This window comes from Lissotriton vulgaris, chromosome 2_1, assembly GCF_964263255.1.
Source record: "Lissotriton vulgaris chromosome 2_1, aLisVul1.2, whole genome shotgun sequence".
In the NCBI taxonomy this organism is placed as follows: Eukaryota; Metazoa; Chordata; class Amphibia; order Caudata; family Salamandridae; genus Lissotriton; species Lissotriton vulgaris.
In genome coordinates, this window is record NC_141687.1 from 1864397544 (window position 1) to 1864469632 (window position 72089).

The 72089-nt window shown below is 43.9% G+C and overlaps 1 protein-coding gene across 1 annotated transcript; it reads left to right on the top strand.

Moving 5' to 3' along the window:
- The first annotated feature begins 12345 nt into the window (after positions 1-12345).
- CHSY1 (chondroitin sulfate synthase 1) lies at positions 12346-55574 on the top strand. Its single transcript, XM_086958056.1, has 3 exons — positions 12346-13052; positions 26374-26869; positions 53849-55574. The coding sequence occupies exons 1-3, from the start codon at positions 12769-12771 to the stop codon at positions 55439-55441; spliced, it is 2373 nt and encodes a 790-aa protein (XP_086814182.1). The 5' UTR covers positions 12346-12768; the 3' UTR covers positions 55442-55574.
- The last annotated feature ends 16515 nt before the right edge of the window (positions 55575-72089 follow it).

Genomic DNA, 72089 nt, shown 5'->3' on the forward strand with positions numbered 1-72089 from the left:
ATCATGATGCTGCTGTCACTGTGACAGCAACGTTGTGATTGGTCTGAGCGCTGTAGTTTGGCGCTCAGAAAGGGTTTATGAGCCTGTGCATGCTCTCCACCCAGGCTGTGCAATACATCTGGATGGAGAACATGCACAGCGCGCATGACTATTTTCCAGCCCAAGATGGCGGGCCAAACAGTGCCACTTAGAGAGTGCCCACTGTTGTAGCGTGAGCTATGGGGGCAGTGTAAGGCCAACGCCACTGATTAGGGCCTGACTCTTTTGGAATAACCCACACAGACACTATCTATCATTCTGGGCCAAAGACGCCCTGCGGTCTTGCACCCCTTTATTTATACCCTCGGGCGAGCCCGCCCTCGGGGTGTGTGTGCGTGCGTGCGTGCGTGCGTGGACGGGCCTGGTGGCTCCGTCATTACACCCACCACTCCTTCCCCTGCTCTGCACAGCCTCGCACCTAGAACTGAGCAAGTACGAACATTAAGATGATAATAACATTGCGTTATTCTCATTTTATTTTCTCTTTTTTAATCCTCAGAGAGCAGTGGGGCGACGCTCCTCCGCGTTCATTAAAATACATTGATTGATGTCACTGATTCCTGGATTTCTCCGATTAATATTGTCTTTTTCCATAAAATCTGTGCTATTATAACATTGCGCCACACGGGGGCACTTTTGTGCAACATTTAGGCAGGCTTCCTGGTAGGATGCCCAAGGCTCCACTAGCTAGATCCATAAACTCGTTATCTACAAGCACAGGAAGGGACATCGGTATTTTAGCTTTGCACGTCTGGGGACTTTTTAAAAAGAAAACAAAGCTTTGCAGGGGTCTTTTTTCAGGCGCCGGGTTGATATCACACAGTAATACTGGAAGGCTTCACACCAGGAAGTAGCAATTCGATCGATGATGGAACTTCCCTTAGCACGAGGAGGCTGTGCACTGTAACTGCGGCCTCTGTCCCTGATCGTGTGTCAAGACGTCTAAGCTGCAGGGGAAGGTTAATCGTGCAGCTTACATGTTCCTGTCTTGTCCTATTACTGAGATTCCTCGGGCAACTGCTATAGCATCGAGATGAACTTCACAGGCTGCTACTTTAGCCTACATTTCATATACGCTAAAGATTATCGCAATTTGTGGTATGGTCTAGTAAAGGAGTAAGAAAGAATAGGCCTAACAGATTACTTTGCACATGCAATATGCGCTTGTGGCAACTGCGCGTTTTCAATGGTAAAGAAAATGTGTGACGTCACTGCGTCCTTGTAAGCGCCCTGATGACGTCGAGATTAGGACGCTGCGCTATAAATGAGGGATTTATTACATTTTCATATATCGGAGTATTGACTCGCCTCCAAGTACCTGGTAAATTTTCGGCGAAGGGTGAAAGGTGCCCGGATGATATACATTCTCCACAGGAGCATAAACTGTTCACACGTCCCACTGGTGCTTGAGTCACAGACACTGTCAGCCCCTCACACTGATTCTGCTCCCTAAACTGCCCACGAGTGTCAGATGCTCTCACTGGCCAAAGTACCATCTTCACATACTCACCAACCGTGCAACTAAATCCTGCCACGGTCGCAGATAGCCTCGCAGATAGCCATATGGTGGTCACATTGGCCACCGGTAGTACCGACTCATGATGCTGCCTTCCCACGCTAGCATCACGTGCAGCTCACCAGCGAGAGCTTCTCAAGCTTCCTTCCAAACAGTGCCCGATTCTCACACTGCCCTCAGGTGCTAGCTCAGAGCACTAACCAGGAGTGTCTGTGTGCGTCAGACAGGTGAAGATGCTTTACAAGTGAACCAGGCTCTGTCACTTCAGTCACTGGCTAACCCAGGCTCACAAGACCCTCCACGACACTAGACCAGCATACCTGAACAGCCAACTCAAATTCCACGCACCCCAAAGGACCCTACGATCAGCCCAGCTCTCCTGCGCCGTGATCTCCAGCACCAGAAAGACCAGATCATGAGGCCGCTCTTTCTCCTTTCGCGCGGCCAGAGCCTGGACAACCTTCTGCTCCACCTCAGACAGACAACATCGCTCCCCATCTTTTCAAGAAACCTCAAAACCTGGCTCTTCAACAGACCCCCTTCTTAATGGACTGGAACCTGCGACCCCCCACCCTCCAGCACCTTGAGACCCTTACGTGTGAGTAGTTGCGCTTAACAAACACCTGATTGATTGATTGATTGATCTGCAGAGAATGTCACAGAAATGTCAATTTATTGTGAGTGGTGGCTAGCTGGGGAACAGATACTGCGGAGGGGTTACATGTCTGTCAAAACATGAACAGTGCAAGACAGAACTGAGTAATTTATGGCGTCAGGGAGTAAGATCCCAAATCCTTAATAAGGCCCCATATGAAAGCTCTGTTAGTCAGTCGGAGTAGCGAGGTCAGTGTAACTGCAGTTCAAGGTGTTTTGGAAAGAAGTCCCGAAGTTCTAATAAGAGAAGGTGGAACAAAAAAGTTTAAAAGTCTGCTTGTGTGAGCCACCCTGTGGAATTAGTTTGTGATTTCAAAGGGGGAGCAGCCACTATGTCAGTGAACCTGTAAATGCTGCATAAACATTGCTAGTTATGCGGTAGAATCCCCATCTGCCACCGTGGTGAGCCGGGATGGTTCATCATCCAATGGACCTCATTCCCAAGTTGGTCAGATAGCACTGGCGTAACGCAGGCCCCCGCAACCCCCGCAGTGCGGGGGGGCCCCCTACTCCTGGGGGCCCCCGGCCGGGCCCCCCTCCTCACTCACGTCGTGTGCTGTGGTGGCTTTAAAATGTTGCGCAGGCCCAGGGCCGGCAGACACAGAAGTGAAGTGCGACTTTTGAAATGGGGGGGGGCGGCCGGGGCCCCCCCGGCGGGCCCCTGCTGCGAGCGAGTTTGAAAATGGTGCACTGCGGGACTGCGGGCCGGGGCCCCGGCCCGGCCGGGGACAGTGGGAGTGAAGAAGTCTTCAAAATGGCGGGGCCCGGGCCGTCCCGTCCCGAGTCTTAGACTCTCTGAATCATCTGATATGCTGCTGTGTGTGTGTGCATGCACCGTGTGCGGGCCGGCCCGGGGCCGAGCACTGCAACACAAGTGAACGAAGTCGGGGTGGAGTGGAGGAGTGAGAGTGAGTGTGGCTGCCTGGTAATGCACCAAACAATGCATGCATTAAATATTTACTTGTGCACAGTCAGACTGTCAGACTTGGCCGTTGACCCGCGCCGGCCGCCCGCCACTGGTGGTGGTGAGAATATGAATCTATGAAATGGCGGCAGGCGGACAGGGAGGGACTCGACTTTCCTTTCATTTCCATTCCTCCTGGTTCTGCCGCCGCGTATGCGCGTGCCGTGTGGGGGGGCGGGCTGCTGGTGTGTGATGACCAATACCAGGCATCCGGCGCCAGGCCCAGGGGTAAAACACTGTCGGGCGGCCCAATAAGCAGTGGCTCAGGTGTGAGGTGTGGCCAGGGCCCAGGGGCAGGGCGGGGCGCGCACGCACGTCGCATAGCCAGCGGCAGCCATTATCTAGTGTGATTAATTGGTGAAGAAGAGAAGAAAGACAGAGAAGAACAACCGATTCGAAGTCCCTCCAATTAGTCGAAGAAGAAGACAAAAAGCGAAAAGCTAGGCCCGCCCACGCTCAGGACTCACTCAAGTGTGTGACTACTCAGGGCAGGCGCAGGCCAGGCTGCAGGCAGCGCTGCTGGCAGGCAGTCTCCGAACCGAACCGGCGAACTCGAAGTAAGTCCGTCACCGGGGCTCGGGCTCGGGCGGGGCGGCTGCTGCTGCTTCCAGGCTCCAGGGGGGGGGTCCTCTTGCCATGCCCATCTGTCACCTCCGAATTGCATGCATTTGCACACAAAAAATGTACAAGTGTCAAGTTATTTATTTTACAAAGGGGAAATGGCGGCCGTGGACTTGGAGGCATAGAGGGCCGGCCTGGTCATGGCCGAATGCGTAAATGGGAGTCATTGTCGTATTCAGAATAAATAAATACGCTATACGTCGCAGCGTCGCTGTTATGTAACGGCGGCCGCGATTAGGCCCAGAAAGGCAGGCCCTGACAGAAGACGCAGGTAAATTAATAAAGGAAAAAAATGACCACAGAAGCTTGCCTGTTAATGTTTGTGTGCAGAACGGCTTTGGAAGGGTTGCTTCAGTTCTTCGCATACAACTGCATTACCCTGCAGCAGTCCCTGCCCAGACCATCCACCTGTGGGGAGGAGGCTGAAGCCCTTTCAGCCCAAATGGCCCAAAGCCCGTAGCCGTTGGAATGTTTCACTTTTTTTGGTAGCGTTACCGCTTTTCAACTGACTCAGATCACGTGGGATGTTAATTTAATAGTACTTCCCTGAGAATCTGCAAGACTGTTGGAAAATATGTCCATACTACGCACCGTCGGTCGCACGCATAAATACGGCCTCTCGCCTCTGCCGCCTCTATGGCTGATGATCATCATCTTGCACAGAGGAAATATAAAATTTCACTGGGCAATTTTAGTTGTAAATTTACTGTGGGTAAACACTACACTACACAGCTGAGCTCAGGCGGCAACTGAAGAGCGCTTCAGCTAAGCTGACATGTTCACAGTGAAGGGGGGAAAACAGGGGATCGGGACTGAGGGTGAAAGGGATGAAATACCCGCGCATCTCAGACAGCCTGCCTGGGTCCTATTTTTATATGGCGTGCCGTTAATAGTAAGCATTTGCCATTTGCTTGAAAAGTAGGAAACCTGGCTATGAATCCATTCCATTCCTTGATTCCTCTCAGGTGTGGCCAGGGGCCAGGCAGGCACAGGGCGAGGCGCGCCGCGCGCACGCACAGAAAGCCAGGCCTGCCCGGCGCCCGGCCCACGCTCAGGACTCAGTGCTCACTCAAGTGTGGCTTTTGATCATATGATGAGGCTGAGGGGACAAAATGTTCTACCGCGTCCGAAGCCCCCCGGTCCGCGGGAGAAGTTAAGTACTACACAAGAATAAACCAACCTACCATGTACGAAAATAATACCGATATTTATTTTACTTAAAGGGGAAATGGCATAGAGAGGGCCGGGCGCCATCCTGTGGTGAGGTGATCTGCGGGCGCCCCGCTGACTGACTTGCTGAAACGCATTTGATGTGTCGGTGTTGGGGGTAACACCCTCATTCTGGTGCTAATCTGTCCACCTGTTCGCCAATACATTCAATGTCTTTTCAGTCATTCCGACATCTAAATAGGTTTGATTTATGTATGCTGCTTTGCTATCTGCTGTACTTGTTACTGTTTTGCTAGTCACTTTGACATATTTGAGCCTTCAAAAAGGGAATAGATAGTTTAAACTGGTTTGATTATTGAATGTGCTGTAGTTGTTGTTTATCAGTTGGTTTGAAAATATATGTGCCTTTATGCACACACCAAGGACCAAGCGGGGAATTGTTTGACTAACCTGGCTTCATTTTTGCATACTGCTGGACTTTGTTTTACCATGCACTTTGAAAGTATTTTCACCTTGATGCAAGAAGAAAGTTGGATTGTTTTGCAAAACATGCTTGATTTATGTATATTGCTGGCCTGGTGATTGCTTAATTTTGCCCTTTGAAAGTATTTGCACTTCTTCTTTTCCTTTACCAAGTACAGTTTGTATAGATTGTCGTTAGGTACTTGCTGATATGGCTTCTTTTTATTCTACATACAGTGTTATTTATGGTGTTGCTTGCACTTGTCTGTAATATGTGTACTTTAAATCTTGTATTTAGTCATTGTTTACACTACAGAAATGATAAATTAAAATAAACATCTGCATCAGTGTTCTGAAGCATCCAAACCGTTTTCTTCCTCAGCCTGGCTTGTTTGCTTGCCTGTTTTGCAGTGCTTACTAATAAAGACATTTTGATTGAAATTCCTTCCTCAGTTTACGTTATTATCATACACAACCCTTGACAGTTGCTACTGTGTATCATGCATATAATTGAACATGTCGATTTCTCTTGACTTTCGCAGGATACTGAGTTATAGCTTGTGTACTTCTCATGTATATTGTCAGACAAGTTTTTATGGGATTGCAGGTTTGGGTTTCTCTTTCAAAGTTTCAAGGTATTGTCAATTCTATATCAGACCCTTCATAGTTGTTCTTTGTTCTTCAGCCCTAGGCAGTTCATGAGACAATAGAATCACTCCTTGGCATTGTTCTGATTGCTGCCTCAGTTACATAATCTGCTTTTGACAGGATTGTTGCAAATGCCATAGCGTATATGTTGAGAGTGTTTCCTACTTTCTCACTAGAACTTACAGAAAGACAATATAGAGGCATTTCATTTAAATGTTGGAGGTTTCAAAGCAAAATATGCTAGATTTCTGGGTGGTAGGGCAAAGTGGAAAATGGTGGGCCGCGCCGCCGGGGAGGCATGGTGGGCCGCGCCGCGGGGGGGGGGCCCCTCCATGTGCTTTGCAGGGGGGCCCCCTCAAGTTTCGTTACGCCACTGTCAGATAGCTAGATAGTAAATGCACCAGTCTCAGGAATCTATGTGCGAGTCTACAAGTAATCCTATCACTCTCCTCCTATCATCGACTGGTGAGAACATATGAGCTATGAACTGTTTGCAGTGCTACAAAACTCAATCTATTACTCGAATATAAGGCTTGCGGTAGCTGAGCTCCTAGTCCGATTTACTACATCATGTGCGCAGCTATTTTTATTTTCCATCCACGATAGACGCGACGTGACCACTACATGAAATAGACACGTGCAATTTTACATGCTTCAGAGAGCCAGACACCACTCCCTGCATCTGGCCCTTGAAGTCGTCCTGCTACTGCAATTACAGCAGCACTCCTGCTTTTAGTGCAGAAAGAATATGCTGTTATGATTTTTTAATAACAGCCTAAAGGTCTCTTTGATCTGCCGCTTTGCTACCGAAATGACGACCCGCTACAAACACAAATCACCCGTAAATGTATAATAATGATATAGAGCCTTAAATATCATACTTGAGCATGGCCTGGGCTTCTTTCAGTACCCACTAGCCCATTATTTTGTCTCGGTTTTCCTGATGGTTTTTGGCTGTTTAGCTTTCTCTTCGAGGGGATCACTGTCATTGTTTCCATTGCCAGGAGGGCACATTTGATGCCAGCTGTCTCTGAGACCATTGCTCGGTAGTGTTTTATTCAACCACAGAAACCCCAGGAATTGTTGCAGGCTGTCCAGCTAGTTTTTATAGGGCCCTCTTCTGGCCGACGACTCATTTCGAGAACTGAATATCTACCCCGTCTTAAAACTGTGTAAGGATTAATTTATATTGTTCTGATTTATTTCCACACGCAGTTGACATACCCTTTGTAGATTTGTCTCCTCAAAAAATAATGACCCTGTGAAAAGGCTGTGTCTGTCTTTTTTTTAATGTCTGGGGTTAGGTAAGTAAGACTCACATTCATATGAAGAGCCAAGCCAGACCTAACACCGGGTGTGGCTCGGAAAAAAGAGCCAATTTATGAGCCAAGCCATTGAAAAATCCAGCATGAGGTTCAAAGTATAGATGAAATGTAAGAATATGACAAGTCTATTTAAAAATGAAAAACCTAGATTTGTAGGTAATGAAAATATTCGATTGTTGTATTGGGCGTCACTTATTACAATTCATGATTTCAAAAAAACCATTAGAATGATTTAAGGAGCAACACCCTGGTGACATTGCCGGCCTTGGGTTACAGGACAAATATATTTTTGGTGTGCGTTGTATACTTTTTCAGTATTATTACACGGAGAAAGATGACTATTTAAATGAGTCTGCTTTTGTACAGCACACACTGATTTAAATCAACTGAAGATTCTTATACATTTTGCAGTTAAGGAAGATCAAGCACATTGAGGTAATGATTTCTCCACGCTCAAGAGTCAGAAAATATGGAGAAAGCAGCCTTTGTGCTCAGGTGTGCTGGTCACACAAGCTGCAATTTGTCTTTAATGTTATAGAAAAGGCCCCTGATCTATAAATAGTCCTATTTCAATGTCTAAATGAATGCACTATCTATATATATAAAAACGAATGTATGTCTGTCTGTTTGTCCTTTATGCATTACTACACCATTCATCCGATCGGCATGAAACTTTGGGAAGTTGTTGAGTACACTCCCGCAAAGGTTTCTGGCAAAAACAAAAAAAATGAAAGAAATTGTAAAAGTTGTTGAGTACACTCCCGCAAAGGTTTCTGGCAAAAAACAAAACAAAAAAAATGTGTTAAATATCGGCCCCCCGGCCCCGCAGGGCCCTCATAACCTTTCCAATATGAAAGTTTACAGTGTCCGGTGCGACTCGCTTTTGCAATGACCATAAACAAAGCACAAGGACAATTGCTGCAAGTGTGTGGACTAGATTTGGAGAATCCGCGCTTCTCACATGGACAACTGTATGTGGCCAGCTCACGCGTCAGGAAACCTTCTGATTTATTCGTGTACGCACCAGACGGAAAAACAAAAAATACAGTGTATCCACAAGCACTCTAAATAAATAAACAGAATTAAAACAACATTTTAAAACGTTTTCCATAATAAAATGAATAAGTTTCAATAAAAATGACACAATGTAAATTGAATGTTATCATAACAAGTTTCCTTACATTTCCTTTCTTCTGAGATCGCAGCAACGCGCGACGGGTAAGCTAGTGCTCAATAAAGATGACGTCCCAAATGCACAAATCAAGGTAAGTTACCATGAGACAATTTTGGGTAATACAATTACAGAAAAACTAGCACTCTGTGCAATTATTATTTATTTAGGAGTTATATATATCACTCACTATGTGTTGCCTCATTGTTACTTAAGAGTTCGGTAAAGGCCAACATAAAGGTTGATGCCTATGGGTAGTTTGCATGCAACTAATTGGGGGGCATGGCCACTATTCGATATCCCTTGCTCACTATCATGATTACTCAAAGACAAAGTTGAATGGTTCCATTTTAAGAGTTTCCTAACTTACACGTGTTTAGGCTTTGGCATGCTAAAAGGGGTTCACAGCATTCCAGAGCTCGTTGAACTACACCAGAACTGCCTCAATGTGCAAATCTCTCTAATATTGTTCATGCCCGGCCCGTGCAGGGCGTTATACCGGGGCGGGGAAATCAGGCGGGGGAGGGTCAGGGTAGGGGGTTTGAAAATGGGGGATATGGACCATTACAGGTAAGTAACGAAAAAAATGAATAAAACGAATTTTGTTGCCCGCGCTGCATCGCCAAATGTGATGCAGCATAGGCAACAAAATTCATTTTTTTTTTCGTTACTTACCTGTAATGGTCCATATCCAATCCATAAAAAAACCCACCCTGCCCCTCCCCCGCCTGATGTCACCGCCCCGGTATAACGACCTGCACGGGCCGGGCCTGATATTGTTGGGTATTGCAGTTTGATGTAACCAATGAAATGTGGGGTCATTTCTTCCATGTAACTTGGCTTCTTCGAGTATGACTTATGCACTGTACAGATAATTTCTAATGTAATGCTCTGTTAATCTGGTATTTATATTTCTGTTATGTTAACAATTTCTAGATCTGGTATTTATCTTTGTGTGTCCTCCCTTGGTTTAATAAACATAAATCTATCTGAAAAAGCTGTAACCCTCGGTAGAAGTAGTAAATAATAAGTCAATAAAAAATGAGCAACCCAAAGAAGTATCAGAAATTGGTAAGGAGCTTGTTTTCAGATTACAGGCTGCCAATAGCACCAGATATGAGAAGTCTAGCTTCCTGTAGTCACTACATGTTTTTATATTATTGTCCTGCCTTTATTTTAAATTACATTTCCATGGATGGAGAAAATGTTTTTGGATTTGTGTAATGTTCATATTGATCTGCTCCAGGCAGCAAGTAACTACGTGTTTCTTTCTTTACAAAATTGGGACGAGTGACCAGTGTCCATGCTCACCTGTATCCTGCATCAACAACAAGTTAGAACCAGACCTTTGACCCAAGCAAAGCTTGTGCATGCATGATCTCAGCGACCTCTCGTTTTGTGTGATAGCAGACGCATTCACAATCAGGCATGATTTGCATCAGATGGCAGAATGGTCTACAGTGGAAGCATAGATTCTCAGAAGTCAAATACCAAGCCACGCAGTTTGGGCATTGAAATTCTAGGGAGTTCTACAGCACTGCAGAAGTCAAAAATGGCAAGTCACTAGTGAGGAATTTGTGATTTCTGTTGTGGATTAATAACTGTGATAAAAACATGGAGGAGCAAGAAGAATGCTATGGCACATTAGAAGAAGCATATGTAGGTAAATAATTGTGTGACCAACGTACACATCAATGTCTCATCTTGAGTATTCGGTGCTGGTCTGGATGCCAAACCATAACTTTCACTTTCTAAGGCAGTATCAGTAGTAACGTGCCCAGTAGTTATGTTATGTTATGTTATTATGTCTCTTCTATAGCGCACGGCTACCCCAAGAGGTGTCCCGGCACTTTGGCAAAGAGAACTGGAGAAGACAACACAGCACAGCTGCTCGCAGAGGCCGAAAGAAATCATACGGAGAAAAGCCAGGTCTTCAACTTAGTCTTTCTAAAGGGAGATTGTTGGCTTTCCTTAAGGACACCGGAAGCTCATTCCAGCAACGTGAAGCCAAGTATCGGAAGTAGCGACCTCCGATCCGGGCGAGTCCGATAGGAGGAACAACGCTTTGGCCAACAAGGCCGACCGTAAAGTCCTCCTTGGCGCATAAAAGGCCATGCGCTTCCCCATGTATTTAGGGCCAATCGAATGAAGGGCCTTAAAAGCAAGGGTCAAAACCTTGAAAGTAATTATTTTAGAAATAGGCAACCAATGCAGTCTCTTAAGCAGTTCGGAGGCTTTTGCCCTGCGCGGAAGACCAAAGATGGCTCTTGCCGCCGAGTTCTGCACAATTTGCAGACGGGCCAGGAGATATTTAGGCAGCCCTAGAAATAGGGCATTCGCATAATCCAGTCGCGATCCTATTAGAGACTGAACAATGATTTTTTTGTGCGGCAGAGACAACGGTAGTAAAGTAGTAGTAAAGGCCAAATCTAGAAAGATTAGGAACAGAGATGATATAACGTAATGCCAAAGATCTTATCAGCAGTGGCAAAAATGGAAACATTCGAGAAAAGGATTGAAAGTGGAATATGATGGAGCTAGATAGACTCTTAAATGGAGTAAACTCCGGTCAAGGTATGAGACTTAGTGGTGATACATTAGAGGCTCACAGGTAATATTAAAAAATGCTTTGGCTTTTGCTTTGATGCAGCAATAGTTTGCTAGTAAAAGTGCCAGAGACAATTCAATAAGGCATGAGATGGAAACTTGGGAACATACTAACCACTATAATAACAAAAATACAAACAAATCACTGACTCTATTGATACACAACTGATTTTTCAACTCTACCAGAAATCATGCTCAAGTCTGTGACTGAATTCCCAACGCGATGGGGTAAAGGTACCAGGAATCTGAGAACACTGCCAGGCTGTTCTAATGACGGAACATGAGCTATACAAAGTTTCCATGAAGTAACACTAGTTCAGGCATAAAAAGGGTAAAGTTGAAGACTGCACCTCTAAATTTTAACAAAACGCAGCTAAAAAGCCAAGTGTGGCTTACCTTACCAGGGTGTTTGTGCACATGAGGGCACAAACACCCTGGAGGCCTGGCTGAAAGCAAGAACCCCAGCAATGGCAAGAAGATACGTAAATAATATATGTAATATATGAATGTCCAACCCTAATCGCTTCAACTTTCCTTAAACTGTAACCTTAAATGAATTTACAACTTGTATATGTGTAACTCTAACCACTAGTATCTGTAAGTTGACTTGTGTACGTACTACCACCATTCCTAGGTGAATTTAGAGTTTATCTGTTTCGTATCTTTTATGTAATTAGTGTACTCTGAAGTCCTAATGTAATGTAGCTGGTTCTATTGTAAAGCGCTCTGACACCCTCGGGTAAAGTTTGCGCCATATAAAAAACGCATAAATAAATACATATTTTCTGCCTAATTACTTTCTACAATAGTATCCTCGCACCTCTTTCTCAAGTTAGTCAGTGAAGTGAGGTAAGTGTAGCAAGGGGGGCACACTTGAATAGATGTCTGATAGATGTCAAGGCGGAAGCGTAGAGGATTTTGACAGATAAGAGTAGGCAAACGGAATGACGTTCAGGAGGCGTGTATGTGAAATATTGGAATCCGCATAAATGAGGAACGAGACAGATTTGGGGGTTTACTAAACGTTTTCTTTCACATTGCCCCCTCCCCTTCCCCCAACTCCTCCTACAGCCACGTGAAAGCAGTAAGTATTGACTTGCGTCCAATCAGGGGGCGTGGACGGCGGCCCAACAGGGACAAGATCCTTAGATGCGCCGTTCTTTAGCTTGACTGAGGGAAGGAGGAGGGGCTAGGGGTGGCGCACGGGCTGCTGGCTTGACTCGCCGGATAAGAGCAGCTCGCGGCTCCTCCAGGCATAATTAGACTCGGAGCGACGGCTTCTTACAGGACGCTGAGAGTGGCGCGCGGCGGCAGCTGCTGAGCAGGGCGCGAGACCTCAGCGCCGCCTAGAGGGCACCGACAGCGGCGCGCGGGGGCCTTTACCAGAGCACAGGGCTGCAGGACTGAAGACATAACCTCGCAGCCGCTGGCGGCGGCGCCGGCCTCCTGTGCCCCCATCAGAGCATCTCCCCATCTCCGGGATTCCCATCAGTCGGGGCCCCGCTCCTAGATGACGCGGTGAGGACATCGAGGCCTTGGAGGCAGCCCCCGCCGGCTGCGGAGCGCCGTCTCCCCTCCTTCACTGCCCTCCATGGCGGGTCGCGGCCCCCGTCGCTCGTGGCTCTCCGTGTTGCTTGGACTGGTGCTCGGTTTCCTGCTCGCCTCTCGCATGCTGCTCCCGCGGGGTTCGGGGCACCGGCGAAGACCACGATCGGAGGCCGGGCGCTGCGGGCGACCCGTGGCTTGGGAGCACGAGAGGACTGAGGGGCCGGAGCCCGGGGGACCCGAGCGCGGCCTGCGGGACAGCAGCTTCCTCTTTGTTGGAGTCATGACCGCCCAGAAGTACCTGAGGAACAGAGCGCTGGCGGCGCACAGGTAAGCGACCCCCATGTTGTCTGCAGTGAGTGGCAGCTCGTCCACGGGTCGGTATAGTCAGGGGCTGCTTATGGGGTCGGTGTGCCTAACAACAGTAGTCCGTGGTTTCTGTGCAAGGCCGTTGCCCAGTTTTTAATGTCAGCCCTGGTTAGCTCCCTCTTTCAGAGAGTAAAGGCTCCTGGCCCCCTTTGTTCGCTCTTCCGCGCTGCCCTTGTGGTCGATTGTAAAAGCAGCGATACCGGAATGGGCACCAAGTTGCATACAGTGTTGGAGGTATAGGTCGGAGCATGACATCTTACAGTTTAGAGTCTATCGCATGATTGGCTAAACCAGATTATTGGCTGACACATACAGTGTTGGTAGTGCGGAGAGTAGGGGAGGTTGCTGGTCCAAACGTGTGTAGTGCAGCAGGTCTGTGCAGCGGCGGAAGTAGGAGGTGTAGGCGGGATGTGTAGAGATGTACATTGGAGTGGACCAACAAGGTAGTGTTAGAGGCAACTGTGCTAGTTGTGGAGGTCTTTGATCGGTAAATGCAGTCCCTGAAGCGGGGGGTTACGAGTATAGTGCGTATCCAGAATTAACATCGTGTGTTTGACTCGCCTTGGGTTACTTGCAGGCACGACTACTCGTGTTTGATTTTTGCGCTTGCATTAAGGAGGTGGTTATGCTTATGCATAGGGTACATGCCGGTGTGGTAATGGCAGCCTAGGGTTTAGAGATGTTGACTGCTGTATTATTAGGGGGTGTTTGTGTGTATGGAGTATTTTGATACGTCCCTTCTCTGGCATGCGATTTGGGTTTTGTGAGTGAACTGGTCCAATTTGAAAGCCTGAGTGACTCTGCAACACCCTTGCCGACCACTTCCACAACATCTAAAAAAACTTCGATCTTCAGCAACCAGCCAATCACCTGCTTTGGAGACACCGAACACAACCACCCTGATGAACTCCTCCCCTAGGGAGCTCCCACCGACCCATGCCCACATTGACTCTTTAACCTTGGAAGAGACTGGGTCGGCCACTAGCTCACCACCATTCTCAACGCCTCCATAATACAGCTACATTTCCCGGTGCTTAGAAACACAGGTTGAGGTTAGACCCTCCTCAAGACACCTTCAGCAGACCCCAGCGAGCTCCAGAGGTACATCCCTTCTCCTGTTTCCCGCCAAAGTCCTTGATATGGCTATTAACCTTCAACTTTCCGGTCATCTAGAGAGAGACAAACTACTGGACCCATCCCAGACGGGGTTCAGAGGCAACCACAGCACCAAGACAGCTCTGATCGACGCAACAGATGGCATTGGACCCCTACTTGACAGAGTATCAGCCAACCATATCCTCCTTGACCTTTCTGCAGTTTTCGACACAATCTACCACCATACACTCATCGATCGACTACGCCAGATTGGGATCTCATACGATGCACTCCAATGTATTGCACCCTTCCTCAAGGGACACACGCTCAGTCTGCCTCCTTCTCTTCACATTGCAACCCAAGTGCAGAATCAGCAGCCTATCCCATGGCTCACCCCAAATCCAATCCTCTTCAACATCTACATGGCACCTCTGGCAGACATCTTCAGATCGCTCGGTAACAACATCATGTTCTACGATGACGATATACAGCTCGTCCTCTCACTCTCAGCAGACCTCACCTCAACGAAGACCAACTTCCGCAACTGTATGAAGATTGTTGCAGCGTGGATGAAAGGCAAGTGCCTGAAACTCAACACAGGCAAAACGGAAGTTCTGATCTTCGGCCGATACACCGCCCCCTAGAACGACTCTTGGTGACTGTTGGTGCTTGCTTCCCACACCCATGCCGGAAAACCTGCCCGCAGCCCCCGCATCATCCTGGACAGCGAATGCTTCATGAAACGTTGGGTCAACGCATTCTCCTCGGCCTGCTTCCACGCGATCCACAAAATATTCAGATGGCTCTCCCTCAGCACAAGCAAAACTTTGACACTGGCCCTCCTCACCAGCCGACTTACCTACGGCACAGCACATTATGTAGGCATCACTACCAAACTCATGCAAAGACTCCAGATGATCCAGAACACGACAGCCAAACTGATCCTCAACCTGCAGAAGAGGACACGTCACACTTGCACCTAAATGACTTCCACTCCCTTTCCAGAAGAGATCCAATTTCAAGCTTCTAACCCACGCCCACAAAGCCCTCCACAACCAAGGAGCAGCCTACATGAACCACCGCCTGCTCTTAACCAACCAGAAATCTCTGTTCCGCACACTATGTATTCGCCGCTGCTGCTCCGGAGTGTGCTTCTTCTCCCACCTTGCTGCCAAAGCCTGGAACACCCTTAACTTCCACACCCTCGCTGACCCACTTCAGGAAGGGGCTCAAGACCTGGCTCTTCAACTGATGCCTGAAGTACAGCATCTGGATACCCCCTGGGGTGATTAGTTGCACTATACAAATACTACTTGATTGATTACAACAAGCGTTTAAATTATACTTTGTTTAATCAAATTACACACTAGGATCCATGGTTATTAGAAAAAGTACTGACTTGTTCGATAGTCTTAACAAGTTCCTAATTGAATGACCTTTTATTTTAGGAGTATTTTTGTATTCCATGCATTTTATAACCATAAAATGTAACCAACCATTTCAGGTTTTTGCCATCCATGATGTTTCTCCTGCTCCTTTCCCTATTTTAACTGGAATAGTTGTGTATCATGGGTTAGTCTTTATACATGACTCCAAGAAAACAGTCTTTTATTAACTTGCCGTAGACCTGCTTAGTCAACGTAATGTAACTAGATGTGTTTTTGGACAAGCAATACATTGAGTACACAGATTGCTTTGTATGTTTGGCTCTGGGTCATCATTTTCACCAGTTATTGCTTACTCTGCCTTACTGCAGACATGGAACTGACCTTGTTTGTTTCAAATTAGTCTCAATACTTGTATCCATCATTTTTTTTTGACCACTAACTAATTCATGCGTGATGTAAACGTATTTGATTTTGTTAATGATTGTCCTCTTCTGGCAGTTCATGTGCTACATCATCTTTTATTGTTAGTCCGTTAAACGTTATCACAGCAGTAGTTAAAGTAATTACGCTTTAACGCCGTTCTAAGGATGGAGGCCTTGTGTCCTTCTGAGGCACGGGTATCGGGGTTGTAATGGTTAAGTGTTCTAAGTGGGGCCTAGGCCTCCTATTGTGTTTCTGGTAGGAGAGGCTTTTGCAGTTTTGCATCTAAACTTAATTAGTGTATAGCAGGTCATTTCTAGATATAATCTAATCTATAGTAGCGCTATGAAGCCGTTGAATGAGCCTGCGATTCAGAGAAGCCGCTGTGTGTGGTACGTGGATAGGGAGAAGTGAGCGATGCATGTTGGTTAGTTCGAACCATTAATACGATCTGGACATGCCGCGTGGATGCTGGAATAAGAAGTTCAGTGTTCAGGTCCTTGCTGTACCAGCACTCGGTTTCCATGGAACGTGTGACAAGAGGTGGTTGTACTCCCAAGGAGAGATTAAAACAATAAGCGAGTCGTTTACTTCTCACGTGTTAGTTGTACATTTCAGTTTAAGGGATTGGCAGGAGTACTTCTGGACATCAACGCATGTTGAAGACGCAAATGCAAGACCTATTGCATTTGCACACACACACATCCACACCTTTGGCAATCGAGTATAAGGCCCATTCTCTGAACGTTCGAAGGAAGCTTGCAGTCCTAATATTTGTTTATTTATTTTTCATCCCTGAAGCGAGACATTTTTAGATTTTACTATTCTTCAGCTATTTGCATGTTTTACAGTGTAAGATTATCTTAATCGATCGTGTCTTTAAGGTTCCCGTGAAATGGCAGTGGTGATCATTCTTCCCCCAATAGCGCCGGAGTTCATACTGCCATGTGACCTTGGTTCAAATGTCACGCCTTCCCGTTTGGAAAGGCGTTTCTTGAGTTTTCATGTACATTGTAGCAGTACATTCTGTGTTTCCCCAAAGTAGTTTTGTATGCGTGGGATTAAAGGATTGCATTGCAAGAATCCAGGTTTAATCCCAAACATAAATAAAGTGTTAACCACGTATTTAAACTGATGCTTAAAATAGTGCTGAGAAACAATTGACCTTTGCCTTTTAGATCAGCGTTGCTATCCAACAGACCGTGGTAGTTCTGTCTAGTGTGGTTGTTAACCTATCGCAAGAAAATACATGATTCTTTTTTGGTCTGAAACTAATGAGGTGATGTTTGCACAAAATAAACCAATGATGCGGGGTACCAATACAGGGGACCTCAGTTAGCCACATTTCAGATGTGATATGTTTAGTACCGCACCACACTGGAGCTGCTGAAGGCGCGGCAAATGAATAGGAACCTTGCCTACGACTCTTGAAAGCTCTGTGCCTCCTGAGAACACAAACAGCAGTTTTTTTTTGTTTCATTCAAAGTCACCTAGCTTGTAAAAGAAAGGCAAGTTAGACAGCACCGCATTCCTTTAAATGTAATTGTGGTTAAGATTGCGGTTTTACCAGTAATGCTGGTCTTTCTTGTAGCTCTTAAAAGGACTGTGTGGTGCAGTACAGGCATCTCTTTAATAAATTCCAGTTGTGTGGTGGTTAGAAGGCTGCAAAAGTAGCCTCATTCAGAGACACCATATTAACGAGTGCAGTCAGCACATTTTATTGCTGGAACTTTTTGATGGCTTGACATTGCAGCATTGTTTATCAGCCTGCTATTAATAAGTATCTGAAGAATAGAGAAGTTCCTGCAGATCCTAGACTTTCAAGTGAGAATCTGATAGAAATGGATGGCAGATTAATATATTGTCCCCGTGCTCGGGCAACTAGTGGCCAAAAGATCCACATTCTGTCCTGTTAGTCTACTGAAATGGAGTATTGCGCTGTGCATTTACGTACTATGAATGGACAATTGTCGGGCAGGTCTTTGCTGGACCATGTTCTAAATATTCTTGTGTGGACACGTTGCTAATAACACCCCCTACTCAGATTTAGTTTTTAACTTATTTTGTTAGTTTGTGCTTAATGTGAGAGCTATCCTGTGAGAAACTCGCTGCAACGACACATTTTATCTTGCAATTTTCATAGTACGTAATTAATAATTGTGGTTGTAACGCAATGTTTGTTCAAAAAGCAGCTTAGGTTGTCCAGTGAGTTTTAACAAAACGAAAAATATTTTACGTAAATTAGAAAAACATATACATCGATTCAACAAACAAGAATTTACCTCTTTAAAGTAGAGCATTATTTTATAAAATCTATGACTATTCCCATTTGGAAGTTTCGGCTTGGCAGGGTTATATTCCAGTTGTAATTCGCTGCTGGATATTGGGTGCCGCTTCTCCCCCAGCACCCCGCTTAATCTATCTTTGGGGCCCCTGGCCCAGCAGGATCAGTGTAGGGCGAATGTGGGGGCTATAGTTCACGTTTACCTTACTAAGGGTACCCACAGCCAAAAGGCAATTGCTGACTTGGAACAAGCACTGTTCAAATTTAGCTGGCACTCGTATGCAGAAAGGATAGTGACTGTAGGATTAGCACGGAAGCACACATCTTGGATGCCGGCTGGAACATACCTGCGCATGATTGAAAATATGCAACCCTTGACAGACCTGATCACCAACTTCTGTCAACATTCGAAGCAATGGGTCTTAGAGCACAAAATGGAAGGTTTGTCACAGACTGCCCAATGGCAGGGATTCGGAAATTCAAGTCAGCAGTCAGTGCTAGACTACCTATTTATCTCCTCCCACCCATTCCATAGGGTCACAGCTTTCACTTAAAGAGGAGGTTAAGGAAGTGACCACCATCCTTTAGTGGTAGAAATCAAAAACTGACTATGCTCCCCAGAAGTGCATTGTAGACCCCCAGGAACAACGTGGCATCAGATAAGGTAGACTAAGTCAGCCAAGGAAAATACTAGCATTGGAGAATGACCAATCCTCTAAATATGTAGGAACTACAGAATCTTTTGGTTATCTGGGCAAACATGGTAATAGATTAAAAAAAGTCTTTTGAGCAAACCCTTAGCAACGTTTGCACCACAAGCGTCCGGCCAGCTGATTGTACAATAGCGCACTCAAACAGAGGTGGGCTCTAAAAGCATCGAAGGCACAGCATTTTGCAAGTGCCCGGAAATCCTTCTCCTACATTTACAGATATCTGGATGGAATACAAAAAAGCTGTTTGGGAGGCAAAGTGTGCAAGGAACAAGCAAGACCGAATTTAAACCATACAAGCCTGTAAATCAAACCAGCATTTTCAATGCAATAGGTCTCGCATTAAAGAGAGATTAAGCTATTGCAATGCAATTGCTTAAACTCTCGGAAATAAGAGACCTATTGCATTGCAAATATTTTTTTTACTCGCGGCTATACATCACTTTCACATTCATGAAGGCCGCACCCCTTTCTTTACACAAGCCGCGCATAAAGAAAGGGGCGCTATTAAAAAAAAAAAAAAATAAGCGCAGCTGCTAAAAGTAGAACGCACTGCTAAAAATTAATAAAAAAAATGCTGCTGCCATAGTTAATGCAGACCGCCATTATAAACGTGGGAGGCGTGCTGCAAGGTAGTGGGTGGAATAGGAGATGAGCATTAAATAAAACGGTGCTCACCAACTTATAGAGCACACCATATAGCAACAACAGTAAAAGGCCCAGTCGTTATGGGAGGTAACCAATGCAGACAAGGCGGTACCAAGGAGGGACTAACTCCTTATAAAGACTCGGAAGCCAGTGTTTACAAAGCCAATAAAAAATATGGGCGGAGAGTGGACAGGGCTTCAAAGCCATACTCCACGACTGCATGCGTCGCAGCAGCGCATGCCCTGCCCAGGCTCTACCTCAAAATAATGAAGCCCTGTGGGCCCTGATCAATCAGTTAGAGCAGAGGTTCCCAAACTGTGGTCCTCGGAGCCCCAGGGGTCCGTGATACATACCCAATGGGTCTCCAGGCAGCAGTTTTAAAAGCACTGCAACGTTTCTTCCATAATCAGCAGTTGTCGGGCAAGAATAGAAGTGTAAAGGTAACTCAGGTGATTAATGTACCAGCTGGAGTGAAATGGGAGTTTTGTCCAGTGGCAGCTTTGACTCCTCTAAGACCGCGCAGATGGTTAATGTGCCTGCTGCAAAGAATTTGTGCCATGCATTAAAAAAACTGCATTTTATGTGCATAACTTAGACACTGCTTTCGTCACAGAGATTAGTTTATCACTGTGCAGTTCATAAGTCACACTCGTAATCAAGCACAGTGAGCTGTGAGCTGCCATCAAAGAGCTGCATGCAAACTGCATGGTACAAGTTAGTAAGTTATGTTTTTTTCCAGCAGTATCCTGATGGTGCTAAAAAGGTTTGTTTGGGTAGAAATACATTCTTATTATTAAAGACCGTGCTAAGGACTGTTATGTTCTGAATCCGGAGTTTGTTCTTCTCCACACCAAGCACTCTTATAAAATGCTTACCAATTTAGAGGACATGTGCATCCTACACCTTGTAGTCCCCTTTGCCTTATGTAACCTTTTCTAAACCCTGTATAATTCATTGTCTCTGTATGTGTGATGTAAAGTGCTCTGACACACTAAACTGGCATGAGAGGTACTATAAAACGAATTAAATACAGGTGACAAAGGGGCTATGAAGTGATGATAGGCACTGCTGGAGGGTGAAAGTGAGGGTATCATTGATGGTCTCAACAAAGATTGTTGTATCTTGGTGCACAGTAAGGCAATCATTTACTATACTTTAAAAGCTAATACAATTCAATACATAATGACAAATGTATTGTAACATGCATAATTTTTTCCAAGATTTTCTAGGGAGGAGAGCTCCCCAAAGCTCCCTTTTATAATGGTCAGGCTCGCTCGCTGCACTTCGTGTGAAATTTAAATCATACAAATTGCTTGGGGGTCCCCGACTTCCAGAAGTGACTTAATGGGGTCCTCAGGAGTCAAAAGTTTGGGAACCACAGAGTTAGATCACAGCCCCACCTGTGCTGCTGGCATTAATGTCTTGCAATATGAGCAAGGCAGGTTTTCTGCATCAGTATATGGAATCAATGAATCCGTCCTGTTATGTATAAACAGCAAGATTGACACTCCAGCTCTTGCCTTCCTCCAGCTGCTATGGTGGCTCAAATAAAGTAAATACGGCGAGGGTGCTAACTTCAATCTACACGCATGACTAAGAATTATGGTGCAAATTGCTCTGCCGACTATTTAATTACTGCCTCCATAATTGCATACAAGAGTGTTGGCAAATAAGGTCCATCCTCTGCCCCAGACAGTTAAACTGATGCAAAGATCTTTGATGGCATCCTACTGCAGGAATTGGAAAACTGTGTGGAGAAATCAGGCCAGCTCTCAGGCATCTGAACAGGTTTTCGTCCTAACTAGAGCATGACAGACAATTTCGTTGAACGCCTAACTCCAACAATACCAACAGGACGAGGCCTATAAACAAGGGTTTGTTGTTGCCCCCAACATTCAATCTTTTTTCATTTCTGAGCTTAACTCTGGATGAGGCACACTCACATTCCCCAAAATTGGGACAACACCGCTGACGTCAATTCAATATGCTGACAAGATAGTCCGCATGAATTTGACTCCCATCGGCCTGCAAAACTTCCTTAACACACTGGCTCTTTACTGTGCAACAAACTGGCTGACAGCTATTTTAGACAAAACAAAAATAGTAATCTTCGGGAATGGCTGCAAAAAGAGCGCCTTTCAAAAGCTGCACAGTAAATTCCCCACACCAACTCTGGCAGCAATCAAAGCAAAACTTATTCCAATGCTGTCTTGCGTATCAGTAGCTTTCCCGAGAGTCTATTTCTGAACAACGCCCAGAGTAGTCTTCTGCCTGCTATTCCATCTCACACAGTACAAATCACCTGCACACATTTGTTTAGAATTTGGACTTCACGAGCAAGGTCTAGTACAGCGAAGTGCTGTCCCCCAGTACCTGTCATCCTTAAGTATGGGCCCTCTGAACTAACCCTGGGCAATGAACTCCGCTCCGCTAGCAGAGTTTGTGGAGATTTGTTAACTACATATTCCATTAGAAATGCGGAATCCAGGCAAAAACTCCATTCCTCCACGTAGCAGAGTCGGCTACTAAACTACACCCACAAATGCTTTGATAAAGCAACTTTACATGCTAAAAAGCATATAACCAATTCACAAAAGTGAACTTTAAAAATGAAAAATATCAGTTAATGAGAGAGGTGATGATTTTGGGGTTCCACCCTAACCTAGTGGGAGGATCAAGTAGATGCCTTGAACACAAAGAACATATCATGCTGGACGATTCAGTGGTGGTCCCATCCTCTTAGGACTACCCCAAGCACCGTTATGGGTAAAAATACAATCCAAACCAAAGGCCTTGCAAAGTATTATGGGATGAGATTAGCAGTGGCAGTGAATATTCTAGTATCCAATATCAAAATAATTCAACAAAGAGCTGCAGTTCAACTAGTCGTTACTAAGTGTCCCTAAAGTCAAATGCTTTTGCACTTGACTCGTGAGGGACACCTAGTAACGAGTGGAACTGCAGCGTCATGAAAGGGTTTCAATGCTTTTGCATTTGACTCGTGAGGGACACCTAGTAAAGACTAGTTGAATTTCAGCTCTTTGTAGAATTATTTTGATATTGGATACTATAATATTCCCTGCCCACTGCTAATCTCATCCCATAATGCTTTGCAGGGCCTTTTGTTTGGGATTGTATTTTTGCCTTTAACTGTGTCTGGGGTGGTCCTAAGAAGATGAGACCATCGCCGAATCGTTCAGCAAGATGTGCTCTTAGTTTTCAAGGCATCTGCTTGGTTCTCTCCATATATTAGGGAGGATTCCAAAATCATCACCTCTCTTACTGCTTGCTAACTTTTCATGTTCACTTTTGTGAAATGACTATATGCATTTTAGCATAAAAAGACAGAGATACTAATTGTTTTACCAAAAGTATGTGATGTTTATGTTTTATTAATTGAGAGTCCGACGGAGCGAAGTTGCGGAATCGCAGAGTTTTTGTTCTTCTTCGTGGAATTCCGTGTAGTAGTACTCTACCAACTACGCCCGCCCTTACTCTGAACACACTAAAAGCACTAACCTGGAATGAGTTGTAGGATAACAGCCAAACACACTTTTGTGAAGAAGTGAGGCTTTAGAAACGCTGGCCGCGCAGCATCTGTTGGAAGCACACTTAACACATCATACCTTTTTAGGTCTCGGCTAAAGACGCGCGGAAGCGCGTCTCCGCCGAGATCTTATGTCACCGAGCGTGCTTCCCAGGAGACACTCCTGGCCACGCGCATCCTTCCAGGCGATTTGTAACTGGAACGCGCGCTGTGGCCAGGCGCTGTCTCCTGGGAAGCGCAAGCACCACACACGCATGCGCATACACACACACACGCGCCCATGCACGCACGCACATACATACAGAGACACCACCCCTGACTCATACACACACACGCGCGCACACACACAAGTGCACGGAGGCCCCCCTCCCCCCCCCCCCGCCGTCACCGTCGCACACATACATGCATACATACACACGAGCATACACACACACGAGCATACACACACGTGCACCAATCCCGCTCCAGCCTTTAGGAACTTACCTTACCTCAGCACGCGGCGCCCAACCTCCTGCTGGCGCGGCCCCGGGGCTCTACACCGCTCACAGGAGCCCCGGGCCGCGAGACGCAACGACTCCGCCTGCCTCCTCTTCAGTTCCGGTCTGAACGTGGCCCCGCCCCCGTCACTGGCGACCGTGCCTGACTTCCGGGGCGGCCGCGATACGTGCCTAAACAATAGCGATGCGGGCCACTTCATCTTTGGATTTTCATCCTAATCCTCTGGGGGCAAACATACATACAACTGCCCAACTATTTCCAAAAACGTACCCTAACAAAATGACAGATCTATTGGCTTTACCAGTGCATATTTTGTAATCCTTGCGTATTATTCAGAAAATACACATTTTTACTGTTTCTTACAAACGTGTTTTGACCTTCAAGTTATGCTAACTTTAATGATGCTTTAAATGTTTGTTGCATAATATATCCCTCACAAATCTCTGAAGAGTTCTGTGCTCCGCTATGTTAGCAAGTAGGCTCAAATACCTTCCAAGTGGCCTGGTTTCGCTGATAGGGAGCTCTGTTGCAGCTCACATAAAGACAGTGACCTCTCACTGCCTTGGCCTTCGTGTCGGAGTACCTACTTTTATTAAGCATTTTACGTTGCTTTTATATTGCACATGCTCAAAAATGGAAAGTTAAGTGGATTCCTGTTTGTCGAACAGTGGTGAGTGGTGAGTGCAGAGTGGTGAGTGCAGAGTGGTGAGTGCAGAGTGGTGAGTGCAGAGTGGTGAGTGCAGAGTGGTGAGTGCAGAGTGGTGAGTGTGCAGAGTGGTGAGTGTGCAGAGTGGTGAGTGTGCAGAGTGGTGAGTGTGCAGAGTGGTGAGTGTGCAGAGTGGCGAGTGTGCAGAGTGGCGAGTGTGCAGAGTGGCGAGTGTGCAGAGTGGCGAGTGTGCAGAGTGGCGGGTGTGCAGAGTGGCGAGTGTGCAGAGTGGCGGGTGTGCAGAGTGGCGGGTGTGCAGAGTGGCGGGTGTGCAGAGTGGCGGGTGTGCAGAGTGGCGGGTGTGCAGAGTGGCGGGTGTGCAGAGTGGCGGGTGTGCAGAGTGGCGGGTGTGCAGAGTGGCGGGTGTGCAGAGTGGCGGGTGTGCAGAGTGGCGGGTGTGCAGAGTGGCGGGTGTGCAGAGTGGCGGGTGTGCAGAGTGGCGGGTGTGCAGAGTGGCGAGTGTGCTGTTGAGTGCAGAGTGCTGTGTATTGGCAATGTTAATGACAATGGCCATTTATTTTTGATTTAAAGAAAAAAAAAGAAATGTCATGAGCAATGCCAATAGCTCTACCTTTAATGATGCCGAGACCATTGCATTGCAAATGCTTGTTTAAACTCTCAGTGAACACACAAATGAAGCTGTTATTCTGGACAGGCGTTAACACTTGGGGCTTTGTATCAAAACATACAAATTGCCAATGCCACAGATTTATCTTTTCAAAGGCTTTTGCAAACCTAAATTTCTAGTGATTAGACTGTGTTTTACCAACAAAAGATGCAATACCCCAGTGGACTCCAGAACCAATTTATCTGGCGTGCAGGATGTGTCAGATGGGCCAGACTAATGTTTGTTGGTACATGTTGTGCATATGACACATTTTGCAAACTGCGCACAGAAAGCTTTTGCGCAACTTTTTTAATACTAACATAGTCTGAACATGCCATCTAGCCTTGCTGTTCTGCTTGCCAGGCTAGGGTCCCCAAGTAATAGCTTGCCAGGTAAAATATATTCTCACTGTGGAGCAACTATTGAAAGTGGTCGCACAAACACACTGAGAAAATCTATTTCCTAAAGGCTTTCCCCGTTTCATCTACGTCTAGCCCAATGAAGGAGATTTACTGAAGACCTCTAGCGTTTAGCTTGTAACTAACTTTTAACAGTTTTTTTTTTTTAACTGGCAAAAAGTGCCCCACTCTTCAGTTTTATCAGCTGGTCACTGGCGCTTTTAGGTAGCATTAAGGACAATTATTGAAGAGTCCGTGCACAAGCATTTCTTTACCTGTGTATGTTTGGATTAATTAGGTCTGTTACTGAAGAGACCTCAAGTTGTAGCATGTCATTGTGGTGTGTTTTTTTTGTTGTTGATTGTATTCTGGTAATACTTGTGCGCACTCGCCATTCTCATCTACGACACACCTTTTATCATGTAAAAATTTTAATTGCCTATATTCTGATTAATACAATGTTGTATTGGCAAACTCCAAAGAAACCAAATAGTTAACTTGTAACTTTTTTTGCTGTGATTCTGTTCTCTTTCTATATACAGTTGGAAGTCCAGTTGCTCCAGACTATTAACTTCTAGAAAGATGCACTTTAAATATATTTTCCTCTTCTAAAATCCATTGACCCTCTTGTTCTCAAGATTCTTGGGGTAATGGGGTCGGTGACTGGACAGTCAGTAATGGTGTGATTGAATCTTACCGCAACTAATACGTCAAATAGTGGGTCTATTTGCAAATGTGTTGCAGACGTTGGAGGGCACGTTTCGTTTATATTTTTTTACACTAATTTTCTGTGTTCTGCACAACTTTTATTTAAAAAAAAAAAAAATTTGTAGTGTGGATGTTGAGTGAAATCAAGTGACTGCCGTTTGGAAGAGCTGTTTTGATATTTTTTAATGGACTACTTGCTTGTCTTGTTGTTAAAGTCTGAGATCTATATTCCATCGAGCTTGTTTGTTTATTTTTTTTGTTCTTTAATTTTAGAACCTGGGCAAGCACAATTCCTGGGAAGGTTGAGTTCTTCTCCAGCGAGGGTTCAGACACCTCCATACCAATACCGATAATACCACTTCCTGGTGTAGATGATGCCTACCCACCCCAGAAGAAATCCTTCATGATGCTTAAATACATGCATGACCACTATCTGGACAAGTACGAATGGTTTATGAGAGCCGATGATGACGTGTACATTAAAGGTGACCGACTTGAGAGTTTCTTGAGGAGTTTAAATAGCAGTGAACCCTTGTTCCTTGGCCAAACAGGGTTGGGCACAACTGAAGAAATGGGCAAGCTGGCATTGGAACCGGGTGAGAATTTCTGCATGGGAGGCCCTGGAGTAATTATGAGCCGTGAGGTGCTGAGAAGGATGGTGCCACACATCGGTGAATGCTTACGAGAAATGTTCACCACCCATGAGGACGTGGAGATCGGAAGATGTGTGCGGAGGTTCGCAGGAGTGCAGTGCGTCTGGTCTTATGAGGTGAGCAATGTGGAGATTGTTTTTTTACTATCAGTTGCACAGCACGCATGAATGAGGAGCAGAAAGGAACTGTTATGAGGCCCCCAATGTAAACTGTGTAATGTGGATGACTTAGCGGACATCTGCATAGGCAACTTACTTTTTTGAACGTTGCTATGTTAATAATATAAGCTCTAAATGTAAATTTGCAGGCATCTGTACTGTACTCAAAATGACTGCTGAATTTTATTCTGAAGATTCATACGTTAATGATCAATGAGGACTTCTGGCCTATTTCCCAGTGCATTTTATCATGATAGACACTACATAGTTTCTAGGTTGGTTTATAATCTTCGATTTCAGGTTATTTGCATATTAATCTTTGTTTTTTTTCACTTCCTGCGGTCACCACAGGCACTATTCTTGTTTTTCCCAGGCTAAACTTACTTCAAAGTCTGCCTACATGACACGCGGATTATAGAACCAGGTCTCCTTCGAAATATGCTTGTGTTCTTGTCTCTGTCAAACCTCTCCACTTGATAAACCTGGACACATTGAAGTCCTTGCACCAGTCTTCATTGGCTTCCTATGCTTCTTGACAGCTGTCATGCATTCTGTGCAAATGGAGGGGCAAGTTTGGCTGGATCAGGTTAAGTTCCGATAGTTGCCGCCTATGCTATTCCTGCCTTAGTTTGTGAGGCAAGACGTGCTATACTTGTTCAGCGTTTTATAGTGAAGAGGAAAAAAACGTTTTAATAAAAAAAAATGTGTATATGAATATATATTCCACACATAGCAGGATGCAGCGTGCAACAAATCCACAAGCCTACTTGATCATGTTAGAGTTATATTTTCACCTGACAAAAAGACGCGTTTCGAACACGTCCGTGGTCTTGATCACCTGACCCCATCCCGGGTCATACCCCATTTAAATATTGTCATAGTGATAAAACATACCTCATGACACAGTGATAGACATAGAAAAAATCTATATAGAATAATTGTGTGGATAACAAAAAATAATGTGCATTTAGTAGGCTACATTTTGTTAAATGTTGCGCTTCACCTCTCATAACAGTGTGATGTTGGAGCTTGTTCGATTTGCTCAGTTGCCCTTGAGCATATGTGCATAATGTGTTCTTTAACGCTGTGTGTGGGGTCAAGGGTGAGGTGATTATATGCAGCACACTTGTGACGGGCGCATGCGGGTCAAGGTATAGTAGCGAATTCCATGGCTTCTTGTAATGTGTTACATACTACAGTGTGAGGCAGTGATGGTATGGAACCGATTGGCCAACTACCCAATTGATCTAGTACTAGGGTCGATATTCCAACAGTTCTACTAATGGTTATAGTATCTAAAAGTACGGAGGATAGCAGTCGTCCGTCCACTCTTGGTCGCATAACCTTATTGTGGGTGAGCGAATCCAATGTGAACCACTTGCGTAGTCAACCTGTAATGGAAATGTAAACAACAGCTGTTAATACATTATAGAATCATTTGTCTGCCATCTAAGTACAGGATGAATCAAAACATGTTGCCACACAAAATATATATATCCATAACTTTTGCATGTATTCACCACTTGAGTTCTGTTGTTGAAAGCAGTTATCAAACATCAAATACATCCACATAATTTCAATCTTGTGCTGATAGTGACATATGTTGAATCTAAAATTCGGAGACAAAGGAAGGGTTTTGAGGGGGTGGGGGTAGAGGGGATAGGGGGTAGTGGGAATGCATCTCCTTACCTAAGTTTAACCCTCCTGGGAACTTTCTACCGGCTTGTAACATGAAGCGTTATTCCAGTCTGCGAAGGGCTCCTACTCTGTTCCCACCTCTTGGGTTCAGGTTCACAGAATCTAGGCCAAAATATTTAGCCTTGGTCCAATCCCCATTATGCTTATCAGTGAAGTGCCTGGCTGTATTATAGCTGTGGTCTTTGTTGGTTATTGCTCTCCGGTGTTCTAAAATCAGTTTCTTCACTGGGAATGTCGTAGTGTCAAAATGACAAGGACTACATGGGCATACTATGGCATAAACGACAAAGTTTGTGTCAGTCATCCGTACTTGCTGAAGTCCTGTGGATACATGAAATAGTAATCGTCCCAGAACGGCGCCTGCTGAACAGACCCTGCTGGTCAGCTCTTCGAGTTTCAGGTAACTCCTTCCTGTTACTCCAGTAAGTACGGATGACTAACACACTCCCCCTAATTACTTTCTGCAGAAACCCTGTGCAGTCGTGTACTTTTAAATACACTTTCTTTCCCATAGTCACCATTACTCCTTGTTCCACGCGCCAACAACCTCAGCTGCCCGCCGGCCGGGCCCCCATTAATCCTGCCTCTATCGATTTTTCTAATAACTTCGGGCTAAATTAGAAGGTTTATTCTCACCACCGCCCCTCCGTGGTTTTCATTCGACATACCCTGCGCCGTCCCTGACCGGCCCCAATTCAGCTTGCTCACCTACTATATGTCCTGAAGATGATATCAAGTAGTTGAGATCAAAATGCCACCGACTCCATACAACAGGAACTCCTTGCATTTTGTAAACCTTTTGAGGAGTTCCCACTATTGTTGTCAATGCAATGTTTTTGTTTTAAAATCACCCTCACTTTTCACGTCACGCTTGTAAACGCTGAACTGTGTGAGCACCTGAATACTATTGTTCTAAAAAATAAATAAGTCCTAAATTGTCCTACATGTCCCTCTATATATTACTTACAGCTTCCTAAAATATTAGCTAACGTTTTCAATCCCACACACCGTGACCCCCACTGGGCCACTTTCTGTTGGACCTTTCAGCCACACGAGTACCACTGTTTTTCATAAAACAGTTGAATTATGCAGCAGGGTATGGTTAAATTAGAAGGTAGAATTGAATAAATTACGCTTCAAGAAAAGGCAAATTTATTTTGTTTGTTATGATGGATAATACGGCAAATCCACAATTATTTAGGGAAAAGACATGGCAGCAGAATTGCTTCATTGAAATGCCCCAGGTTAATAGGTATTGGGTTTCAATAAACTTGCAGAATATATTTCTCGTTAGTCATGGAATGGTCTTGATGAGGACCTGGGAGCCGTTCCCACGTTAGAAGGCTGTAATGACTCACGTCATGTGCATTGGGATGATATTTCTGCGTTCCACTTTACAGCCTTGTCACCAAAGAGCTAATCCATTGGGCTGATTAAGAATTGTGGATTTACTTTTTACGGTAGGACGTCTAGTTAAGTTGGGCAATAGAAGATGACCTCTTTTTGTGGAACTTGTTAGTTTAAGTCGAACACACATGCATACGATCCTTTGGTTATAAAACCAGTCGACACATTTCTGACAATGTCTGCATCCCTTTAGGGACGCACAGGGGATCTTAATAAGGCGCCTCCTTTCCTTCCATTATAGAACTGCAATATGTTTCTGGCAAGAGATGACATTTACGTGTTTGATGGTGTAACACAATATATATAGACTTCAAACTTGCAGAAATAATTCTGGTGCCTTATACTACTAGACCACGCTGGATTAGAATTGATGACTGGTTTAATTGATCAAGGGAAGACCTGCGTTGGCAGTTTGGGCTGGACTGTTCCCATGAGGAACAGGGTCCAGACTGATTTGGATATGACTGGGTCTGGACTGGGGTAGCCAAGTGAGCTAAAGAACTATGATGGATTCAAAAGCAGAACTAATAGTGGCTGGGGGTGAGTGTCTGAAGGGTTTCAGTGCTTCGTCCATCTTCCCCTTGTGTTTGCTTGGTTTAATTGATTTGTCACCAGCACTATAGGTTCTGTGTTATGGATGATGAGGGATTTGGCGTTGTTCTTCAACTTAAAGATGTTGTTGTTAAAAAGAGATTTGCTTTCCTTTTGCTTCACGTTTTAGTTGCCTATATTTCTTGGCTTTAAATTTCTCTGATAATTCAGCTCTTTCTCACATTTCTGTGCATATCTTTTTTTTTCTCCAGTTCACTAATTTCTCTGATTACTGCCGGTAACCCTACTAAAATTTAAAAGGAAATCGCAGATTAGCCCAAAAATTCCCGTAATTGGAAGTACTTTGGATTTCATACAATAAGAGATCTAAGACCAATTTCTTTCTTTTTTTTTTTTTTTCACCACTTCCTTTTTTAGGTCGCAGCCTGCGTTGCAGCGCATGTGCTGCTGCAGGCAAGAGTTCTTGTAAACAAGAAGGGGCATGAAACCACGCCCCTTCTGCCATTGGCCGGCCTCGCGAAATGGAGGCCTGCCATTGGACAATGCCCCTGTTTTGATGATTTGTCCGCTATACTCCCTCCTTTTCAGGATTCCGTGACCTGACTTCTGGTGTCGCAAGCCGATTTCCAGAAACGTTGCTATGGCAACCAGGAGGTAGGTCTCGGAGTCCTGGAGGGGAGGGATTCAGTAGCTGTTTCCGCCCCCCCCCCCTTTTTTATTTTTTTTTATTTGTGCGTGTGTTTGTCTGTCATTGTTACCTCGTCTTTTCAGCAGCACACGCAGCTCGGGGCAGACAATCGAGCCTTTTTTTTAATCTTATGGCAAAACGTAACCATTTCCCAGCACATCAAGGCACACTGGTGGGGGGGACAGACCCACATGCCAATTCAAATTGGCCTCGGCAGGGAAAATGTTCTTCGGAGCAGTGAGAACAATAATGCCGGGCCTGTGCACCAAATAGCTTTCAATTTGGGGATTAAGCAAATCGGGCTATTACGGAAGCGTGGTGGGAGGGGGGGTGGAGGCAGCGCTTCGGTGCAACGACGTGAGGTGGTGGGTTTAATTTGCTTGTTCTAGGTTCACAGCGTCGTGTCACTGGTCCATTAGACATAGAAGGGGGACAACTTTATTCGTAAGCCTCCGGCCTGGTACTGGGGTGGAGTGGTGACGTTGCTCTGCACAGCTGCGGCCGTTGAATGTGTGACGCCCAACAGAGGCAGGCGCCTGGCTGGAGCTCCCAGTTCCTCTGTTCTCTGTGTACAGCCTAGTTGTGTCAGTCCGGCGGCGTGCCCGGGAATGCCAGGCTCTTGCTTTGCGGGATGTATTAGAACACACTGGCCTCGCCGAGATGGATGCTGTTGGAGTCTGGCAGGAAGCGGCTCTAAAGCAGGCCGAAGTAGCGGCCCAGCGGCTGCGGAAGCTGCTGGGCCTCGGGTTACTTCACAGAGAGCTAGGACTTGACCTGGGACTGGAACCTGCATACTTCCTTTCCTGGGCGCTTCTGCTGGTGACCGCGCTGCTGCTCAGTCTGATATTCTTTGTTGCGGCCTGCGCAAGCAGGAGGAAGAGCCGGGCCAGCCCGACTGAAGATGTCAGCGGCGTCAGCAAAGTTTCAGCGGGGTCCAAGAGCACTAAGAGCGAGGAGTCCAGGAAGAAGAGCAAGAGAAAGGGCCCCGAGAAGAGTAAGGTGAGGGTCTAAGACAAAGTAGCTTTGGTACACTTATTTAATGGAGCCTCCTTTTCAGGAGTATTCAGCATTTTTTTTGGTACAGATATGGCTAGTTTTGAGTGTAAAATGTATGCTTGTAGTGCAGTATATTTCAATGGGACTTTGAAGGGAAGAGCCAGTTAAACGTCGCAGGGCCCTAATTGCAAGTGAAAATGGGAGATGTATCTCTGCAGTAGTACTCTTGCTTTGGAGGTGATGATATACGAGGGCAGTTTGGTCCTGCCTTATTGGTATAATGGGTCTCGGGTAGTTTGGGGCTACCTTATCGGTGTGATTGATCTAGTAAAGTAGTCCTAAGCGTTTGAAAGTGTTAAAAGCTGATTTTGGGGGGTGAGTGCCAAGGCATAAAAGTAAGTGGGTTTTTTTTTCAATCAAAGCAAATGGAATTTGTTCTCCAGTTTATTCATTTGCTTACAAAGATCCACCATTGGACAGTTATTTTGGGTGACAGTGAACATATTTGACCTCTCATGGGACAAGGCCAGTGTTCAGTAAATCTCTGCATGTTAGCGAGTGGTACAGCTGCTTTCAGGGGAGGAGGTTCATAGTGGAATTCTAAACAGTCCACAGAAATCCAATCCGACCGGTGTCAGGATGCGTGCCCTCTTTAAATGCGCACCAGGTCATAGGTGTTTGAAAATATAGCTGTACCCATCCTTAAACAACCCCCCTCGTCCCTCTTTATTATGCCCTAGTTGTGATGCACACGTTTGATTCAGAAATTAGGTATGGGTTAGTTAGCGAGCATGTGAAGGATTCCTGCGGTTTACCCTTGTGAGTGTGGCAGATGGGGTTCTTCCACTTTCAGGCCTTCACCAGTTCGTCTTCCTTTAGGTTTCCATACCAAGATAGGCAACATTGATGTAGTCCTCAGCAGTGTGCAGTCAACACTATAGTATTTCAGCATCTGTGGTCCTGTCAGGATTCGTTTCTGTTTTTAATTAAACATATTTTAGGGTATTTTTACTATTCAATTTGAGATACCGTCGTTCTACTTAAATTTAGGTGAACGAGCCAACAAAGTAGCACAGAACCGAATCATCGCCTACCTTGGCTGTAAGAGCATAGGCCGTTTTGTCAGCTAAAGCATTTCAATAACAAGAGATCCCCATGCTCCGGTCAAAAGTGAAAGCGGACTGTGCTTGTTTTTATTGAAATGCTTTAGCTGACACGACCAAATTAGGGTGGTAGAAACTGTATGTAGCACTGAGTCTTTAAAAAATAAACAGGCATGCTTTTATTTTAATATGGAGTCAGAATTGATACTGGTGAATGTCTGTATATTGTGAAGTATCTGTGAAGCAAGTGGGTGGGTGAGATTAAAAGAGCACCTGAGAGCAGCAGGTATGGGGAGAGGCTATGCTGTTATCATACTTTATGCAATGTTTTTAACACTCCTTCAGCCCCCTTCCTTGCCCTCCCGTCACCCGTGGACTTCTGCTGGCACAAAACAACAAAACCATCACCCGCGTGCAAATAAACAATCATTAAAAATGCAATAGGTCTCGCCTTTCATTAAGTTAAAGCCATTTGCTTTGCCATACAATTCCATTAGCAAAGCAAATGGCTTTAACTTAATCAAAGGCGAGACCTATTGCATTTTCAATGCTTGTCAATAGAAGGTTTTACGATGCAAGGGCAGCAGCATGCCGCTATTATTTTTACTAGTCAATTGGTCCTAACCTACCCTGTTTATTTTCTCCAGTTACAAACACGCTTTTACTCCCCCCCCCCCCCCCCCTTCATCTGCCCCGGGTAACTTCTCACATTGACCCTCATTTACCCTTTCCCATATGTAAATGGTTTGTATATGTGGCTTAATGTTTATCCTGGAAGGGATTAGCAGTAAACTGGTACTGTCTAGTTGCCTAATGATAGGGACTGTTTGGAATCAGCAATTTGAAAGATTTTCTTTTTATTTACTGGTGTCACCAGGCAATACAATAAAGGAGGACTGGGGTATGCGGTTTTTCATAAAAAAATCTTTTAGTTCATTTATTGTGTTAGTATAGAATAGAGACCTGTTTAGCCATTATGGGAGCAATTTGCAGAAAAGAGAGGGACACATAGGCGTGAAAATAGAAGCAGTGGGGTGCTGCAGTTTGTCTCGAACTATCACCCCAGTGTTTTTTTTATTCAGTTTACTTAGAGCTAGTCTCCAACATCTACCTTCCATTTTTAAAATAACATTTCTAGTCCTAGAGTTTAGGTCGACCGCACCGTTCTCCTCCTGTGACCAAGTTAATGAGCAGTCTTTTGGAAATTTGCTGTTGCTCGCTTTTATTCCCCATATGATTTATAATCCCCTTGGTTCCACCTGTATGCATAAGCATCTGATTGGAGAACACCTTGTGTCTATTCTAGTTCTGTAACCTATTCCCTTTAATGATTGACAGAGTTCCTGACAAATCTAAGCTTGGCGTTTCACCTTTTTAGGTGCGCAGCTTTAACTCCAGTGCAGCGCGCTAGATTTAACTACTTCACTCCACTAAGCAGTTATACAACTTTTAAGCAGCTTAATGCGCAAATTGTATGGTACTGGGTTAAAGTATAAAAATGCTTGGAACTTAAACATGCACTTGCAGAATTAAAAATCTGCTTTTAATGATGATATATTGTTCCTCGTATGCAGGTTGACTGCTGTTTGGAATGGACAATTTTTTTTTGTCTTGTAACTAAGCTAATGCAGTGACGCACTGTCGGATTAGGTATTTCTAGAGTATTTAAACTGATTCGGCTCAGAATGCGACTTCAACCAACTGCTGAAGTCTTGGGGAAGTCAGACAAGGTAGCCTTTGTGAAGAAACCACGGCGCTTGCGTTAGCACTGGCGTGTAATGCGTGTTTATCTTGTTACTTCTGATATGCAGAAATGGTACTGTGACTGTTGTCCTAGATGAAAAAAACATATATTTTTCAAGGTCTCTTTTTGAATGGCCTGCCTAGTGAATATCAGCCTGTGTCAAAACACAACCAGACATTATCTGAGTAACTCTGGCATCCTTGGCGGTGCTGCTTGATTGCGTGTACTTCTTTCCTCTCCTTTTCAAATAGATGACCGATTTAAGAAACTATGTTTATTCTGTCCATCTCCGCTTAAGAGGTCAACCCCATCATATCATCTTTATCCTCTTATCACCTGAACTCGCTGACACCATTAACTGAAGCCATTCACTAAAATGCTAATACTCGCATCTAATCAAGGAGGAAATGCTCTGACTAGTTACAGGTTGGGAATCATTGCATACTTGTTTGTGTAAGTTGTGAATCTTCCCACCTGCACCTTGTTATCACAAAATATTTTTGCCACAGCAGAATCTTTCTTTAGAGCAGTTTTACACATCCTTTGGGAATTGGTTAACTGATTTTATAGGTGAAGGATGGTGTGGATATGTGTGAAATAATCTTGGTTACCAGCAGCCCACGTTTAGATTGTGGGCACATGTGTAATTTAATGCTCTCTGGTTGTCGCCTTGAATTGTCTGTCTTCTTCATTCCTGGCTGGATTTGCTTCCTAGATAAAGCGTGGTTCAGCCGAAGTACAGAGCCATTCATCCATGAAACTGCACCAGAAACACATCCAGAAGCCCTGGCTAAAAATTTACTTCCTCCGTTCAGAGGCCATTGTCTATCAAGTTTTTTTATTTTTTAAAACATTGCAAGGCATGGTGGAAAGAAATGTACATGCTTATCCAGACATCACCTGAATTTACTAACTGTCCAGCTATCATCGTTAATTATTCACTCCCCTGCTGCATTCTTGTTGGACTTTTTCAGAGTGTGGGAGAGCTTATGTTTCCCTGAATGTTTTCATCGGACATGCATTGGATCACACTGTACTTCAGATGCGGTGACAAAGCAAAGATTTTTCAGTTTGAAACTAGTTTCTACCTAGATTTATAACTAGTGTTGAGACCTATCCACACTCTATGCACCTACAAATTCTATCTTACCCCGTTCAGGAATTTGCAGTTCTAGCTCTCTCTTGCCTTGCACATTCCATTGCTCCTCTTCCTCCAGTGGTACCCCAGTCCCCATTATATAAAATAATGAAACTCCATTTACTCGCTGCCCTTTCCACTCTCACTTCAGACTGCTTTTAAGATTAACCCCAAACTTTTCATTCTTTGGCTGTCTAAGTGGGGAGATTTCCTCTTAAAACAGGCCTCACCAGCAAACAAGGCAGAGAGTTGCTTGACAATCACTTCTGAGTACTGTCTAATGAGAAAGCAACTTTAATTGATATTTGAACTTTGTAGTGGGTAATTCATCTCAGTGCTGTTGGTGAAGGATTTGTAATTTGTCTGAGCTATATTTTAATTGGCTCTAACCAACGCTGAGGTTTACCTCACCAGGAGCATTCTTGTTTAAAGAAACAATTTGTATAATAAGCCAGAAATGTAATGGCTTGTTTGTGTAATTTAAACAGGTTTTACCGAGGTACTGGCTGTGGTTAAAAACGGTGGTGGCATTCATGTGTTTGCTTTCTGGTAGGCCTGAAGTAGCGTAATTTATATTCCCATTAACAATTGTTAAAGCAGCAGTGTTTGAGGTTTTGATTTCTGTTTCATAAAATCTTTTGCATATCCGTAGTGACGGCTCAACTTCAGCATACCATCAACCGTACAATCTTTCTGCAAGAATTATAGTATTAATGTTCCCAATTCTATGGCCTACTTTCTACTTCAATCTGAAGGAAGTTACAAACAATCCTATTTGTAGAATAAAAGAAGCCATACAGGGGCATACACCTAATATAAACCCTAGATCAATACCCACAAGTTCACCACTTCAACATCGGATCAGCTATCTGTGAATCCTAGCCAGTTATCTTTAGAACTTGATCCTTCCGTTTCATGTTTCTGGGACAAGTGTATGGCTAACGAGACTCCAGATCTAGTAGTTTGGGCAAGCCACAAAATTCAATCTCCACAAAATCTCTATTTTGGTCTTAGTCCAGCTACTTAGCAGGCCCTACATGGTTCATCGTAAAACCTGTACTGTAAAGGAGCATCAATATGCATGATGCCACGTTCCCTTTGTAGCACACCTAACAAGTGCCATGAATTAAACCAGACCTACTTTCCATTTCTTGATTACATATAATCACCCACCTATGTAGGTATTTGAATTGCACCGGTTTGGGGTCGACCCACTACTTTCTTCATGGGCCTCCTTTTAGAATCTCTTTTGTTTTGGCAGTGTCTAAAGACTCCAGATTTTCTGAGTGCCTCCAGTCTCTGTGAAGAACTACCCTGAAAAGCAGATACTATATCAAATGTTTCTGTATATCAAGGCAGAACTGAACCTGTATTGACAAAATGTTTGCATTCATGTATAATGCTTTGTCCATACCCAGCCTTTCTCCTACGATATCCAAGTAACCAACAAAGAGAATGTTAGGATTCAGTGTTGCTTGAAGAAAGAAAAGGTAGTACATCAGGTGCTGTTCTATCCGTATTCTTTATTCTGTGAGTATGTATGTATGTATGTATGTATGTATATATATATATATATATATATATATATATATATATATTTATATAATATGTGTGTCATACATGGATACCTTTGTGTACTAAAGTATTGAATGTGCTCTTCTGTAACAAAACTGGTTCTCATGTAAAGCACTCTGATACCCGATGTCTCGGGTCTAGTTTGCGGTATATAAAACTCATCCCCTGGGATATTCCATAGCCCCTTCCAGGTCCATCCAAGGTTTTGGCTGGTGGGAAGAGCTAGAGACAACTTTTACTGCTCTTAGCTCCTCTCTAGCTAGGGTCACCAATTTGATCCATTTCTTTCTGTTGGGGACTGGAAAATGGACGGGAAGAGCAGCCCAATTCCTATTGCCCTGCACCGGACCAATTGAAAAATTAAACCAACTGAGAATTACATTTAGAGATGGGGAATTGACTAAGAGTATTTCTAGTGCAGATTGTTCCTGAGCCTTCCCTTTCAGTCCTCACTTTGTGACACAATATCAGTCCTTCTTTGGGAGGGTGAGTGCTGGAACTGAAAAGAGCAGGCCACAGAAGTGACCAAGTGAAGGGAATGTAGTGTTAGTGTGATTTTTTTTTTTTTTTTTTCATTTGATCCCAGTTTTGGTCTATTCTCATCTGTTGCAATAGGCTCATCTGCATATATTTGGAAACTTTGAATGGTAGTCTGATTTTAGTTTTTAGAAATGTCGTTGTTTGGTAGATTCCCCTGGGTTCCACCCTTACCCTGAGCCCAGACAATGCAGACAATTTACCCCCCCCACCCCACACCTTCGAATTTCTCATCTCAAAAGCATTCTCTGTTGTGTAGTGTGTGAATCCGTGCTGAAACCCATCAAAACTCTACACGTCTCATAACCCCACACTTAAAGTACATAAGTTGACACAGATTTGGGTGAAGCCTTGCTAGGGATGTTCCCATCTGAGGAAGGCCTTGCGGACTGTCGGCATATTTCCCCCACCCCCCCCAAAAAGTTTTCAGTTTTATTCACACGTCTTATTTTAGCATATGGTCTCAGCCAGCCAATAAGGACGTGGGCAGTCTGCCATCTAGCGATAAGTGTGTTGCTTTTAAACATGGGATGTGTAGTTGTTAAATAGAATTGTGGAATTCTTCCATAAAGCCTAGTGGGTGATACCTATGATCAAGAAACAGCCTAAACCAGCATGTCGCTTGAGGTTGCTTTTAAAATTTCCAACATACACTGCATCTAGTGCATTGTCTGCAGACACCATGAACCCATTGAAAACCCATACGTGTCTAGTACCTCCACTCTCTGGGAACCTCAGAGGAACAACGTTTGGGGTGATTATTGCACCTTGATGTGTTCCTGCACGAAGAAGACAAGGAGGGAATTGCTAACATTTGGGGAAAATGCAAAAAATCTGGCAGATGCTATAGTTTGGGTTATCTATAGTAATAGAAATGTATTACTACCCAAAGGAACCCTTTTACGGTCTAGCCTGTGCAGTGCATGCGCTGCTCTGCGAGGCATGCTGCATTAAGGCATGGACTTAAATCTTTGCACACTCTCCGCCCATCTTTTCAATTGGCTGCTGTGACATTCCTTTGGAAATGTTTGCTCTTGATTTGTTATTAGGCTTATTAGTCTCTCCTTAGTACCTCCCCTTTTGTAACCTCCCATTGGGACTTACTGTGTAGCTTGCATTAGCTCTTCGGGAGAACTCTTTGTTGAATTGATCTAAAGAGCACAGAAGGCGCGCCACTTTTTTCACAATGGCTTTCACTTTCACAATGTCACCACTCACAGGACGGGCTGTGCAGCTCAGCCAAATCGTTGTTTTATATTTTTTTTTACATTAAATCAAAACGGCCGGCCCATCTCCCGCAACTTAATGATTTTGTCCTCCCTGGTATTTATCTTGTTGTTCCTTTCATTGTATATTACAATTGCATATTGCCATGTAAAATTCCGCACCTTTTTCAAACGACAATGTAAAACACAAGGTACAGTGATGTTACTCTATTGAAAACAAGCATTGGAAATGCAATAGGTCTCGTATTAGGAAAGTTTGAGCTATTGATATTGTAAATGACACTTTTTTATTTGTGTTGGTTTTGAAAGTAGCAAAATTAATAGCTTTGTCAGTTACAATGTCAATAGTTTTAACTTTTGCAAATGTGACACCTATAGCATTTGCAATGTCATCCTTTCCGGATTTTTGCTTTGGCCTCTGGGACATGTAGTTTGGGTTGACCCTTTACAAACACCGGGCTACAAATCCTAAAATCTAAAGCAAAAACTAGAACTATGTGAAGTAGTTATGCATGGACCTTTGAAACTGAAGATTTCCATCCCGTACTCAACCTATAACGTTGCTGGACTGCTAAGGGATGCCTTTACACTTCCGGGTCGCATAACAACGAATACACCGGCTGAATTTATTCTGGCAGTGGGAAGGTAATACAATATGCTAGGTAACCTATGATTGTAGCAAGTGGTACTCATGAGCCAATCCCAGCGCACCACATAGAATGTCAAAGTGTTGATTGGTTGCGGAGTCCACCAAACGACGGAACACTGGCTCCGCGTCTATCAGTCTTTCTTTAGTCTAGTATGGCGTTTAGGTCAGTGGGGTGATAGCCAATTGTACTGACCTCGGGTGGTTAGATTATTGTAAATTTGGTTCAGGACATCACGTAGAGGCTTAATTGACGGATAGGCAAGCAAACAAGTGAATTAACAGGCAAGCTTCTGTGTTCTGCGACACGGCGGGCAGGGGAGATGGCGGAGCGGGGAGAGGTGCGACACGGCAGGCAGGGGAGGAGAGTAGGAGGAGGAGGGGGGGGAGGAGAGTAGGAGGAGGAGTAGGGGAGGCACGGCCTAGCGGCCGTGCAACCAAGAAGTGAGGGGGCGGACCTGGGGGAGGCAGTGAGAGAGAGAGTGGGCAAGGCAGGCGGCTGGGGGCATGTGCACGCGCTTTTAAGCTCAATGCGCATTGAGCTTAAATTTCACGGGCACTGCAAGGAATCGCCACGATTCCTTGCAAGTTGGTTAAAGAGTGTTTAAGCCCCCATAGTCTCGCAAGCTCCATGCGCATCGACAGGCGAGACCTAAAAATGAGTTTACCTTTCTTTTTTTTTTCAGCACTTCTCAAATAGGTTTTGCTTTTCTAGAAGTAAGAACATACGGTTATCTAACTCCCTGTGACTGGATCCGCAGATAAACATTATTAGGGATAGACAGTAGTAACATTATCACAAAGGTGGCGAGGATGCCTGACACAGCCTTGGGTCCAATTTCAGAGTTACAAAAAGCCCTTTATTTGTGCTTTCTTAATCTGTTTTAAAATGTTTGCAGTTTATAGCTATTTAAATGGTATTGTGTACATTAACATGACATCCTATACCTTCTTTGATTCTTCCCTGTTCCCCAGCAAGATCATCACATAGTTCACTTTACAAAATCCTCCCTTTGCAGTCGGAGAAAGTAAAGTAAACCCTACTCTCCATGTAAAAAGAATCTGCATCAATATGTCAGAAGACATTGCCTGACATCTCGCCTATGTCTTTCAACGCAAAACAAATGTGATAAGATGAAAATAAAATGGTAAAGGTATAGATATCACTCATTCCCCGTCAGAACGCCAGCATATTTATTTTGGGAGTGCTGCAGTACCCTCCACACTTATACTTCCAGCGCCTATGGAAGCTGCTTTCCCAGTGAGTTCTGAAATAGATCGCACAAGGAGTAAGAGTACCCATACTGCTATTCAGGTTTTTTTTTTTTTACATTTAACATTTTTATATTAAGTGAGCTTTGCTTTCTGCTGTGCTGCTCACAGGAAGACATTTGCGTTTTCCATGCTGGAAATATTGACACAAGCTTTGCCACCCACCCTGCTTTTGAACTGAGACCCTTACTACTATAAATCTCTAATAATCCTGTTGGTGTTAGGACTATGAATCGTGACCAATTAATTGTAAACTTCTGAAGCTCGAAATGGCCTGTAGTACTTTTTTTTTTTGTAATGTATTTTATTTGTTTTCCATTTTATTTAGTTTTCATAAATATGTTAGCCTGGCTTCAGGGCCAGAGGCCCTTTGGATTACAGCATAATTCACTTCATTATGGTTTTTAGGGATGTTCATTTTATGGATTCCACGCATACTGTTCTTTGCACGGAAATCTCGCCCACTACTTGTGGAGACTCTTAAACACCGGGCTATTAGCACTAAGCTCAATTTTTTTTGTTTAGAATTTGATTATAAATACTGCCTTATTTTTCCATAGATATTCGATTGAACACAGCCTGTTGGCGGTTTAGGTTACTGAAATGTATTGAGGTCGCTTTTTTGTTAAATTCCATCAGTGCAATTTTCAGCATGAAAAATCATTGGTGTTTGTGGCAGCAGGCCAGTTTATGTATATATCGGCTATGTGTTTCAAGGCTACTTTGCCGCGCTAGTTTCTTGTTTACTTTGGAATCTAATTAATAGTGAACAACACAGGCCTCTTTGACATTTTGCTGTGGATTTGAGCCAGCAGTGGTTTTAACAGCTGTACTGCTGTCTAAACATTGAGGGCCTGGGTCTTTTTAAGCCACTTATTTACAGTAAATCACTCAAGAAAATAATTTCTTGTATATGGATATATTTGAAGTAGCGGAAAATGGACTTCAATAGATATTATGTACAACTAACGGCTTGCAGCCTGCCCATTGCTTAGCATTCGTTGGCTTCATTGTCACTCCTAATTGCTGATTTGTGCTTGGCCAGCATTCGCTGGCTTCATTGCCCCTTTTTTGGTCTCTACCTCTGCCAATGCGCTTGCGCATTGCAGATGTCGAGACTTATAGAGGTGGATCCACGAAAGCTAAACCAGGCGGATTGCGCCGAGTGAATGTGTCCGTGCACACACTTTCCATTTGCTCTCCGAGCCGCCTGCCTCGCATCATTGCATCAGACCCGCCACAGCAATGCAGAGAGCTTAACTTGAAAGGGATCCGCCCCCTGCTTCACACTTCAAAGGAATGCGCCCCCGCAATGCCGAGAGCATTTCCCGGCCGCTTTTAATTTCATTTCGCGAGCGATACGCATTTAAGCAGCCCTCTAACCACCGTGTTGCTCCCTTCCCCCCCCCCACGCATTCCCTGCCCTCTGTTTCTTCTGCCGCTCTCCTATTGCTCCCCTCTCCCGTGGCATTTGTAATCCGGCCCCCTGTGTTGCCCCCTCGCCCTCCACTGTGCTCGCGTTTTTTTTTCTTTGTTCGCGTGCTTGTCTCAATTTATTTGTAAGCGTTACACATTTTAGCAGCTACTAAATGGGAAGGAATGTATGAAAAGTAATCAGCCCAACATTTGACAATGTCTATAAGTGGAAAAATAACAGGAGGAACCACACATCACTTTTTATAAGGTCGCAATACTTTAACAAGCACTGGCGTTGCCAATAGGTCTCGCAGTCGGAAAGTTGGAGCTATTACAATTGCAAATAACAATGCCTTTTATTTTTGTTTTCATTTTAAAAACATAAAGTGCTTTGTCATTTACAAAACCAATAGCTCCAACTTTCCTACTGCGAGACCTATTGGCAACGCCAGTGCTTGTTTTATTTATGTGTTTGTTTTGATGTGGGGTGTATGTGGTGGTGGTGGTGGTGTTTGTGGAGGTGGTGTTTGTGGAGGTGGTGTTTGTGGAGGTGGTGTTTGTGGAGGTGGTGTTTGTGGAGGTGGTGGTTGTGGAGGTGGTGTTTGTGGAGGTGGTGGTTGTGGAGGTGGTGGTTGTGGAGGTGGTGGTTGTGGAGGTGGTGGTTGTGGAGGTGGTGGTTGTGGAGGTGGTGGTTGTGGTTGTGGAGGTGGTGGTGGTTGTGGATGCGGTGGTGGTTGTGGATGCGGTGGTGGTTGTGGATGCGGTGGTGGTTGTGGATGCGGTGGTGGTTGTGGATGCGGTGGTGGTTGTGGATGCGGTGGTGGTTGTGGATGCGGTGGTGGTTGTGGATGCGGTGGTGGTTGTGGATGCGGTGGTGGTTGTGGATGCGGTGGTGGTTGTGGATGCGGTGGTGGTTGTGGATGCGGTGGTGGTGGTGGATGTGGTGGTGGTGGCGGTGGTGGCGGTGATGGTGGATGGGGTGGTGGCGGTGATGGTGGATGGGGTGGTGGCGGTGATGGTGGATGGGGTGGTGGCGGTGATGGTGGGTGGTGGTGGATGGGGTGGTGGTGGTGGTGGATGGGGTGATGGATGTAGTAGTGGTGGTGGTGGGTGTGGTGGTGGTGGCTGTGGATGTGGCTGTGGATGTGGTGGTGCATGTGGAGGTGGATTTGGTGGTTATGTAGGGGCTCCAGGAAAGCCTAACAAGAGGGCTTTGGAATGCGGATTATGGCCAGTGCATGTGAGGCATTCAATTGCGAAATTGGCATCTGGACTGCTTTCCTCAACGCGCGCACGGCCTCACCATTTGCTCCCCCGCCCCCCATCGGACTTCAAAGGCTGCCGCTCCCCCGCCACCCCCCACCCCTCCATCAGACTTGAAAGGAATGCACTCCCCGGCCCGCTATCTTGTTCTTTTTAGCCCTACACTCTCCATGCATTAGTTAAAGCTCACCAGTGGGCCTATTGCCCACTGGTGGTGCTCTCCTCACGTCTTTCTCGCTCTCGCACCCACGCTCTTTCTGTTACCCCTTGCTCTCTTTATCTCCATTCCTCTCCTGTAGTTCTCTCTCTCATTCTTGCTCTCTCCCTCACTCTCCTCATAACATCCCTCTTGCTAACCTACTTTCCCTTTCAATTTGGAATATTGAAAAACATAGGCAGTCGCCAGGTGTTTTTAACTCTTTTTTTTTTTTTTACACTTTCTACGTGCGCACCACTCGTGGGTTATTTTTTTTTTCTCCTCCTACCCCTCTCTCTACGTCTTTCTCGCACCCACGCTCTTTCTGTTACTCCTTGCTCACCCTCCAACTCCGCCCTCCATCACTCGGGGGCACCCCCACATCACTCGGGGGCACCACCACAGCACTGTCCTTGCTTGCTACCGACAAGCATTGCCATAGCCAATAGGACTTGCATTAGGAAAGTGTAAGCTATTGGCGTTGTGAATAACAATGCTATTAATTTATATATTTTCAAAGCCAACGCATATTAAAAAAAAAAAATTGTCATTTACAATACCAATAGCTCACACTTTCCTGATGCGAGACCTATTGCATTGCAAATGCTTGTTTCGACTGGAGCATGGACAAGGTACTGATTGCTGTCCTTTCACTGATCGCACTGTGATTCAGTTAGTACTTTTATTTTTTTCTTCTAACCTGTCGTCCTTGTTTAACCTTTTGCCATTTGTAGTTATATTTTGCCCTTTACTCCTTTGAAATGAAGTTTATTATAACAGGTGTTATGTTTCCAAATGTATTTTAACTAAGACATGGGTGCACTTGTGTTCTGTGTGATTATTATTTTTGCCAAATGTATATTTTTTTCATTGTTGCGTATGTGGCGAATAACTGAATTGCTCGGAAACAGAGGTGTATTGTGGCGAGACCAAAACAGCATTGGCAACACCATGCACCTTTGAGACTATCGGCTCAGCCATTTCCTTGTGTATACGATGTACAGCATGGGCATTGCCGAGTTTGGCAATAATTTGTAGTCATGCTGAATAGCAGCATGGCTGCTGTGCAGCATGGCTAAACATAATACTTAAAGAGGGGGATATAGCCCGGCGCCCAGACCTGGATAACTGTGCTGAGTACTACTCATTTCTGCACTTGACCCTCAGTTATAGCATGAGCCAAGCAGCCCAAAGCCTTTTGAGGTCTGTGGCACATCCGGTGTAAAACTCAAACTACAAACTTCCGCAATAGGCAGATTGTTCAGCCAAATATTTCCTTTCGGTGGTGTACCAAAACTTGAAGGGGCCCCCTGCAAAGTACATGCGGGGATGCCCCTCACGCTCCAAATCCAGTTCGAAGCCCTCTGCTAGGGGTCTGCCAGTGCCAGAGGGGGCCCCCAGAGATCGGACCCCCACCACGACCGCACTGTGGGGGGCGTTCTTTACACAACTGCTTCCTTTTATGAAAACCAGTCTTATTTCAATGCAAGCTCAAAGAACACACTAAATCAGTGGTTCTTAACCTATTGACCCCAACTAAATCATTACTGGAACCCAAAGACCCCCACTGAATCATTGTTGGAATCCGGGGACCCCCACTGATTAATTGCTGTAAGCCAGTGTCTATGGCCTGAGTATTTTTGATCATTTGAACTGCAAAGCAATACATAAAAAAAATAGAGAAACCAGCACCCATCAAACAAACATACAAATGATTAAATAGTTTAATGAATTCACAAACAAATAAAGAAAAATCTAAACTTGAATGGGAAGGTTGGAGCTTTCTACATCCAATTGAGGTCACTCATCTGTGCAGTATTTTGTTTGATGCACTAGCTCTGCTCCCATGAGCCAATCTGAGGGTACTACCTTAATTTATAGCTTCCCGTTTCAAATCCATTCACATTTACAGAATGCTTTACATTTTCATATCATTTTTCCTCTTTATTTCTATAAAAGTTATTAATCTGATAATATTTAATTTTCTTAATATCCGCATACGCCCTGAGCTGGCTTCGCCACAAGTTCAGAAACACTGCACCAAATGATAGCCTCAGTCTCATGGTAGGCGTGCAAGCGTCGTCCTGAGCGGTATCCTAGAGTCCTTCTAGTGGGACTGGTTATTATTCATTCAATAATGAAGACATCTTTCAGATGTGAGCCCTGCTAGCCCCACTGCGACAGTGTAAGTTTTAACCTCAAGGGTCAACTTGAGTAGCACTGCCCGCTATGTTTTTGCAAGTCCACTGCAGCTCTAACTGGTTCCAACTGTTTTTACCTGACCCAATGGTAGTTGGCTAGTGCCGGAGGCTAGAGAACATCTCTGCAGGCTCTGGATTCTCAATATTAAGGGTCCGTGACCGCTTTTGGTCTCTTCCCAATAACACATCGGGTCTCCTACCCCTTCAGTCAGCTCATTTCTGTGCAACGTCCTATCTGTGGTCCTCCAGCAGTTGGCAAGTTTTCGTCTCAACAGCCTTGGTGCAAGGATTCTGGGCAACTGTACTAGTTTCACGGTGGCACCCTCCTGGCACACAAGTGTATCGGGGTGTCTCACAACAGTTTAACACCTGAGTCGTCCATATCTGTTCAAGAGTTAAAAAAAAACACTAACACTGAGGAGCACATAGCTACCTACACAAGGCTGATGTTTGGGAGTTCTCCAATATAGTTCAGCCTGGCATATGCTCTAATTTTTAAAGCAACCAACTACCATATTATAAGCATTAGACAATACATAAATTGAAGTTCGCTAAACTTCACAGTCATCCTCTCAGCTAGTTGAGCAACCTATCTTAAGAAGGAAAGTGCCAACGCAAAATAGATAGCGACGCAGTCACAAGGTGATCAAGATTGCATAAAAAAGCAGTTTTGTGTGCTCATCGAAAAACCCTGTGCAAGACCTGAACATATTTCTCCTTCAAGGTCTTTAGGATTTAGGAAAGTTTGTGGACTTTCTTCCTCCAGGAGCAGCAGTAGACTTTTTATTATTTATTTATTTAAAACGTTTTATATAGCGCTGGCTACACCCGGAGGTATCAGAGCGCTTTACATGAGCATCAGATCATAGTTCCAGGTTACATCGTTACAAAGGTTACACAGTTCTTGGAGCATGGCAACATAGTTACTTGTAAGGTCGAGATAAACAATAAGCACAAATACGTAAGGGGAAAAGAAGGCCAGGTGAGAGATTCAGGGGAGGGGTTGGAGTAGGGGGAAGTATACAGATAATGAAGGTGGGAAAGAGGAGGGGAGGGTGAGAGACACAGCATGGGGAGAGGAGGGGAACGGTGAAAATTAGCTGCCACTCGGCAGTTTTAAATTAATCCAGGATTTGTACACCACAGCCAAGTCACACTGTTGCATACATGCCTGGCTCAGGACATTGTCACAATATTTTGGCATACAACATAAGGTCTAAGGCAGATTGTCAAAGGGGAGTGGACGTCTTCAATAAAAGATTCCTAAAGCAATCTTGGGACTGACCGGTTTCCACACACAAAAAAATGCCTTCTAAAACGTAGCTTTTAGTCCTGCCACTTACCATTGGTGGGCTGCAATGTCAGTCTTATTTTTTTCCTTTTCATTTGTGATCACATGTCGGCGTGTGTTTGCTTCACTGTCTCAGTGTGTTTATTTTCTTTCCTGAATGCCTGCTTCCCAGTATTTTCAAGAGCTGAATGCAAAGAACTAGCAATAGTGGAACTTCGTGGCACGTTACCAATTTCAGAAACCTACATTTCGGCCCCCTGTCACTTTTTTATTGATGATGAAGCTGTAAACCTACTCCCTTTCTTTAAAGCTGGTGCCGCACAATATGTATGTTCTGAAATAAAGTTTGCACAGTGTCACATTTACTTATTTTTTTGGTTACCTCTTTTAGAACTTGGAGACTGTTTTCGTCATCATCAAACATGCAGTGGTTTCAAAAGGATTTTCACCTTCACCCACTCCTGAATTCACCCTCATCTCACCCCTTTATCTTTACTCATCCTGTCGCCCTCTCCTTCCTTTAGCCATCCGTAAATCCTAATTTTTTTTTTTTTTTTTTTTTTTTTGGAAGACAAACATTCCATCATGCATGTTATTTAAAATACTTAAATACCGCCATGGTGAAGTACTTTATCTTAAAGATACAAATACTTCCCTACATAGTAAAGGTGTTTCATCCTAAGAAGAACACATCCCACCCCTTCCGTAAACACATTTGTGCCTTCACTCTAGCACCCCTAAATGTTTTGGGGCTACAGTTGATGGTTTTATGCTCTTTAGTATGTTTCAGGGCTCGAAAAATCCCAAAAATGGTACTACTCCTGCAGGACTAGTACCTCAAAAAAATTTCCTCGACCTAACTGCAACCTACTTGACCTCCGTCTCTGAAAGCGGAGCAAGTGTGACAAGATAACAAGATTTAAAGGCATTTTTATCTTGTCACATTTGTTCCGTTTTTCACAGACAGAGGACAAAAGTTGGTTTGTTTTCCTACTCGGCAGAAAGGGCGAGTAGGACCTAAAAACAGCTCGACCTTGTTAAATTTAGCTTGACTATGCGAGCGGTCGAGTGGAATTTTCGATGTTTGTAGGGGAACCTTTTGTCTCTTTGACAGCTTACCTTCTCACCTCACCCAGCCCAACCAGCTTCTATACTTTATGTCTAGCTTGAGACAATGCATGCGCTGTCGCGTAAGTCATTTTGTTGGCTTACAGGTGGCTTAGAGCCCACCTATTGCATACTCATGATTGGCTTCATCATAAATCTCATTTACTTGCTTCTCTTTGGTTAGCGAATGTTGGCATTACTTCCTACCCCTACCCTTGAATATGGCCAAGCACCGATTCCCCAGCCCTTTTGTCCTCTCACCTAGTCGCTGTTATCAGGTACTTTTTATCTTTTTTCTTGGACCCCCTTTACTCCCTGCCCCCCACATCCCCTGTGTTGCTGGCCTGTCCCTGCCCCTCATTGTTGCTTTCACCCTCCTGCCAGAAAGAAAGCACCCAAAACAGGTTTCAATATGCTATGCATTGCTTTTTTAGATGCTGTGTTCATGAGGGACCAATAGTGTGAACTATTAAGATTAATTTTAGAAGGCCATGCCTTTAACGTTCTTCACTCCTTCTCTACTCATAAGGCACAATTTTGCCAGAGACGAAGATCATTCTGGCCTTGCCAGCTTTATGATTTTGGTCCTACACTAGACTTTTAGACTTAATAACCTAGTATGGTTCCCCTATAATGTATAAAAATTTGATTTTAACCCAACCTGGCTCTATAACCAGGCCAACTATGAGATACCCAGCTAAAGAAAATAATCCTTTCTTGGGTGTTATTCTCTGAAATGTTATTCTCTCTAACATCAATCCTTTCAGCAACCAGTCACACAGAGAACAGTCCAAATGGACACCTCCTTTAGGGCTGTGGATTTCACTGTCCGTATCGGAGCACTTTGAGTTTGCATCCACCTAATAGATGATGCTCAGTAACTATGTAATAGAAGACATTTTTCCCAAGTCGGTCTTTTGCTTAATGGAAAACAGTCCACATTCAGACAGTATACGCAATAGCCATGCTCTTTAAGTACTTAAGAACATCTCCTCTCTTCCTCTCTAAGGAGGGAACAAACAATATCAGGGTTTGCGACAACTCTTCCCCAATGCCCATAATTTGCCTTCCAATTTGGAGTGAGACATTATTCATTAGAGATTCAATGCATGTAGACATGTTTGTAATATTATATGTGTATTACCACCCACTCCTTTCATTAATTGGATTTCTATCACTTTCAGAGAATCATCACCGCCCCTTTCTAATCAATGCAGATTTGGTTTTCATATCCGGTTCTGCTAACATCCAAGTTCTCTGAGCTCCCTCCGTGTCCCCTATATTAGGAAATGGGACAATTTTCCCATCCCTTACAACTATTGCTCAGCTTTAACATTGACCAAACAGATTAGGATTCATCAAACATGTAGCTTTTATGGGTCCTGTCAGGAAAGACTTCACTAAGTGCTAGTATAAGAATACATGGTTGCACATCCTCTCCATCTTCTAGACTCCTGCCTATTTATCTTTACTTTTTCTGTGGATATCTCTTTGAATGATTTAAGAATCATCTCCCCCTTGCACCCTCCTGGAGTGCTTTCGTCAAAGATGTGCTCTCAGTATAGTGTGATTTGTTACTGTCAACAGGCCATTGTCCTAACAAGCGCAGGTTATTGCGGTTGTGATTTAAACAGAAAACCTGGTCTAGGAAATTTGATACTAAAACTCCTCATAAAACCCAGGAGTGTTAAAGTCTGTGCTAGGCCTTTAACATAATTGGAAGACTCTTTTTCTAGTTCTGCGTTTTGGTCACTGAATATTCACCTCCTTGTTTGATGAAGGGAGAGAGAATTGACTACAGGCATCCACCTAATAGCAAGTTTTGTTATTGCTTGTTACCAAACGCCTACTTTATTTCACTCAGGGTGACTAACTGTGGCATTATGAGAAAGTTTTGATGGATGATTATTTCAGTATGCGAACATTACGCTAGTGAACGTTTGGGATGTGGATGGCATGGGAGGAAGACCCTCTAGGCTGGGCATGAGAAACTAATTGAACGTATTTTCATAAACCTCATCCTGCTTTGCTGCCCTCAGATGGAACTATACTGAGCATATGGCAGCCATTGAGATGTTAATGGGAGCCACCTACTTTCCCTCTGGTTAAAGAAATGCCATACTGTAGAGGTGAGTTAGCTGGATGAGCATAAGACCAATGATCTGAGAAGCTGTACAGGATTCGCTGAGTTCTTATTCATTGCCCTTAACTAGCAGCTTTAGGGTATTTGCTTAGAACCCTTTGAGTAATGTTCGCCTGTGCTTGGTTCTTCTCTGAATCCTCTGCATAACTCTGATCCTTTGTATCCTTCTTTGTGCTTCAGTAATATTTATTTTGCATAATAGCACGGCCAGGCACTCCTGGACTACAGGCGGGCTACTGATTAAAACAAAGTGCTTAATCGGTCTCTGTGGGCAATGAGGATCGAGGTACTCTGTGAATGTGTAGGTTCCCTTTTCTGGACATTGATGAATGGACACCAAAAAGTCTGGGTCCCGTGTTTTTATTTTTTATTTTTTTATAGTTTTTTTTTACTTCAAATGTATCTGTTTTGAATAAGCATTTTGCCCTTCAAAACTAAATCCAGGTAATATAGTCTTGTAGCCCGCTGTAGCAGGCGATACTGGCTATTAAAGGCCTGCTCCAGCGTTAACAAGGGAAAGGGACTTGAATAGCCGATATAGCCCAGCTCCGAAGGGCACTAAGGCTATTAGAACATTCTGCCACTAGAGGGCAGAATGTTCTAACAAATAAAATAAAGGCTTCAGGGAGTGCGAGGGGATTGAAATCCCCTCGGGCTCCCTGAAGCTTTTATTCACAGCCACAGCTGTGAACAAAAACATTGGAATGTTGGAGCTCCGGGCTTATACCATCCATTATATGCCTGGACCTACTCCATTGTTTTCAATGGAGCTCCCAACATTCCAATGTTCTAATCTAGCCTTATAGCTATACCGGCTATTAAAGGCCCACTGCAGTGTTCGGCGAGGGCCTTTAACAAGGCAGCTGGATTTTAGTAGCCGGTATAGCCCGGTTATGAAGGGCTAGAAGGCTATTAGAACACTCTAGGGCAGAATGTTCTAACAAACTAAACAAAGGTTTTAGGGAGCGCGAGGGGATTGAAATCCCCTCAGGCTCCCTGAAGCCTTTGTTTACAGCTACAAAGAAGCATTAGAATGTTGGAGCTCCGGGCTTTTACCAGCCATTATAAGCCCAGAGCTACTCCATTGTTTTCAATGGCGCTTCCAATGTTCTAATTTGTTGTAAAGCACCTCATTCCAATATATTAATCCAAATCTCATGACAGACAAAACTTTAAAATACTTTGAATGCCTGCAAAAAAAGTAAGACCAAACATATACAAAGGTCCTTCTCCTCAGAGCAGTGTATGCGATTCTAGCATTAAAAAAACTGTCATCCTGATATTCCTAGGAAGCGATTATAAGTATTATTTCACGTGCAGTAGTTTGACCATACAAAACAAATTTGTAATTGACACCCTTTCAAGGACAATTACTCGATAGTTATTTTGTCACACCAAGTATTAGACCTCATTCCCAAGGCACAAGCGTTAGCATAATTTCATAAGGACATGAACTGAACGGTCGGCTCTCAATCTTCTAGAAATCAAGCATAACCATCCATATTTATATATTTTTGGGATCCTTTAATGCATTGTTCATTGCATTAATAAGAACTTCATACCCAAAGGAATCTAATCTTTTCCCGTCAGACATGTTCAGAATGCGCTTAATCGGCACTGGCGGGGGACAGAATTAACTTAAAGGTTTTGTGCACTGTTCTCCAAGTTTACTTGAGCAGGAGCTATGAATACTTTTGGATACTGGCAAGCGACACCACTGATCCTCACAGGGCCTGATGTTCTACAGCTCCTCAGATCTTCCAAAGAGCCTTAAAACATCAGAAACATGGAGTGAAGACCCTTGCAGTCCACTGGTCAAAAAAGTCCAAACCCAAGTTCTAAATGAAACTAGGTGCACATCAGGAAGAGATTCCGAACAGACCTATTCCGCCTCACCTGTAACAGAACATAGGAGTTGCAAATAAAAAAAAAAAGTACTGGATTGGAGCCTTCTATTGACTGACTGGACTCTTAAACTTCCTACGACGCCTGATGTTCATTGCTCTGTTCTAAACTAGTGCCCTTAGGTAGCTGCAAGGTTACACGTATCTCTTTACAACATTTCAAAATAAAAACTTAACCCACAAAATGATTAATACAAAACTTCTAAATAAATTAAATACAGACAAATTATCTAGCAGTTAAAACCACTAGTAAAAACATTTTATTCATATCTAGAACATGTCTTTACCTTCTTCTAATGAGTCACTTAGTTATTGTGCACATGCTTTTTAAATACATATTATTCCATATGTTGCCGTTTCAATATGATAGCCATCCCGATCTCATTTTTATATTCCATTTATGCTATTACATTAATAAGAGTGTGTATTTAGTGGTTTGGCTATGAACGTGTTGATATGATAACCTATTTAAGAAGCACCAGAGTACGTGCCAGCATTGATGGCAGAGTATCCAGTTGCTCCATTGCTATGCTAGGAGTTAAATGTTCAGAGGCTATCCCCACCCACTTTCCTCACATGCCAAGAACTTGTTAGGATTCATTTTAGTCCACTCAAGTGACTACTATTCTTTACACCAAAAATTGTGCTTTTTAAAGCCTTCAGCTTATTAATAATTCTCTCCAAATATGCCCTAGAATTTGATAACTGTTGCACGTCTTTGCAGTTTCTCCATTCGAAAATTTTTGTTACTTAGTGCAGTCCATTGTAAATGTTTTTTGAAGATTTCCTCATGTTTTGAATTGTTTCTTAACTTGTTAATTATTTTCTCTACAGATGCAGCAACTGTTTTATGAAAATTATGAACAAAACAAAAAGGGCTACATCCGAGACCTTCATAACAGCAAAATCCATCGAGCTATAACTTTGCATCCAAATAAGAACCCCCCCTATCAATATAGGCTTCATAGCTACATGCTAAGTCAAAAAATTGCAGACTTGCGCCATCGTACAATTCAACTTCACAGAGAAATAGTACTGATGAGCAGATATAGTAATGCAGAAGTGCACAAGGATGACCTTCAGTTAGGGGTTCCGCCATCTTTTATGAGATTTCAGCCACACCAGCGGGAGGAAGTCCTTGAATGGGAGTTTCTCACTGGAAAATACCTTTATTCTGCTGCTGATGGACAACCTCCAAGAAGAGGGATGGATTCCTCTCAGCACGAAGCACTTGATGATATTGTAATGCAGGTTATGGAAATGATCAATGCAAATGCTAAGACTAGGGGTCGCATTATTGATTTCAAGGAAATACAGTATGGCTACCGTCGGGTAAACCCCATGTATGGAGCAGAGTATGTTCTTGACTTGCTACTACTCTACAAAAAGCACAAGGGAAAAAAAATGACTGTTCCTGTTCGGAGACATGCCTACTTGCAGCAGACCTTCAGCAAGATCCAGTTTCTTGAGCACACAGAAATCGATGCCATAGATTTAGCCAGCAAAATTAACCGAGATTCAGGTTCCCTGTCGTTCCTTTCCAGTTCTCTAAAGATGTTTGTACCATTTCAGCTTACTTCATCAAATGTTGAGCACAGAGAGCCAAAAGAGAGGAAGGTGAATATCCTGGTTCCACTCTCTGGAAGATTTGACATGTTTGCACGGTTCATGGCCAATTTTGAGAAGACCTGCCTCATTCCAAATCAGAATGTTAAATTAGTAATTTTACTTTTCAACTCTGACTCTAATCCTGACAAGACTAAACAAGTTGAATTAATGAGAGATTATCGTGTTAAGTATCCAAAGGCTGATATGCAGATTTTGCCAGTTTCTGGGGAGTTTTCACGAGCTTTGGCACTTGAAGTTGGGTCATCTCAGTTTAAAAATGACTCTTTGCTTTTCTTTTGTGATGTTGACCTGGTGTTTTCAACGGAGTTCCTTCAGCGATGCAGAGCAAATGCGGTTTTTGGTGAACAGATCTATTTCCCAATCATCTTCAGTCAATATGATCCAAAAATTGTTTATGCTGGAAAAGTTCCTAGCGATAATCATTATGCTTTCACCCAGAAAACAGGACTGTGGAGGAACTATGGTTTTGGTATAACCTGTGTTTATAAGGGAGATTTGGTTCGTGCCGGGGGATTTGACGTCTCGATCCAAGGCTGGGGGCTAGAGGATGTGGATCTTTTCAACAAGGTTGTGCAAGCTGGCTTAAATACTTTTAGGAGTCAAGAAGTAGGTGTGGTCCATGTTCACCATCCTGTTTTTTGTGATCCCAATCTTGATCCAAAACAGTATAAAATGTGCTTAGGGTCCAAAGCTTCCACTTATGGATCTACTCAACAGTTGGCTGAAATATGGATGGAAAAAAATGATCCCAGCTTTACCAAAAACATGAATACCAATGACTCTGCAAGGACAGCCTAATGAATTTATTCAACATAGCTGATAATGGCACGAGAAAAGTTCTGAGCTTTACCAAAAGCAATAGAAAAATATGACTCTGTGAGGACAAAACCTAATATAAATGACTCTGTGAGGACAGTAATACCCTGTAATATCGCTGGAAACTTTTTTATCTAATTTATTTTTTAAAAGTTTTTTATGAAAAAGTTCATTTTTCAAATACCATCTGAAGATATATTTTAGAAACCTATTTTTTACGGACTTGGGTGCATGACGTGTATAGAGATGGTTCCATTCTGGTATTGGACCTTCTAGGACCTATGTTTCAAAGTGGGATTCTGCAGATCTCCTTTTATTTAAATGTGTTTAGGTACATCTTTAAACGTTTTTCAGGTTTGTGGTTGTTGCGTAGGCACAATGTTCTCTGTTTAAAAATTGAAAATCCACAGATTTATATAGAGTCCTATTCTTGACCCCTCCCCCGCGCACAGAAGTCCATAAACACATTCCCACACACTTGTCCGATCTCTTTCTGTCCTTTTGCTCCATTGGCATAGGTTGAAGTTTGCAGCGGCAGTGTTTTACAGTGACAGGAAGGTTTGGAGGCCAACTGCCTAAATTTGCTTGAAGAAGACACTGTGCGCCATGGTTTTTTGGGGCACAGCTTTGGCCATGTTGGTTTAGGTGCAGTTCTTTGCCATGTTATCTCGGAGCTCAACAGCAACTTTTTTCCTCCTCTCCTCCTCGGATGAACAGCTACTGCCCTACATCATTCATCCTCCTGAACAACATCCACACTCCTGTTAGCTTTTTTGAGCCTCCAAAACACCTACCTCCACATAAGATAAACTATCATCTCCTGAAAGCTTAAAGGAGCACATTACTGCATTAACACTGCAAATCTCAAACAAATTGTGTTTTGTACTTGCCCCAACAACCCCCTTACACCACCATTGTTTGGTATGTGGAAGGATTAGACAACATGAACAAACACAGTGAAAATGGGTGGAGGTGAACCTGTTTTAATTTCCTGCACACAACATAACAAAAAACCTAAACCCATGCACTGCCATCGACCTCTACTAATTGTTGAGTAGTACATGCATTCGCTGCAGGGCCCTAAACCTTAACTATCACTGTTTTGGCACCTCCAGCATCCAGAAATAGTCTTCCAGGTGTAAAGGAATACTGCCTGTTTTTTCCTTAGTTGCAAACCTACAGCAAGTTAAACTGTGGTGTAATGCGTTAATATCAGCGGTTTTGTTAAACGGCTATTGTATTTTTCATCTGCCAAACATTACTACCAATCAGGAACGAACTTCCAGAGTAGGGAGTACATCAAGATTGTATCCAAAGCCCTAGGTTGTAACAATCTGCCACATAAAATGCATTTTGCCTGTTGCTCCTTGACTAATTTCTTGGAACCTTTGTAAGTTGCTTTAGTAGATGCAAGAGTCATTGTTATGAATAACTCTGGATGAATTTGGCTATTGTTCCTTTTTTAAAAGTGAATATCACCAAATGTATGACCATTAGTTTACAGATGACACGTTATCTTCAGTGGTTGCCATCCTATACGTGCCACATGGATTGTCAGTCTTTGCTACATTGAGTGCTGGTATTCATAAATACTTCTCACTCCAGTTCAAAGGAATCTCCAGTAAATGTTCTTTTCACTTTAACTGCTCCAATGCAGGTGTACTGTAAACTGTTAGTATGTACTAGTAATGACGAGTTTGCCGCTAAACAAGGATGCTTTCGATTGGGGTTTGATCTTTGTAACCCTTGCTGGAGTTCAGCCACCACCACAAGTCTTGTGAAACTGGTTGTTGAAACTTTTTTTTGTAGAGACCGTCTTGAACTACTTTTTGGTTTTTTTCTGGGATGCCCTGCTGTTGCAGTTTATCCACCCCCAGGTTTTCAAAATATTTTAATACTAAACATCACTCTCTGGAAAACCTAACCATTACTTTAAAATGTCAAACTGGTATATGAAAATCCAACTGGGAATCTGTTAAATTCATTAAAACTGCTTTCAAAAGCACATATTTTCCTACATATTTTGATTACTTTGGAGAAATCACATTTTATCCCTTCTCGAAATGTACTTTTTACAGTGCATCTGTGATTATTATTCTTGCATTTGCCAAGTATATATTTCTGCAAGTCTTAGGCCACTTACTAAATTCATTATACACCAGTACAATGAACCCGTTTGTTTTGAAAACTGTAGTGCTGCATGAGTCTCTGCATGCATTGATGCCGTCTTTTCATTTTCAGTTTAAAAAAGACCCTTCTGGAGTTATGCTACACCAATATTTCACTGATTCAATTTAGACCTAAACATGGCAATGCAAGTTGCATTTTCTGTCCCTTTTTAAATTAAAACCATAGTAAGCGTGGCCATTTTAAGATACTACAAAGAGATGTCCATTCCAATATTCTTTTAAAGCTCAGTTGTCATCATGTAACACAGTTCTTTTGATGTGGTGTTTTGCTTTGTAAGGCACCAACACAAAAAATCTACTTTAAAAAAAAAACTTCCATCTGATCTCTGGATGCTACCTTATTGAATGGTGGTTTTTTTTCCCCGAAATTAAGTTGACTCTAAAGTGGTGTAACTAAGTTGACTCTAAAGTGGTGTAACTTATCTTAAAATAAATTTGAGACAGTAATTTAGATTACTCAAATATGTATACTGGAAGCCCTACGCTTTGCTAAGCCATTTCGTACCCTGTAGCCTACAGTCAGTAACATTGAGCTTTTGAAAAGATAATTTTCAACCTCCACAAAATTGCCAAAAGTGGGGGAAAAAAACTGAAAGGTCAAGTGGTAGTTAATTTTACTTTGACTTGTTCCTTCAATTGTTTGTGACTGTGTGTATTTCCTTGTGAGATACTCTATTGATTCCCCGTACAGATATTCAGTGTTTTTTTTTTTTTACCAAAGTGCCAATTCAAGTTTTTTTGCATTGGTATTACACTCCAATTGTTTTAATTCCACAAAAAGGACAAATCCTCATGCCTCTGTAGTGTATATACAGTGTTTATTATATTCTTTTTCAACACTACTACACAAATCCTTTATTTTTGACTGAACAAATCCCTTGTACAGGGGCATGTGTAACCCACATCCCTGCCCTCGCACACAAAGTATTTTTATAATATTTACAAGACGAAGAAGGTATTTTTGGGGTAGTTTTCTTCTCTTTTTTTTTTTTTTACTGCAACCCGGAAGCCTTAATTGTAATGTGAGTAATGTATAATATGTTAGTTATTCTAGCCTATATATGGCATACAAATTGTCAAAACATTTTTTATGATTGTTCATTTCCTGATAATAATGTCACTGTACGTTTTAGTGTTCGGTTTACATATTTTTGTTTGTTTGTGGCAGTGGGTGTTTTGGAGCACAAGGAACAAACCGGCGTAATGCCTATTTAAATTATTGGTTTAATTTATAACACATGAAGTGCTGTGAAAAGTCCGTTGAAGAGTACCTTGTTTTCCTTGCACATTGAAAATGTAATTAAAATAATTCCAATCGAAAGGAAAATGGCTGTTTGGTGTTTACTCAAATTTTGGAATTTATTTATTTAGATTCTTATATCGCGCAGGAATCAATCCCGTAAGGGTATCTCCGCGCTTTGCTCTTCCAAGGCTAAGTATTAAATTTGCAGCTACAATGTAGGTGATTATTTCGGTGAGAATGCTTCTCGGAACAGTAGAGTTTTTAAGGATTTCCTGAAAGACAGGTGGTTAGTGGACAGTCTTAAATCAGTGGGAAGTTTGTTCCATAGAGCGGAGCCAATTGAAGAGAATGCTCTATCTCCCTGTCTAGAATGGGTGCAGGAACTGAAAAGTGACTTTCTGCTAGTGGTCAAATCCAACAAGTATAAAGAAAGTTGTGTGGCGAGTTTCAGTAATGAAGAAATTGATAAATCCTTTTTTCTTTGCTGTATAAGAAAATGTGATGGAGCTAGAGTACAAAGAGGGACGGGAACCAGGCTAGATTTTCAGGATCATTTCCATCCCCATGATCGGTATTTCTGAATTTTACACTGCCTGTACATACTGTAATACTCAACACCAGGGTCATTAAAGGGACAAGGCTGTCAAATAGAAATTCAAAAATACATGAAGATTCGATTGAACAATGACTAGAGGAGTTCTGTGGTGGAGAACTGGACTGGTAATGCGCAATGATATAGTGTAGCACATGTAGGAGAGCAGGGGCTCTGTAAATATGTGGTTTACGCTTCAGGAAGTGTATTTCAGCATACCTGAAAAACAAAATCCCTGCTGTTACTGGGCCAAAGCCTCTGGATCTTTGACACCGGTAAGAAGTAATCAGAAGCTGCAAATGAACAATCAAATTTCTCACCATATTTAAATAATCCATTTAAGAGTTGATGAGAATTTTATGTGAGACTGAATGGTTTTATTCAATCTTTTAATAAGTATTTCTTTATTAAGCATCAGTTATTTATTTAATACAATACAGAACATATGGCACAAAGCACGTTCCATTATAAAGCACTTCCCTATTTTAAATATTAAGACGAGAAAAGTATCGTAAACCCATAAAGAGTTTGAAATCGAGAGGTGCAAGCATAAAGCTTAAGAAATTCAAAAAGCACTTCTCATGAAGAGCAGTTTAGAATATTCTGTGGAGTCTTGGAGGTAAAGCATACGTTCTAGCAAAGGGAATAATAAATGAGTCTCAGCAAATAGCTCAATAAAGATCTTAGAAAAGTCTGCTCAAAGAACTTCAGAGTGCAGAGAGTTTGAATGGCTGTGTAGCTGCAGGAAAGAAGCCCCTGGGAAGTTGCCTCGTCTAGGAACACGCAGTATTATAACATTTCGAGATCTGTAACTAATACAATTGTAGCAGTACTACAGCCTTTTCAGCCAATAGGATCACAACGTCTTCTTGGGAAGGGTAAGCTTCTACCGTCTATGTTGTCTTGAAACAAAGACTTGCAGATTATTAAGGTTGTTCGCCCAACATTTCTGTCATCTTTGTAAAAGTCGTGGTTGTGTTCTCACCAGTCTTCATCTATGCAAAACAGTTCACGGTTAGGTGTGTGATTCTATACATTAAACAATCACTTTCCCAGATATTCCAATTTACAAATCTTGTCTATAAAGAAACATTTAAGTACATTTTAACTATATTATTCCGCACAATATTGTATTCTATGTGACGTCTTTTTATGGGAAAGTAAAACACTACCTTTCTCTTTTGGACTGTTAGTTTAGCACATTTATCATTGAACTTTTTAGGTCTCGGCGTCAACGCGCGGAATATGACGACAACTCTAACTTTAGTCCATGGACGTTTAAAGAAATGCGGTTCAAGAATGAAATAAAAAGCCCGGCAGATCGTTCACAAGAAAGCACTAAGGCTGCAATTTGCTCCCCCAGCGGCCGAAGGCATGGTTTCTCGACCAAGCGGTGTCTGTGACTTGCAGATCTGCAGACACAGATAACATAGCTGCCCAGGTTTCAGATTGCTATGTGTGACACAGAACTTCCCCATTGACTTCCAATCAGCATTTCACCCTCGACGGAGAACAAAGACTGCTCTGATTAATGTCATAGAAACACTGCTCTGCACACTAGGTCACGGTCACCTCTGCACTTCCTCTTACTTTCTCTCTTGATAGATAAAAATAGAGCTGACGATATGATGCTCCTCCAATGTCACTCAATGGCCTGTGGTGTAAGAGAGCATGCCCTCCAATTGTTTCCCTCCTTCCGGGCCAACGGGTCTCATCAAGCCAGACTATATTTCTACTGATGCGCCTGGCCACCATCTCTTGCAGAGGTCCACAGAGTGATGCACGGTCATCAACTCTCTTCAATTCCTCCATCTGAGATTACTCAGGAGCCCGAATCCAGGATATCTCAATCCCACGTCAATTTGAATCATACTTTCAAAAGGGGGAAAGTCTTAAACTGTCTCATGGATGTTTAATGGTGGTCCATCCGAACACGATTTGTCTGAATGATGCTCTCAATGGTCCTGAAAACACCGCTCCTGCCTGCTTTCTCGAAGCTCCCAACTAAAGCTTGACCCAGAAAAAGCTTAGTTTGAAAATTCCAACAGCTTCACTTGCCTGGGATTAGGTGGTTGCAATTCCAGAACGATGGAACACTGGCTTGCCATAAACAGAATCACTGCACCACGCTTTCTCTTGTGAGCACTGCAGTGCGATGCACTAGAATAGGAACCCTATTGGCACTAGGGATAAGCTCCAACCCTCTCCTTTCTAGAATTCAATACATCTTGCACTTGTGAGGCTCTTACCCAAAATCTACAAAGAAAAACTGAAATCTTCTTGATGCTAGTAGGAGTGGGGAGAACATGACAACACAAGATAGAAAAAATCACAACAAAACAGAGAAAATGAAAATAGAACATAGGGAGAAAACAAGAACAGGAGACCGAGAGAATGAGAATAGAAGTCCGAGACAAAAGGGCGAAGAATTGGAAACCGAGAACAAGGTTAAAGGGAAGACCATGTCAGAAACCTAGAATAAGAAAAAGGAAAATGATAAACAGAAAGAAAGGAGGAAATGGGAAGCATGCGAGAAAAGCTATTTATTTATCGAGTTAGCGGAGGAGGAGCGGAGGACTGGAAGAAGTAGGTGGAAAGAAAATGAAAGCACACATGGTGGGTTGAAAATGTAGATTATATTTAGTTAGACTAAAGGGACAGGTGTAGTGAGTGCAGAGTAGTGAGTGCAGAGTAGTGAGTGCAGAGTGGTGAGTGCAGAGTGGTGAGTGCAGAGTGGTGAGTGCAGAGTGGTGAGTGCAGAGTGGTGAGTGCAGAGTGGTGAGTGCAGAGTGGTGAGTGCAGAGTGGTGAGTGCAGAGTGGTGAGTGCAGAGTGGTGAGTGCAGAGTGGTGAGTGCAGAGTGGTGAGTGCAGAGTGGTGAGTGCAGAGTAGAGAGTGCAGAGTGGTGAGTGGTGAGTAGAGAGTGCAGAGTGGTGAGTGGTGAGTAGAGAGTGCAGAGTGCAGAGTGGTGAGTAGAGAGTGCAGAGTGCAGAGTGCAGAGTGGTGAGTGGTGAGTGGTGAGTAGAGAGTGCAGAGTGGTGAGTGCAGAGTGGTGAGTAGAGAGTGCAGAGTGGTGAGTGCAGAGTGGTGAGTGGTGAGTGCAGAGTGGTGAGTGCAGAGTGGTGAGTGCAGAGTGGTGAGTGCAGAGTGGTGAGTGCAGAGTGGTGAGTGCAGAGTGGTGAGTGCAGAGTGGTGAGTGCAGAGTGGTGAGTGCAGAGTGGTGAGTGCAGAGTGGTGAGTGCAGAGTGGTGAGTGCAGAGTGGTGAGTGCAGAGTGGTGAGTGCAGAGTGGTGAGTGCAGAGTAGAGAGTGCAGAGTGGTGAGTGGTGAGTAGAGAGTGCAGAGTGGTGAGTGGTGAGTAGAGAGTGCAGAGTGCAGAGTGGTGAGTAGAGAGTGCAGAGTGCAGAGTGGTGAGTGGTGAGTGGTGAGTAGAGAGTGCAGAGTGGTGAGTGCAGAGTGGTGAGTGGTGAGTGGTGAGTGGTGAGTGGTGAGTGGTGAGTGGTGAGTGGTGAGTGGTGAGTGCAGAGTGGTGAGTAGAGAGTGCAGAGTGGTGAGTGGTGAGTGGTGAGTGGTGAGTGGTGAGTAGAGAGTGCAGAGTGGTGAGTAGAGAGTAGAGAGTGGTGAGTAGAGAGTGCAGAGTGGTGAGTAGAGAGTGCAGAGTGGTGAGTGGTGAGTGGTGAGTAGAGAGTGCAGAGTGGTGAGTGGTGAGTAGAGAGTGCAGAGTGCAGAGTGGTGAGTAGAGAGTAGAGAGTGCAGAGTGGTGAGTGGTGAGTAGAGAGTGCAGAGTGGTGAGTGGTGAGTAGAGAGTGCAGAGTGGTGAGTAGAGAGTGCAGAGTGGTGAGTGGTGAGTAGAGAGTGCAGAGTGGTGAGTGGTGAGTAGAGAGTGCAGAGTGGTGAGTGGTGAGTAGAGTGCAGAGTGGTGAGTGGTGAGTGGTGAGTAGAGAGTGCAGAGTGGTGAGTGGTGAGTGGTGAGTAGAGAGTGCAGAGTGGTGAGTGGTGAGTGGTGAGTAGAGAGTGCAGAGTGGTGAGTGGTGAGTAGAGAGTGCAGAGTGGTGAGTGGTGAGTAGAGTGCAGAGTGGTGAGTGGTGAGTGGTGAGTAGAGAGTGCAGAGTGGTGAGTGGTGAGTAGAGAGTGCAGAGTGGTGAGTGGTGAGTAGAGAGTGCAGAGTGCAGAGTGGTGAGTAGAGAGTAGAGAGTGCAGAGTGGTGAGTAGAGAGTAGAGAGTGGTGAGTAGAGAGTGCAGAGTGGTGAGTAGAGAGTGCAGAGTGGTGAGTGGTGAGTAGAGTGCAGAGTGGTGAGTGGTGAGTAGAGAGTGCAGAGTGGTGAGTAGAGAGTGCAGAGTGGTGAGTGGTGAGTAGAGAGTGCAGAGTGGTGAGTAGAGAGTGCAGAGTGGTGAGTGGTGAGTAGAGAGTGCAGAGTGGTGAGTGGTGAGTAGAGAGTGCAGAGTGGTGAGTGGTGAGTAGAGTGCAGAGTGGTGAGTGGTGAGTGGTGAGTAGAGAGTGCAGAGTGGTGAGTGGTGAGTGGTGAGTGGTGAGTAGAGAGTGCAGAGTGGTGAGTGGTGAGTGGTGAGTAGAGAGTGCAGAGTGGTGAGTGGTGAGTAGAGAGTGCAGAGTGGTGAGTGGTGAGTAGAGTGCAGAGTGGTGAGTGGTGAGTGGTGAGTAGAGAGTGCAGAGTGGTGAGTGGTGAGTGGTGAGTAGAGAGTGCAGAGTGGTGAGTGGTGAGTAGAGAGTGCAGAGTGGTGAGTAGAGAGTAGAGAGTGCAGAGTGGTGAGTAGAGTGCAGAGTGGTGAGTAGTGAGTAGAGAGTGCAGAGTGGTGAGTAGAGAGTGCAGAGTGGTGAGTGGTGAGTAGAGAGTGCAGAGTGGTGAGTGGTGAGTAGAGAGTGCAGAGTGGTGAGTGGTGAGTAGAGAGTGCAGAGTGGTGAGTGGTGAGTAGAGAGTGCAGAGTGGTGAGTAGAGTGCAGAGTGGTGAGTAGAGAGTAGAGAGTGCAGAGTGGTGAGTAGAGAGTGCAGAGTGGTGAGTGGTGAGTAGAGAGTGCAGAGTGGTGAGTAGAGAGTGCAGAGTGGTGAGTGGTGAGTGGTGAGTAGAGAGTGCAGAGTGGTGAGTGGTGAGTAGAGAGTGCAGAGTGCAGAGTGGTGAGTAGAGAGTAGAGAGTAGAGAGTGCAGAGTGGTGAGTAGAGAGTGCAGAGTGGTGAGTAGAGAGTGCAGAGTGCAGAGTGGTGAGTAGAGAGTAGAGAGTGCAGAGTGCAGAGTGGTGAGTGGTGAGTGGTGAGTAGAGAGTGCAGAGTGGTGAGTGGTGAGTGGTGAGTAGAGAGTGCAGAGTGGTGAGTGGTGAGTAGAGAGTGCAGAGTGCAGAGTGGTGAGTGGTGAGTGGTGAGTAGAGAGTGCAGAGTGGTGAGTAGAGAGTAGAGAGTGGTGAGTGGTGAGTAGAGAGTGCAGAGTGGTGAGTGGTGAGTAGAGAGTGCAGAGTGGTGAGTGGTGAGTAGAGAGTGCAGAGTGGTGAGTGGTGAGTAGAGAGTGCAGAGTGGTGAGTAGAGAGTGCAGAGTAGAGAGTGGTGAGTGGTGAGTAGAGAGTGCAGAGTGGTGAGTGGTGAGTAGAGAGTGCAGAGTGGTGAGTGGTGAGTAGAGAGTGCAGAGTGGTGAGTGGTGAGTGGTGAGTAGAGAGTGCAGAGTGGTGAGTGGTGAGTAGAGAGTGCAGAGTGGTGAGTGGTGAGTAGAGAGTGCAGAGTGGTGAGTGGTGAGTAGAGTGCAGAGTGGTGAGTGGTGAGTAGAGAGTGCAGAGTGGTGAGTGGTGAGTAGAGAGTGCAGAGTGGTGAGTGGTGAGTAGAGAGTGCAGAGTGGTGAGTGGTGAGTAGAGAGTAGAGAGTAGAGAGTGGTGAGTGGTGAGTGGTGAGTAGAGAGTGCAGAGTGGTGAGTAGAGAGTGCAGAGTGGTGAGTGGTGAGTAGAGAGTGCAGAGTGGTGAGTGGTGAGTAGAGTGCAGAGTGGTGAGTGGTGAGTAGAGAGTGCAGAGTGGTGAGTGGTGAGTGGTGAGTAGAGTGCAGAGTGGTGAGTGGTGAGTGGTGAGTAGAGAGTGCAGAGTGGTGAGTGGTGAGTGGTGAGTAGAGAGTGCAGAGTGGTGAGTGGTGAGTAGAGAGTGCAGAGTGGTGAGTAGAGAGTAGAGTGCAGAGTGGTGAGTAGAGTGCAGAGTGGTGAGTAGTGAGTAGAGAGTGCAGAGTGGTGAGTAGAGAGTGCAGAGTGGTGAGTGGTGAGTAGAGAGTGCAGAGTGGTGAGTGGTGAGTAGAGAGTGCAGAGTGGTGAGTGGTGAGTAGAGAGTGCAGAGTGGTGAGTAGAGTGCAGAGTGGTGAGTAGAGAGTAGAGAGTGCAGAGTGGTGAGTAGAGAGTGCAGAGTGCAGAGTGGTGAGTGGTGAGTAGAGAGTGCAGAGTGGTGAGTGGTGAGTAGAGAGTGCAGAGTGGTGAGTGGTGAGTAGAGAGTGCAGAGTGGTGAGTGGTGAGTAGAGAGTGCAGAGTGGTGAGTGGTGAGTGGTGAGTAGAGAGTGCAGAGTGCAGAGTGGTGAGTAGAGAGTAGAGAGTAGAGAGTAGAGAGTGCAGAGTGGTGAGTAGAGAGTGCAGAGTGCAGAGTGGTGAGTAGAGAGTGCAGAGTGGTGAGTAGAGAGTGCAGAGTGGTGAGTGGTGAGTAGAGAGTGCAGAGTGGTGAGTGGTGAGTAGAGAGTGCAGAGTAGTGAGTAGAGAGTGCAGAGTAGTGAGTAGAGAGTGCAGAGTAGTGAGTAGAGAGTGCAGAGTAGTGAGTGCAGAATCTTTTGATTTAAAGAAAAAAAAATGTCATGAGCAATGCCAATAGCTCTACCTTTAATGATGCCGAGACCATTGCATTGCAAATGCTTGTTAAGTCTTCACATCACTAGAAATGTGGACCTATGGTCGATAATAATGGAAAAGAAAAACATGCTTTTCTAACTTCCCATGCCTTGCTATGGAAGCCTAGTGCTCCCATTTGACATTTTAAAATTTGGATTCTTGTTTTAGGCTAACACGTTAATTGCATTAATTTGTGTTTTATTGTTACCTAAAAATGCTCTATCAAGCGCCCCTCTTTGATGGTTTAGGACCATCAAAACCTTCAAAGATTTATCTCCTAGTTCGCACTCGCTTGCCGGTGAATCTCTACTTTTTGTGTTACGTTTTCTCTCTCTCCTTCAGTGTTGTATTGTTTGTTAATGTTTTCACTAAATGCTTTATTTGCCTGTTTCTTTATCTATTTCTTCTCTTTTGCAGCAACATTTTAATAGCCGTGTATACTCCTAGTGAAGTCAGGAAACAAACCACTATTAATACAGGTACTAATATGGCTTTGAGGGTTCCTCCTCCTTCAGTTGCAATCTAATTGCCCATTGCAGAAACTCCCTGTGAGTAGCTTATTCTACTAGTGGCTCTATTGGTCCCAGGTCAAGTTTGATGTCTGAAATGTCCTTTGCGTACTCTTTGATTTTCCTACTCATCTGGTATGAAGGTGCAATAATGTTCTGACTTTAAAATCTTACATTGTCAAGAGTTTGTGTCTAATAAAACTCCAGATGTAACGGGTGCAAGCTTACATACTACTGTTGAAAGCTTTGACATTTTCTCCTTATTCAGAGACACTCCCATACCTGTTATAATAGCTCCTAATATATCTCTCACCAATTGTATTACATCACTTATACTTCTAATGTGTCCTTGTTAAAACCTTTATTTACGTGATACAATAGTCCTAAATAGCAAACACCGGCCCAGTCGGCTAGTAATTTGAAATATGCATCTTGTCCACTGATCAAATCAACTCCTGGTATTGCTGGTTATTCACCTTGTAAAATCCACCATTGCCTTCTGATAACTCAAATGTATGTTCAGACACTTTTCCCCTAGATATATTTTTCTATTTAGAAATTTTCCATTAAAAATACAAATTGTTCCTTTTGTGTTCTTGTTTAGTGTTAACCCCTTCTATGCAGACGATGGCCTGGAGCCGTCGTGCGCAACCGTGCTGGTGTGCGCACAACGGCTCCTATCCGTCATGGCACACAGCACTGGAAATCCCTCTGGGATTTCTTTTTTACCCCCTAAAGCCTCGGGAGCTGGAGAAGAGCTTCCCCAGCTCCCGAGGCCACCCCCACCCCCCTTGGTTTTCCTGAAATGGCGATCGTCACGCTGACTTCATTTCAGTGAAACCGAAATGAGCCAAGAGGCTCATTTCAGTTTCTACGTGCTCAGGGGGCTGTCTCAGCCCACTGAGCACGTAGAAACTCGGGGGAGGTATAGTTGGAAAGGGGATAATCTCCCCTAGTGGATCCCTGCTTGGGGGTCTCCCCAGGAGGGCAATCCCCAAGCAGGGATCCACCCACTAGCGCACCAGGGTGGGGGGAGCATGCCCTTGGGCAAGGGCATTTGCTCCCCCCTTGGGCATGATTAGTCTTTTTGCCTCCCATGGGGGGTAGATGGGGGCAGGAGGCCCCAATCTGCCCCCCCCCCCCCGGGGGACAGAAAGCCCATTAGGCACCAGGGAATTTTCATGGGCATATTTAATAGGGGTGGGGGCTGCCCAAAACGGGCATGCTGATGCCACCACCCCGGCTGCAAAATTAGTCTTTCTGTCCTCCCAGGGGGGCAGAAAGCCCACTAGATACCAGGGATTTCTTTATTATAATTTGGGGTAGGGGCTGCTCAAGGTACAGTCTTTCTGCCCCTCCTGGGCCATTAGCCCCCAATCTGTCCAATAGCCCCCCAATCTGTCAGAACCTGGTGAGAGGCAGTCAAGTCACCCCATCCTGAATTTCCCTCGGTGTCTAGTTTTAAAAAATGCATAGGTTTGCTAGGTTTCCCTAGAGCTAGGATTCAAAAACTAAAGCTAGGCACTTTGGCAAAAAAGGGTAATTTTTTTTTTAATTCAAATCTTTTTTATTGAAGAATAAAGTTGAAAATAAAGACAATACAATAAATCTTCCAAGGTACAGATGGATAAAATGTTGGCACAATGACACTTACAATAATCAAAGTCAAGTCAGAGAAAGAAGAGAGGAAAAGGGGGAGAGAGAAAGAGAGGAAAAAAGGAGAGAGAAGAGAAAAGAGAAAGAGAGAGGACAGATGTATCCATAGAGCAATAGTAGTCGGTTTACCCAGACCTGGTTCGCTGTGCGCGCACCCGGAAGTATACAATAAGCGTATACATTCAAACACACTAAATTCTATATAGATTCTATTTAAACAAGCTGACCGTTGAGGTGTGCATCATGGGGGCTCAAATGGGAGGATGACGCATCTAGGGAGGACCGGAGTTTGTTGTTCGAAGGCTTCCAAGTGGCTGACTGTAGCGCAGGATTGTCCGCCCCTCTTAAAAAGGAAAGCCATTCCAGCCACATTTTAAAGTTGACTTCAGGAAAACTTTTCCATTTATAAAGGATGACCTTGCACGCCAATGTCAACATGATATCAAGCAATTGTCTGTCATGAATGTCCGGCAATTGTGCTTCTAAAGGACCCAAAATGACATATATAAATTCCTGGATAGGTGTGATTCCAAATACTTGTTGAATATATGCAAATATTATACTCCAAAATGGTCGTAATAGGGGACAATTAAAAAGCATGTGTGCCAAGTCACCAGGTGCTCCCTGGCAGTTCCAACAGTTAGGCGTATCCCTCAGTTTTTAACTGTGAAATTGTGGTGTGTCCACGTTGCGCTTCCTGTCTAGGGCAGTAGGCCTACCCACACAAGTGAGGTACCATTTTTATCGGGAAACTTGAGGTAATTCAGATGTACAAAGCAACTGTTACTACCTATTGACTTTCAATACATTTCTGCCTTCCAAATAAAAGACAATGTGTAAAAAAAGTAATTTAGAAAAATGTTCGATAATTCTCATGCTAATACGAGTATTCCCAAATTCGGAAATGTGCAAATATCTACTGTCTAAACTCTATATTTTGTTCCCATTTCCGAAATACAAAGGTGTCTTTCAAAACGATTTTTCCATATATACATTTTCCCAGAATAATTTATATAATACCCGGTACATAATAAAAAACCATTGCAAGTCGCTGCTCAGTTTTTGGCTATGGGATAGTCCGGTTCTTGGTGGCCCACAAGACCTATATATCCCCACAACCAGTGAGGTCCATCGGATGTAACGGTATATTGCTTTTAAAGAGCTGTCATAATTAAAAGAAGTTGCAAGTGAAAACGTTGACACGTTTCTTCAACTAATTACAAATTTTTTGCTATATTTACCTGTTTGTTTCTATAAAGAAACCTTGAAGTATCTACACAAATAAGCCCTTGCTGACTTCAGAATTTTGTCTACGTTTCCAAAATGTATAGCTTTCCAGGATCCATTATTGCTTTCATACCAATTTTTCCCATTAACTGGAAAGAGGTTGAAAGCACAAAAAATAGCAAAAATATGCAATGTCCCAGAAAAATGCCAAAACTGTGTAAAACATTTTTGTTTTCTGAGAAGTCTGCTTGTCCCTGAAAGCTGGGAAGATGGTGATTTCAGCACCACAACTTCTTTTTTGATACCATTTGCAGGGAAAAAAACAGACGCTTTAATCTGTAGCCCTTTTTTCACATTTTCCCCAAAAAACAAAATGTTGCTGTATTTTGGCTAATTTCTGCGTCCCCTCCAGGGGAACCACAAAACCTGGGTACCTTTAAAATCCCCATGATGTTGGAAAAAAGGGAGGCAAATTTGCAGTGGATACCTTATGTGGTCAAAAAGTTACAGGGGCCTAAGCATGAACTACCCCAAATAGCCAAAAAAGGCTTGACATGGGGTACGGGGGTGAGGCCTAGCAGCGAAGGGGTAGATTTTAATTCAGTCTTCTTTCTAAAGACTCTTCTTTCCTTTTCATGCATCCTATAAAACATCCTCACTTGGATTCTTACTGTGTGCAATGTATGATCTTCTCTCTTCTAACATCTTGATAAATGTCTTCCCCGGATGGTTTCATCAAGCAGGTTATACATTTTCGTATGCCTTAACAGTGTTAATAGGAAGGTATTGACTAAAATGATGCCAAGCAGTGTCTCAATTTCTTTCGCTTGTGGGTAAAGATTCATGCTCTTCTTCAAAGGTACTTTTGAAAGAATCATTGCATAGTTTGAATAAAAATGTTGCCGCCTATAAACTAGGCACTATAATACATGTAATTGCATGATGAAGAGGTGACATACCATCACATTCATTCATCAGCCGAAGAAGGCAAATGCGCACTCACAACAATCTTTATTCATTGCAGGTGTATACTTTTGCATTAGCTTAGACTAATGTTAGCTTAATATTCTTTCAGGTAATCCGCAAATGAGGTTTCAATTCCTCCTCCTCTACATCATATTAAAGTGTCATGTTAAAGAATGAAATTACAGAATTCTGCTTGTTGGGTGTGAAAATATACAACCAATAATTCTATTACCACTCCATTGCTAAAAATATAATTCCTTCAGTAATCTTGCACCTAGTTCTGGTTAGAATGTACATGCTTATCCAAAGATAGATTTTTTTAAATGATGTTTGTAGTAGCAAGCTGGTGACTATTTTATAAGCAGTTTTTATTATTTTTCTTTGTTTTGCTATTCAGTTAGTTTCTTGTGACTTTGTCTACAACCGTATTTGTATAGTCTTCTTTAACCCTACTCAGTTTTCTTCTAAAATATTAACCCTACTCTTCTACTGCAGCCTTCATCCTAGGTAATATTCTTCCCTTCATAGCAACTTTCTCAAATCCACTTTCAGTCTGTTTGTGCAGTTTGATCAAGAAGTTTATCAACAAGTGAGTTTTCTTTTCAAAATTTTGAAATCAAACCTCCTCAAGATGGTTCAGGCAAGTCTCTGTTCCAGTCAAGCAAATCTGAATTTGGGACGTTCAGTACTTTCGCACAAGTAATAAGTCTGTTCTTTTGCATCTCCTAGCTCCTGATTTCTTTCTGTGTCACCTACACTACTTGATTCAGGCTCTCCACTGATGGTGTGTCGTATTGATCCAATTGACACTTTATTTGAGCTTCTTACTCTCATAGACTCTCGGTCATTCAGCACTGAGAGTTCTCCGATCTTGATAGATTGCTGGGCTTTCACCTGGATCTTCCTGTTGTTCTGGAAGTATCTTGACTGTCACTTTTGCTGCATTACTTGATTCTCCTTTTTCCTGGGCTCCAGTGCCACTCTATTAGGAAACTGATTTTCTTCACCTCTGCAGGTCTTCACCCCTTCTTCCTTGTTGCTGTGCCAAATGGAGTGGTAGATTTAGCAGTGCTCTAGGTTCTGGTTCATATAACACTATTTCTTCGTATGGATCTCCTGTTCTGTGGAAATGTGAAGCCTTTACCCAGTTTGGCACTCCAGAGAACTTGACAACTGTATTCAAGTTCAGTGATTTATATAGCGCACTACTCACCCAGAGGGTCTCAAGGCGCTTGGGTGAGGGTGGGTGCATCATTTATCGAATAGCCAGGTTTTTAGCTGCTTTCTGAAGGAGAGGTGGTTCTGTGTGAGGCGGAGGTGAGTGGGGAGTGAATTCCAGGTTTTGGCCGCTAAATAGAAGAAAGATCTTCCTCCCATGGTGGATCTATTGATGCGCA

Coding starts and splice junctions, on each gene's coding strand:
- CHSY1 (XM_086958056.1), top strand. CDS start 12,769: ATGGCGGGTCGCGGCCCCCGTCGCTCGTGGCTCTCCGTGTTGCTTGGA. Junction 13,053..26,373: donor AGAGCGCTGGCGGCGCACAG/GTAAGCGACCCC, acceptor CTTTAATTTTAG/AACCTGGGCAAGCACAATTC. Junction 26,870..53,848: donor AGTGCGTCTGGTCTTATGAG/GTGAGCAATGTG, acceptor TTTTCTCTACAG/ATGCAGCAACTGTTTTATGA.